The sequence below is a fragment of the Hibiscus syriacus genome, unplaced genomic scaffold (assembly GCF_006381635.1).
Source record: "Hibiscus syriacus cultivar Baekdansim isolate YM2019G1 unplaced genomic scaffold, ASM638163v2 tig00002237_pilon, whole genome shotgun sequence".
In the NCBI taxonomy this organism is placed as follows: Eukaryota; Viridiplantae; Streptophyta; class Magnoliopsida; order Malvales; family Malvaceae; genus Hibiscus; species Hibiscus syriacus.
Window position 1 is genome coordinate 1444962 of NW_024061918.1, and position 72089 is coordinate 1517050.

The 72089-nt window shown below is 35.1% G+C and overlaps 1 pseudogene; it reads left to right on the top strand.

Moving 5' to 3' along the window:
* Nucleotides 1–20903: 20903 nt before the first annotated feature.
* On the top strand, nt 20904–46200 carry LOC120138760 (annotated as a pseudogene).
* The last annotated feature ends 25889 nt before the right edge of the window (nt 46201–72089 follow it).

A 72089-nucleotide genomic window follows, 5' to 3' on the forward strand; every position in this document is an offset into this window, starting at 1 on the left:
GTCCATTCAAGTTTATTATTAAAACAATAATATATCATGTAAAATAATTATATTTATATCCAATCAATCATGTATTTGAAAATATATTTGATTGGATTTACTTCTATTTAACTTGATAATTCAATTATTTTGAAATCGAGGTCGTGTTATGATAGTGAGAGTGATGCCAAATGTTGATTGTGCTGGAAGGTAATAGATGATTATAATGGTAGTTGAATTTCTATGAAGTGGCTAGAGAAAACCTCACCAATTACCTGGAGATTGCTATGAATAGGAGAAAGATATTTGCACGTGCCAATATTTTAAAGGTCATGTGACGATTTTGATGTTCATGAATTCATAATCAAGTGGATTTTAAGGCGATTTTACTAAAATCAATCCTACAATACTACTTCTCCTAATATTATCGATCTAGCACCCTTTTTAATAAGACGCGGATGATGATCTGCATCTTTGTGAGGTTCTGTCTGAGTTGGCACCACGTCAAGATAGGCGTAGATCGCCATCCGCGCCTTCCAGGGATTTTTGACACGCGTACGTAAGGCGTGAATAATGATTCGGGCCTTCCATTATTAGTACCACCCGAGCAGTTCGGCTTTTAAACCCTCCCCTCCCCTATAAATAAAACCCCTTCTATGCTAACATCACCACTTCAAAATCACTTATTATTTTTACTTTATTAATTCCTTTTATTTTTGTTGTAAGATAAAACTATTTTTATTATATTATATTTATTTTATATATGATTATTTAAAAAAATTATTATATTAATTATTTTGTATTATTTTTTGCTGTTATACAAGTGAAAAGTGAGATCATACCTCGAGATATTTTTATCGATATGGTAACAATATAAAATTATATTATTTAAATTATTGTAAAACTTTTTAATTTTTTTGATTAGTTTATATTTTAATTAATTATTTTTTTAATTAGGCATATTTCAACTATTGTTTTTGCATATACAAGACTCAATTTTTCAAACTCTGAGAATGACGCGTATTTCAGCTATTGTTTACTATGATGGAGAAATTTAGGAAGATGAAATTGGCGGCGTCTTCGCATTAAATCATTATGTCAGAATATCCTTTAAGAGAAACATAACTCTTGATAAGCTGATAATGAAAATTTCAAGGAATGTTCATGTTGGAAGTACTAGAAGATTGTCCTTACTTCAGTACTGATTTCAACCGCAGTATTTCCGTTAAATTATACAACGTTCGAACTATCCAACGATGACGATGTTGCTATGATGGTTTATTCTCAAAATCAATATCCAGCCGCCAATACACAGATGTATGCGAAATTTGTTGAATTGTGTGTTGTTCATGGAATGTTATTATGCTCCCACTATGGGATGGCTCAACTAGCTAATCAAGTTGATAGCCCAACTCAAGTAATGTGTAATGATTTTAACTCGTTAATGGTAAATCTACATCACAGTGCCATCCCATCAAGTTCAATGGGGAAACATTCATCAATAACTTCTTATGATATAAATTGAGGTGGCTCCATAAACAATCCGTATGGCAACATCACGTCCAATTCAAGGGGAAGGCACTCATATGCCAATTTTTTTGACTTGAATATGGAGATGCCCTCGACACATCAATCTGTGCAGTACCCATTTGACATAATGCCTTCAAGTTCTAGGGGGAGGCATTCAACTGCGAGCTTCTTCGACTTCAATGTCAAGATGCCTTAAAGTTCAAGGGGAAGATATGTAACTACCAGCTTGTTCGACCTAAATGTCGACATCATGGAGGAACCCTCATCTCCACCAGAAGAACATCTTTGTGAGCCAAGTGTGGATGGTGCTGAGATTGGACTATTCGTTCAGCTATAATCACCGCAGTTCAATATGGAATCCGATGATGATGATGTAGATGAAGTTCCCACAAATACGGTACACACCGAACCTCTAACACACATGTATGAAGCGGACTATAGTACAATGTACATGCCAGAATTTGTGGATATGCCTAATGTTGGTGACTATGGAATTAACACTCAGTCAATGATGGTGAGATATATAAAGGAATAGAGTTTTCATACAAATAAGAAGCGCTAATGTCAATTAAGAATTATAATATTCATAACTCTGTTTAGTCCAGAGTCGACCGTTTCACCACCTAAAAATATGTCTGCCACTGTGTCCAATGTGATAACGGATGTAATTGGTGATTCGAGTATCAAAGAGGAAGAGGAAAAACAATATATGAAAAGTAACGGTATACAATGATCCTCACACATGCTGTATTGAAGGGATCAACCAGGATCATCCCAACTTAGACTCTTACATTATTTGCCAAGTCATCATGCCCATGGTAAAAACAAGCTCCCATATAGCTACTGTGGTGCTGATTTCAACTATACAATCGCAGTATGGGTATACCGTCTCATACAAGAAAGCATAGAAGGAAAAACAAATTGTCATTAAAAAATTTCACGGTGAATGAGATGCATCTTACAACAAACTACCAAGTTGGGTTAGGGTAGTGCACAGATTGAATCCTGGGACAATTCTCAACTTCGAAACTTGTCATGCATACCACAATGATCGAGTGCTTCACGATCGATGCCAATTCTACCGAGTTTTTTGGGCTTACCCACAATGCATTAATATTGTGAAATACTGCAAGCCTGTGGTCCAAATTGATGGGACATTCTTTTATGGAAAATACAAGCAAGTTTCGCTATTGATAGTTGTCCAAAATAGTAATTGCAACATTCTTCCAGTTGCTTTTGCCCTTGTTGAAGGAGAAGATACAAATTCTTGGGTTTTTTCCTTAGAAACTTACTCTTACATATTTTCATGGGGGGAAAAATATGTGTCGTTTTAGATCACGAAGTTTGGATCAAAGCAACAATGGATTTTTTGGGTCCAATGTGACAACTGTTGCGTGTTGTGGTACTATAAAATTATACACAAATAATGTGTAAGTATACACAATCGCTCAAGTAATAAAGTGATGAGCGAGTATCGTCTCCACATGGATTGGTTGAAATTACAAAAGTCTAACCAAAGCAAAGCACTAATCTATATAAGTATAGTTAGTGTTGATATATACAATGTCACGGTAATAGATATGTGTATGCTGGTAGATATGGATTGATGGTCTGATGGTGTAGCAGATGGAAATGAAGTGGCAAGAACAAATGTTTAATATTGAAAATAACGAAATGTCAAGGCAATGAAAACATTAAAAACAAAAAATAAATGATAAGTTAATAATCCTCACACGACAAGATTCCACTGGAATGAATGGTAGGGATTGATTTAAGGATCTTAAACTTATTTCTCAGGTAGATTTAATCTATCTAAACTTCACTTGCTCGATAGGGTTAGCTGAAAATGCTCCCGCTATCTCTAGTCAAAGGAACCTAACAGAATAGAATGCCACGACATCTGCTCTCACTCTCAGCTATGACAGTCTATACTATTGATAAAAACTACCCTTTTTAGTCGTTGAAATCCTATCTTAGTCTCTCTCGAGTACTAAGGGATTAGGATATAGTACTCATAGGCCGGTTCAAAGCTTATGAAAATATTATAGCCCATTGCTTATGATGATCTTGTCTTGTGTTTCTCTCGAATACTACAAGTATTTTTAGCTAGGTTTCTTTCGAACACCTAACCTTCATCTAAGAAATGGACAATCTCATGCCTTTTACAAGCCTAGATGATGAAGCATACATAAGCAAAGCAAGCAAATACCAAAGATAAATATAAATCTACCATTAAAATAAAGTTTAAACAACCATTAAAACAACCCCACCAAATAAGGTTAGTTCATGGTGGGGTTCGAATCATCCATAGAACAAGCCATGAAATATTCGTTCCAACAACCCAAATAATAAATGAAAAATAGCAGCAAAGTGAAGTGAGAAGAAGCCTTCAATGCGTTGGCCACCACTAACCGCCTTAGCTCGCTAGCTCCTCTCGGACACCTAGCTTGCCACTCCTTGGAGCTTATCAATGGAGGAACACCACTCAAGGAAGAAGAAAGGGAAACGGTGAAAAAGAAAACAAAATACTGCTGAAAATCCTCTATCTCCCAATTGTTATGCATCTCTTTCTCTCCCTTGTGAGGTGTAATATATAATAAAAATATATAGGGGTAATGATGAGGTTGTTGGGTGCAAAATACCCTTCATACCCCTAGAATCACACCTTGTGCGTGAACCTTATTCTTTAAGTGGCAGTGGTCCCCTAGTAGGTAGTTACAACCATCATTTCACATGCAGTGCCAGCTGTCCTCGTACAGAAATATCTTTTTGCCATTTTCTGGGTCAGAAATGCCAAGGCATTTCAATCTACTTCAGCAATATGTGATGCCATGATATTACTTCCCAAAGAGACCTTTTGCTTGATATTTCTGCACACCACAAACAACTGCACCTTTCTCTCATACAACACCTTTAAGATATAAAACAACAATACCACCACACATGCAACTATATGCAACTACATGTCCTAAAATGACTAAAATGAGATTTTAAACAAACAATAACCTAAGTGAAAAAGGCCTTAAAAGTAGGCTTTTTAGGAAGTTATCACACCCCAAACTTAAGCTATTGCTTATCCTCAAGCAATGGATAGCAGTTACATAAGCAGAATGTCATGACAATTTTCAACAATAGAACAGTATGACATAAATTGAATTTCAACCCTCAGAAAAGTTGGCTTCAACATGTTAGACATATCAAGAATTCAAGTATTTTTCCCTAGGTCAAGATCCTTTGTGGTAGTGTGTGTGCGTGATTGTATCCAATATATACTTAACAAATTTATACAATTTCTAATCAAGTTCCCTAGTTTTTTCCAAGGCATTTACTCATTCATTAAGCACATTTTTACTCTTTTTTTAATGTTGCTACGAAGGGAGTCAACTCATCATACCTATTCTCCTACACTCTAGGTGAAAGGGAGCATACATTCCACCCCGAGCTAGTTAAGTAGAATCGTCCCGTGACTACTTTCATTCACTCATATGTGTGAGGCTGCCATTTATTAAAGAGAGTTACAAGTAATGCCACAGCAAAGAGGAGTGTCCCTCTACAGCTATGCCTAAGCATTTATTCACAGTCTCTTATACAAGGAAGTTATTTGGATTTTTCACTGAAGCACAATACTAAATTTCAATGCCAAAACTAACTAGAGTTCATTCATAAAATTTTTCTAAATTTCCTAAGTATAGAGAACATACAAATCGTGTAAAAATAGTTCACAAAGAATCAAGCCCTAGAGTGAGTTCTATCATTCTCAATAGTCATTTATATTCAATTTCTAGCCTAACAAGTTCATCATCATCAAGTATCCTCAAAACATTCTATTTAACTGTCCTACTATTTACTGATGTCATGGCATAATGTAATGTTAATGCTATCATGCACATGCTCTACCGAGAACACTACATCCCCCAAACTTAAGGGAAAGATTGTCCTTAATGCTTAAAGAGAACTAAACTAAATAAAAACTATATAACATGCAATGAAATGCAAAATAAATACAAATGAATACAAGTGAGGTATCTCATGGTTTGCGTGGTGGTGGTGGTGGTGCCTTGGAGGTGCTAACAACTCCTTGTATGGTGCGCCTACGCAGTGGTGCCGAGTTGGACTCTGAAGAACTGGAGTAGTAATGCGCTATATTGATGCGTCCAGCCGAGGTTTTGTTGTGTTGGCAACTACGTGGTGCAGGAGAAGGATTAGGTGCATGATTTGGAATGGGTGTTTCTTTAGTAGCAGGTGATTCAGGGGTCTCAGAATAGTGCGGGTCAGGAGTCAGTTCAATAATTGGAGTATCAGCGTCATCTTGCTCTGGCTCAGGAGATGCCTTGACATTGAATACCGACAGAATTTCATCCGGAAAGCCTGGGAAATTCTGTTGAACGTGGGGAAGGATCTCTTGGAACATCATTTCCACCCCAACATCTCTCTACTTAACATAGCCAAAGAAATTACGAATATCACCGTGTAAAGCATGTAAGTGAGTCTGAGTTTGCATCAATTTTTCTTTGAGAGCAAGCATCCTTGCCTCGGCATTTGATTGCTCGTCACCTATAGACTTCTCATGAGTAGGGGCCTTAGATTTGGGATTTTCAAGTCCCAATAACAATGGTAATCTAGCCCTAGTAATGCCCGAAACTCTAAGTAAAATCTCATAAAATGCATTCTCATTTACCTTTTTCTTACGACATAAAGTAGTAATCAAATCGGGGAACACTAAAGCACTTGCTCTTTTACCTAAACACTCATGAACTTAATGAACAATGATTAGATCCACATCAATAGGACGAAGCTACCATGATTGAATGTAAAAGCATTAAATGAGAAAATGATACTGTTGTATTATGAGATGTAGGCATGAGTTTGTGTTTGAGGAAATGGTTTCATAACTTGGCGCACGGTTGTAAATGCTTACGGTTGACTGAATATCGGCTGGCTTGTCGACCGTTCCATAATGTGTTCGCAATGCACAAGTCCTCTAAGATCTCATCATATGTGGTGCTATCAGTATCATTTTCGAACTTGGCATGTTGGTTCTCCACATCCTGCAAATAGAAATATCTATTAATCGCAGGGGGTGTAAATCAAATGTGCTTACCTCGCACAAAAATGGAGTGCTGGTTCGGCTTGGAGATATTGGCGTAAAACTCTTTAACCAGTGAAGCATTCATCGAACTCGGATGCCTTGCAAACTTTTTCTATTTGTGCGGAGTAACAATGTCCATCACGTCCGGTCCAAAGCCACCGTCTACTTCATCGGTAAAAATGAAACCCAACTCAAAGAAGAGTTTTCTATTCTTGAAATTTTGAAACTGTGTTTTGGCTTCATCATTCTCGAACTGCTAAAAAGTGAGAGCTTATGCTTTGGTTGGTCTTGTACGCACCATTTTTTTTCAATATTTGTGAAGCAAGAAAAATGAAAAAGGAAGAAACTTTAAGAGCTTGAAAAATTTCGGTTATGGGGGAAAATGAAAGAAGAAGATGAAGAAATGAGAGAGAAAAAGGAAAAGAAAAAGTTAAAAAATGATAGAAAAATGGGTGATAGGATGGTTGAAAGAAATAAGTGGGTGGGGGTTAATGGGTATATGGGAAAGGAAAAAAGTAACCTGCAAAAGTAATGATGATGATGGGACAAAACAATGGAGAGAGAAAATTAAAAATCAGAAATAAAATAAAAGAAAAGAAATAAATCAAAAAGAATCTTTTCTCCTAATTAATTGCTTGTCCTTCCCCCCTTTGGTAACCGCTCCTTACACGACTGTAGTACCGTAGTCCCTACAAATCAAATAAAAAATTATCTACAAAATAAAATAAAAATAAAAAAATTAAAAATTAAAATAAAGGAAAGATTAAATTTATTATTTATGCACAGTCACGAAATTCAATGATGTGGCATCGAAATTTGGTTGTCAGTTGGGCACTTATTCAACGTCATGAAGATACAACACTTCCTTATTGTGCGGTGGTAGAATTCCATTATAGGCTTTCAGACGCTGGCCATTGACTTTGAAGATCGTTTCATCGTCTATATTCTTGATGTCAACAGCTCTATGGGGATAGACACAATGCACCTCAAATGGCCATGACCATCGAGATTTGAGCTTCCCAGGAAAAAGTTTGAGTCTGGAGTTATAAAGCAATACTTGTTGGCCCATATGAAAATGATGTTGCATCAGTTTTTGGTCATGTCACTTCTTGATTTTCTCATTGTATATCATAGCATTCTAATATGCTTGTTCTATAAACTCTTCCATTTCATTAAGTTCCAGTATTCTCTGTTCCCCAGCTAGTTGAGCATTAAAATTCAATTGCTTGATGGCCCAGTATGCCTTATGTTCAGGTTCAACCGGGAGATGAAAAGCTTTCTCATACACTAGATTGAATGATGACATTCCCAAAGGAGTTTGAACGCTGTTCTATATGCCCAAAGTGCTTCATTTAACTTTGGCGACCAATCTTTCCGCCTTGGGTTCACCACTTTCTCTAAAATCTGCTTGATCTCTTTATTGGATATCTCTGCTTGGCCATTTGTCTGCGGATGATATGCCATGACAATCTTATATCGAATTCATATCTACTCAATGCCTTGGCAATCAACTTGTTATCAAAGTGAGTTCCTTCATCACTAATAATAGCACGAGGTACTCCAAACTGAGTGAAATATACTTGTGCAAAAACTTGAGTACAGTTTTAGAGTCATTCCTCGATGTTATTGCTTCCACCCACTTTGATACGTAATCCACAGTAATCAAGATATATAGATCTCCTCCAGAAGAGAATGGTCCCATAAAATCGATGCCCCAAACATCAAACAACTCTATTTCTAAAATATTTTACAGTGGCATTTCATGTCGCCTGGATATGTTTCCAGTCCATTGGTATTGATCACAAGCTTTGTAAATGCTTGAGCATCTCTTAACAGAGTTTGCCAGTAAAAGCCTGATTACAGGACCTTAGCAGCAATCCTTGTTCCACCAAAATGGCCTCTACTTGGGGCTGAATGAAAATGGTATAGAATGTCGCGTTCTTCTTCTTCAGGTACACATCATCTAATGAGCTGATCGACACAATGCTTAAATAAATATGGCTCATCCCAAAAATAGTGCATTGTATCGTGCTTGAACTTCTTTTTAGCATGGCTGTCTAAATCAAGACAATATTCCACTAACAAGAAAATTAACAAGGTCAGTGTACCACGAGATTATCGTGGCATATAAAATTTCTCATTAGGAAATTCCTCTTGAATATCTACGATGTCATGGCATTCAGAATTGTTCTCTAGCCTAGATAAGTGATCAACAACTTGATTTTTAGTTACTTTTCTATCTACCACCTCTAAGTCGAATTCTTGTAAAAGTAAGATCTATTTAATAAGTCTAGGCTTTGCATCCTTTTTGTTCACTAAGTATTTTATAGCCGAATGATCAGTGTGAACATAACTTTAGTGCCTATTAGGTAAGGTCTAAATTTATCAAAAGCAAATACCACGACAAGTAATTCTTTCTCAGTGGTGGTGTAGTTTATTGTGCTTCATTCAAAGTGCGGCTAGAGTAATATAACATGAAAAAATTTACCTCAGCGTTGCCCCAAAATAGCTCCTACGCATAATCGCTTGCATCACATATCAACTCAAATGGTGACGTCCAATCGGGAGGAACTACAATAGGTGCCGAGATCAATCGTTGTTTCATCTCAGTGAATGCGTCGAGGCATAACTCGTCAAACACAAAAAGTTGGTTTTGTTGAAACAATGTGCATAAGGGCTTAGAAATCTTGGAGAAGTCTTGATAAATCTTCTATAAAATCCAACATGTCCAAGAAAACTTCTTATACCCTTTACCGAAGTTGGTGGTGGTAACTTTTCAATTACTTTCTTTGCCTTATCAACCTTAATACCCTTGTGAGAAATTTGTGGCCTAACACAATGCCTTCAGTTACCATGAAGTGACATTTTTCCCAATTTAAGACCAATTAGCCTCCTTGCATCTTTTGAGAACTTTTCCCAAATTGCCGAGGAATCGTTCAAAATCGTCTCCAGAAATAGAAAATTTCCATGAATATCTCCAGAAAATCCTCAACCATGTCTGAAAATATAGCTTGCATACAGCGCTGAAATGTTCCGGGGCATTACAGAGTTCCATTAGGCATCCTGTAAGGCAAAAGTGCCATAGGGACAAGTAAATGTAGTATTTTCTTGGTCCTATAGTGTGATGGCAATTTGATTGTTCCCCGAGTACCCATCCAAAGAGTAATAAAATGCTTTGCCGGCCAATCGATCCAACATTTGGTCGATGAAAGGTAGAGGAAAATGGTCATTCTTTGTAGCTTTGTTGAGTTTACAGTAGTCCATTTATATCCTCAATCCGGTAACAGTGCGAGTGGGTAATAGCTCATTATCCTCATTAGTAACCACTGTCGTGCCTCCTTTCTTGGAACACATTGTACAGGCTCACCCATGAGCTATTTGAGATAGGGTAAATCACTCCAGCATCAAGCCATTTCATAATTTCTTTCATCATCATTTTCTTCATTACAGGGTCGAGTCTTCTTTGTGGTTCTATTGAATTGACATGGCAATCTTCGAGCAGAATCTTGTGCATGCAGATCGTAGGACTAATTCCTTTCAAGTCAGCCATAGTCCAACCAATTGCTTTCTTATGCTGTATCAGAACGCTTAACAAACTTTGCTCTTGATTAGCATTAAAGTCAGCAGAAATAATCACCTGTAAAGTCTTATCGCTACCTAAGTAAACATATTTAAGATGCCCTAGCAAAGTTTTAAACTCTAGTAGTGCATGCAATAATGAAGGCTTAGGAGGAATAAATTGATCAAAATTCAGAGGTTCAAAATTCATACCTAATCTAGCTTGTAGTAAGCTAGTTTGCTCCTCCAAAATTGGAAAGTTGTCGCACTCCACTAAGCTTTCATCATCCACCCATATTCTTTCTCTACTAGCTGAATGAAATTGTTCTGGCAAAGATATTCAGTTTTTCTTCTTAATTACCAGTTCAATTCAAAATTCCTTGGCATTCTTCATTCATCGACATACTTGAGAGTTTGAAACACATTGACAGTCACACACTGATCAACCACTATCATGGTGAGTTCATCTTTTTCACAGTCTATCAAGATACGTCCAGTGGCTATGAAAGGCCTTCCCAAATAATAGGTGCCTTGGCATCAACTTCACAGTCCAAATTAAGAAGTCGATTGGAAACACAAACTTATTCACCCTTACTATGACATCTTTGACCATCCCTTCAGGTTTAACATGGGATCTGTCGGCAAGTTGTAAAATAACCGAGGTGGGTCTTGCATCTCCTATGACAAGCTTTAAGAATATTTTTATGTATGGCTTATAAATATATCGAGAAAGTCTCGTAGTGGGGGTTACGATTATGTAGGTTGGGGGTGCGGGGGTTACGGCCCCACGATATGGTACAGGGTTATTTTTATAACTATGTATCGTGGTTTATTTATTATAAAAAGAGATGTAATCTAAACCTATGAGACATTGAATTGAATAAAAATTCTAGCGTTGCATAAGGCACCGAGGACGTAAGCACATTGTTGAACCTCGTTAAAATTTGAATTTGCAAAATTCGATGGTCAAGGTATCTTCAGGGTAGCTTCAGATTATGGCAAACAAGGGTGAATGATTTGTTGGCGCAACAAGGGATCCTGAAGGCTTTGCGACCTACAAAGCCAGCGTCGATGGAGGAGGAAGATTGGGATAATTGCAGCAGCGAGTGGCATGAACCATACGATTATGTTTGGCGGACGAGGTCACGTATCATGTCATGCATCTATCGTCTCCAGATGAAATTTGGAAATAGTTGAAAAGTCAGTTTATGTCCAAATCCTTAACGACTAAACTGTATCAAAAGCACAGCTGTGTGGGCTGAGATGTAGATGACCATGATTTGGTGCAACACGTGAATGTCTTCAATCAAATCGTTTATGATTTGTCTCAGCTTGATGTAAAAATTGAGGTTGAATACAAAGCGATGATTATATTGTGTTCGTTGCCTCCCTCTTACGAACACATGGTGACTACTCTTACATATGGGAAAGATACTATCAAAGTTGAGGAGATTACTATAGCCTTGTTGGCTCACAACCAGCGGAAGCAGAATGCAGGGGAAAGCTCTCAAGCTGATAGCTTATATGTCAAGGGTAATCGAGACTGTGGACGGAAACTAAAGAAGGCAGGGTCTGGGAAGCAGAATTTCAGATCTAAATCTAGGGATAAGAAGACAATTCGTTGTTACAAGTGCAAGGAGGCAGAACATATGAAGCGAGATTGTCTGAAGTTGAAAAACAGACTGATGAGAAGTGTGATGACTTATCCAAGTCTGTGAATGTGGTCGAGGATGATAATTCTGATTACAGTGAGGGTGATATGCTCTATATTTCAACGACTCAATTGACAGATGCTTGGATTCTTGATTATGGATGTTCTTATCACATCACACCAAATAGAGAATAGTTTTCGACATACATGTCGGTTAATTCTGGTTCTGTTTATTTGGGTGATGATTGATATTGCAATATTGTTGGTATTGATGATGTCAGAATTAAGATGTATGATGGTTCTGTTCGGACGTTGTGTGGTGTTCGACATATCACAGATTTGAAGAAGAATTTGATTTTTTTAGGCACTTTGCACAATATTGGTTTTATCCCTAAGGTTGATAAGGATAGGGAAACCATTCAGATTGTTAAAGAAGCTTTGACTGTGATGAAAGGAAATATGACTGCAGGGAATATTTACAGATTGTTAGGGCGTACCGTTATAGGTGGAGTTCATTCTATTGAGTCCTGTGATGATACTACCAAACTGTGGCATATGCGTCTTACTCATCTTAGTGAACGTGGTATTACTGAATTACATAAAAGAAATCTGTTGCATGGTGTTAAAAGCTGTAAGCTCGATTTTACAAGTATGTGTTCTTGGTAAACAAACTAAGTTCGTTTCAAGACTGGGAAGCACACAACTGAAGGGATTCTTGATTATGTGCATTATGATGTATGGGGGCCTTCCACGACATCGTCTTTGGGTGGATCTACGTATTATGTTACTTTTATTGATGATTTTTCACGGAAAGTTTGGGTGTTTTTTTTGAAACAGAAGTCTGACATTTTTTAGAAGTTAAAGCTGTGGAAAACTGAGGTAGAAAACCAAATAGGACAAAAAATAAAGTGTTTGTGGTCTGACAATGGTACAGAGTACACAGATTCACAGTTTCTAAACATCTGTAAGGAGCATGGGATTAAGAGACATTTTACAGTGCGCAAGACACTACAACAGAATGATGTTGTGGAGCGGATGAACAGGTCGTTGAATAAAAGAGCTAGATGTTTGCGGTTGAATACGGGGCTTCCCAAACACTTCTGGGTTGAGGTTGTTAACATTGCGTGTTATCTTATCAATAGATCGCCAAGGGTATCATTGATTGGCAAAGTTTCAGAAGAGGTATAGACTGATCATGATGTTACTTTTGATCACTTACGAATTTTTGGTTATCCTGCTTATGTGCATGTACATGCTGATGAGAGATCCAAACTCGAAGCAAATCGAAGGAGTGCATTTTTTGGGTTACAAGAAAGGTGTCAAAGGATTCAAGTTCTGGGATCCAGTTGCGAAGAAAATTGTGAGCAATAGAGAAACTATTTTTGATGAATAGTCCATGTTGCAGTAGAAGAAAGACACGACAGTGGTGGATTTCGAGCAGTTTCCAATTGAGAAAACAGAAAATTCTCAACCGACTTCTTGTGGTTCTGCTACGGATGATTTACAGGATTATAGTCTCGTCAGAGACAAGGTGAGACGGACGAATATAAAGCCTCTGAACATATTGGGTTTTGAAGACTTGGTCTCTTTTACACTTACTGTTAGCAATGATGATCTGATTACTTTTCATGATGCTGTTATTAGTCAGGAAAACACAAGTGGATGACTACCAGGTTGAGGAGATGAAGTCTTTGAATCACAATCGCACATGGGTTAGTTCTTCTTCCTGAGGGTAAGAAGCCTATTGGTGCAAATGGTGTATAAGAAGAAACCAGCATAACAAAAAAAGAGGGGAAGAAGTTCAAGCTCGTTTGGTAGTAAAGGGTTTTTTTCACAGCAGAAAGGAGTTGATATGATGAATTTTTCTCCTGTGGTCAGACACACTTCAATCCGAGCATACTTGCATTGTGGCTAGTTGGGATTTGCATTTAGAGCATATGAAGTGAAAACTATTTTTTTCATGATATTTAGAGGATCAGATCTACATGCAGCAACCTGAAGGTTTCACTCAACTGGAAATGAGCATTTAGTTTGCATATTGAAAATCTTTGTATGGGTTGAAATAGTCTCTGAGACAATGGTACAAACGGTTTGACTCCTATATGATCAAGAATGGCTACAAGCGATATGAGTATGATTGTTTGTGTCTATGTTAAGAGCCTTGATGATGGTTCTTTTATTTTTCTGTTATTGTATGTTGTGATATGTTAATTGCTGCGAAGACATGGATGATGTTATCAGTTTAAAAACTTTATTGAGTTAGGACTTTGATATGAAAGATTTAGTGTTGCAAAGAAATTCTTGGAATAAATTTGCAGGACAGAGATCAAGGAACTATGGCTATTCCGGGGTTATGGAAAATGTTAGAAAGCTTTGCGATGAGCAGCGCAAAACTAGTGAACACTCCATTGGCGAATCACTTTAAGCTTTCATCAGAACAATGTCCTAAGATAGATAAGGAAGCTGAAGATATGGAAAAGGTTCCGTATTCTAATGTTGTTGGCTGCTTGATGTATGCAATGGTATGTACTCGTTTTGATTTAGCTCATGTTGTTAGTCAAGTTTGTAAGTACATGTCTAAACCTGGTAAGCAACATTGGGAAGCAGTCAAGTGGATCTTTAGGTACTTAAAGGGTACTGTGGGACATGGAATTATTTTTGGTAGTCAGCGGGATAATCTTTTGGTTGTAGGATATGTAGATTCAGACTATGCGAGTGATTTGGATAATAGAAGATTTACGACAGTGTATGTCTTTACTCTTAGTGGAGAGCCTATTTGTTGGAAGTTTACTGTTCAATCTGTTGTGGCATTATCTACAAATGATGTTGAATACATGGCAGTGGCTGAAGCTGCAAAAGAACCTTTATGGCTTACTGGTTTAGTGAAGGAGTTGGGTGTTCAGCAAGGTGGAGTTTTGTTGCTTTGTGACAATCAAAGTACTATTCACTTGGCTAAGAATAAGGTATATCGTGTTAGAAATAAGCATATTGATGTAAGGTTTCATAAGATCATAGAGTTTGTTGCATATGGAGAGATTTTATTTCAGAAGGTACATACTGATGAGAATGTCGTTGATATGTTCACCAAGCCAGTTACGACATACAAGTTCATGCATTGATTGGACTTGTTGAGTGTTTCGAGTTGCTAAAGAAGTAAGGTAACCCAACCCACATTGAATGTTTCCTAAGGGGCAGGATATTCGCCAATGTGGAGATTTGTTAGGTATGACTTATAAATATACCGAGAAAGTCTCGTAGTGGGGGTTACAATTATGTGGGTTGGGGGTGTGGGGGTTACGGCCCCGTAGTATGGTACAAGGTTATTTTTTAAATATGTATCAGAGTTTATTTATTATAAAAGGAGATGTAACCTAAACCTATGAGACATTGAATTGAATAAAAATTCTAGCGCCGCCTAAGGCACCGTGGACGTAAGCACATTATTGAACATTGTTAAAATTCTTGTGTTCTTTCTATTTTCTTTACTCGATTATTCAATAAATATAGATTTTGGCATTAAGTTAACACTTGAACCAAGATCACATAGTGCCTTTCCAACGAAATTAGCTCCTATTGAACAAGGAATAATGAAGTTGCCCGAATCATTTTGCTTTGGTGGCAACTTACTCAATAAAGAACAAAATTCTGTTGCCATGGCAACAGTCTCATATGTCTTTACTTTCCTCTTCTTGGTACAGATTTCCTTTAGAAATTTGGCATACGTTGGCATCTTTTCAATAGCTTCCAAGAGAGGTACATTGATATGGAGCTGATCAAGAATGTCGACGAACTTCTTGAACTGAACTTCATCATTATGCTTTCAATATTTGCGGGAAGGGTGGTGGAGGTCTATTTTCCTTAACTGTAGGAATATGAATTGATTTTTCCTTGGCATCAAAATCTGGTGCCTTAGTAGAACAATCCTCCTTGTCATTCTCAGAAATGATAGCATCATGTAATTCAGCTTTACCACTTTATGTAGTGGGAGTAGAGTCATCGTGTTGTGCCCCACTAGCCTGACTTGTTGATTGATTTGTGTTCCACTCCTAAGAGTTAACACATTGCAATGCTCTTTTCTATGTGCTTAGTGGCTTCAGTATCACTTGGCAAACGTCTTGTTGACGCTCTTGCAATGCCATAGCAATTGACCAACTTGACCTTCCAAGTTCAGAGACGAGCTATGGCTTTGAAGTAAAGCTCCTTGATTCTTTATTAAAGTAGAATGGTCTTGCAAATTGTTTCTGTAGTAGATATGAACTCTTGAATTGTAGCTTCTAATGAATCATGCTGACTGAAGTTGAAGCTCCTTTGTTGGTATTATGCCATGGCATATCATTTTGGTAACCTTGAGGCTCATTGTGATTCTGCTGTCAAGTGGCTAACTAGTATTGTGGGATCCTTGATTCCCCATGAGAAATTGGGATGCTGACGCCATCAACATTATAAGTGTTAGAGTAAGGATTGTTGTTGCCTCGATTGAAATTAAATACAAAGTTGATGGACTCATGGTGGTTGGGCATTCACTCTCATGATGATTGCCTTGGCATAACAGACATGCCAAACTGGTTGCTTTTACTCCTTCACATCAGTAGAATGTTGTAAAATTTTAAGCATATTAGAGATAGTTGAGAGTTGAGCAGACACCGAGTCCTTAGTATCTAACTCAAATGCTCCAGGTGCTTTCCTCCCACTCCCAAGCCTTGAGGAAAGAAATTGATAATCATTATTAGTAATTCTGTCCAAGATAGCAAATGCCTCGGTAGGTGATTTATCTAACAATGTCCCATTTGTCGGCATCCAATCATCTCCTCGTAGGTGCATTGACTCCATTATAGAACATAACTATTTTAGTCCAATCGTGAAACCATAATTTGAACACTTTCGAAGCAAACTTTTGTAACAATCCCAACACTCATACATGGATTAGTCGTCGCCCTGGATAAAGGATGCTATGACATTCCTTAGCTGAGTATTCATGTTCGGTGGGTTGTACCGTAATAAGAAACTCTTGCAAAGATCGGCCCATGATTCCATCAAACCGGATGGTAACACTCAACAAGCCCTTTCTCGGTCACACAATGAATACGGAAACAACTTTAATTTCAGAAATCCTCACACACTCTTTCTTGGCGGAAAGAATCACAAACTTCCAAAAAAATTTGAAATGTTGCCTGACATCTTCAGTGGGCATACCCCAAACTGCCCAATGGAATTAAACACGTTGAACATGACGGTTTAAGCTCGAAATGTGCAGTTTGAATTTGAGGTGCTATTCCAAGATTCAAGTCATCCAGTATAGATTTAAGTGATCACGAATAACACGAGGCCTATCAGTAGGTTCAACATTTTGTAATGCCTCGGCATCAATTCTGTCATCCTAACCAATGCCTTGGTTTCCAATTTGATACATATTTCCTCGGGCACGTTGAGAAGTCTCCTTTGTCTAAAAAGCCTTTCAATCAGGTTCTATCGGTTCCAAAGGCTCTTCAGAATGTCTTCTAGGCATACACTAAATAAACCTGAAAAATAAACTATACAAATATAAAGTAAACTATACACAAATAAAGATGCAAAAATAAATGCTCTAGCAAAACTAATTAACTTCGGATGCCAATCCCTGACAACGGCTTAAAAAACTTGTTGCATATTCTGAGTACTATATAAAATTATATGCAAATAATGTGCAAGTATACACAATTGCTCAAGTAATAAAGTGATGAGTGAGTATCGTCTCCACAGGGATTGATTGAAATTACAAAAGTCTAACCAAAGCAAAGCACTACTCTATCTAAGTATAGTTAATGTTGATATATACAATGTCACGACAATGGATATGTGTATGCTGGTGGATATAGATTGATGGTCTGATGGTGTAGCAGATGAAAATGCACTAGAAAGAACATATGTTTAATATGAAAATGATGAAATGTCAAGGTAATGAAAAACGTAAAATCAAAAAATAAATGATAAGTTGTAATCCTCATACGACAAGCTTCCACTGGAATGAATGGTAGGGATTGATTTGAGGATGCTAAACTTATTTCTCAGGCAGATTTAATCTATCTAAACTTCACTTGCTCGACAGGGTTAGCTGAAAATGCTCCATATATCTAGTCAAAGGAACCTAACAAAATAGAATGCCACGACATCTGCTCTTACTCTCAGCTATGTCAGTCTACATTATTGATAAAACTACCATTTTTAGTCTTTGAAATCCTATCTTAGTCTCTCTCGGGTACTAAGGGATTAGGATATATATTCCTAGGCTGGTTCAAAGCTATGAAAATATTATAGCCCATTGCTTATGAGGATCTTGTCTTGTGTTTTTCTCGAATACTACAAGTATTTTTAGCTAGGTTTCTCTCGAACACCTAACCTTCATCTAAGAAATGGACACTGTCGTGCCTTTTATAAGCCTAGATGATGAAGCATACATAAGAAAAGCAAGAAAATACCAAAGATAAATATAAATCTACTATTAAAATAAAGTTTAAACAACCATTAAAACAACCCCACCAAATAAGGTTAGTTTATGGTGGGGTTCGAATCATCCATAGAAAATGCCATGAAATATTCGTTCCAACAACCCAAATAATAAATGAAAAATAGCAGCAAAGGGAAGTGAGAAGAAGCCTTCGACGCGTCGGCCACCACGAACCGCCTTAGCTCGCTAGCTCTTCTCGGACACCTAGTTTCCCACTCCTTGGAGCTTATTAATGGAGGAACGCCACTCAAGGAAGAAGAAAGGGAAACGGTGAAAAAGAAAATAAAATACTGTTGAAAATCCTTTGTCTCCCAATTGTTATGAGTCTGTTTCTCTCCCTTGTGAGGTGTAATATATAATAAAAATATCTAGGGGTAATGATGAGGTTGTTGGGTAAAAATACCCCTCATACCCCTAGAATCACACCTTGTGCGTGAACCTTATCCTCCAGGTGGTAGTGATCCCCTAGCAGGCGATTACAACCATTATTTCACGTGCAGTGTCAGCTGTCCTCGTACAAAAATATCTTTTTGTCGTTTTATGCGTAAGAAATGTCAAGGCATTTCAATCTGCTTCTGCAACGTGTTGCCACGACATTACTTCCCAAAGGGACCTTTTGCTTGCTATTTCCTGCACACCACAAACAATTGCACCTTTCTCTCATATATCACCTTTAAGATATAAAACAACAATACCACTACACATGCAACTATATGCAACTACATGATCTTAAAATGACTAAAATGAGCTTTTAAACAAACAATAACTTAATTGAAAAAGGCTTTAAAAGTAGCCTTTTTAGGAAGTTATCAACAACCACCCTATGTCCAACATTGGTACTGTATCCGACATATTGCTACTAACTATTATGGCAGGTTCAAGAAAAATAATGAGCGCCAATTACTTGTACGCATGAGTATGTCAAAATATTGTTTTTTTATTTCTCTATCATTTTTATTTTTATGGAAACAAAGTTAATAAGTTCTACATTTAATGCTCAGGTTATGAACTATTACCTGAAACATTTGAGTCCATGCTTCAAGAGTTGCGAGGAAAGAACGAGGAAGGATACAATTACATCAACATCATCAACAAATAAATATAGACAGATGCATATGATGGTGGATATCGATATGGACACATGACGACCAACTTGGCTAGGCTATCAATTCAACCTTAAAGGGGGTGTCATTTACCAGTAACGAATTTGGTTAAAACGATATATTTTCGTTTGGGATCACTTTTTGCCAAGCTCGGGGGACAAGCTCAAACTTGGATGCAAAACGGTCATGTCTATCACCCAAGATTAGTTATAGATCTACAAAAAAGAATTGTTGCATCAAATGAAATGTCTATAACAAGGTTCTCTAGAACCCATGAATTATTTTGTGTCACAAAGATGTCGCGACCGCTTCAAGGGATTCAAGCTAACTCGTTCAGAGTTAATCTACGAGACGGATGGTGTGACTGTGGGTTTTTTAAAGCTCTGAAGTATTCGTGCTCTCATGTCATAGCAGCTTGCTTGCATACCCGTTAAGACTATAAACGTTTTGTGGATCTCATATACCGACTTTCAGAAATGTTTAAGGTATATGAATTTGAGTTCCCCCCATAGGTAATGAGAAAAACCTTGATGAGATTTAGAATTGGCTTCTGATTGTACCAGGTCCGTTCTTATTGAGGGAGATCTGTCATCCAAAATCCACTCGAATTCATTATGATATGGATATTCAGGAGATGTCCAGAGAAAACAAAAGATGTGACATTGTATAAACATAGGACACAATAGAAAAAATGTTCATATCTTTTATCATCAAGTAACCGTTGATGTTGTGATTAATGTAGTTGTTTTTATGAAATATAAGTTTATATTATTTAATTTTCATTTACTTTTATTTAATATCATATAAGCATCATCGATTAATTGGCAACTAAAGAAATTAAATAATAAAAACAAGAAAACGATACGACTAAAAAAATAAAAAGAACTAAATAATAAAAACAATTCGAACAATTAAATAAAAAAATAAAAAACAAAATAAATAAAAAGTCCATAATTAAATACAAACTTTACAATTGATGGTAAACAAAAAAAATTAAATAAAAACATAATGAAGTAAACAACTCTATCGATGTCGGCATCTTGAATGTGTTCCACAGGGCGATGGATGTCTATGCCGATGATGATTTCTTTTTATAAATTGTTCTACCTCCTCAATCTCATCATCATCATCAGGAGTAGATACATTTTGTTAATGAGGGATGAATGACGATGTAGTACCTTCATAGAATAACCCTAGACGTGATGGCTAACTATCCCACCGTTCACAGAAAACTGTGAAAATTGTGAAAAGACTGACATCGATGAGTACGAAAACTGTACATGAGGTGTCTATGCATGTGGTGAAGCTTCACCCGCCAAATAACTAGCATATGAACCCCAAGTTGGATCTCCAAGCATGAGAGTATAATATCCTCCAGTAGAGGTTATAAAACTCTGTTGTGGTGGCGGCATTTGGTATGGAAGCGGTGGTGTCTGACCTGGCTGCAGTGGCATATGAAATGGTTGTGGTACCATATGAAACGACTGTGGAATATACACGATGTAGACAATGGCTGTTGTTATACTTCCGGTGCTACAGCTAAGAACGAGCCAGAAACGTCTGTTCTTTATCTATGAGTCAATGGAATATGATGTTGTGAAGGTGGACGTCATTGTTAACGTCGATGAATGCTCCCGCCTCATGCTTCCTCGAAAAGTAGGAACTATTTTCCATTCGTGTTGAACCACTCATAATAATCATTCGTAACTGAGTAATGGTCCACATAAATGGGTTCTATACGGGGAATGCGCCCACGTCGATTCTCCCATATCATTACCCACTTAATGTGCTTCAACAGACAATCGATTTTTTTTGTCCCGTCTATCGATGATATGTAAATCGTCGAGATTCTCAGGTGCTTCCAGAATAGATTGTACAAAACCAAATTGGTAGAGCACACGATCAGTAGGATGCCACTTGACAATAACATAACATATCAGAAGGACCACCGCCATCCAAACATCTAATGGGCTTCTTAAGTGATGTGGGATGCAAATCCTCATTTCTTCAGTAGAATAAGGAGCCCATTGAAACTAAAACAAATATATATAATTTTTTTATCAAAATAATATTTTAATTATATAATGATAATTAAAAGTATATAATAATATTTAAATATATACCTCTGTACCAGTTTTTTGATCAATGAGTAGCCTAATTTCTTCCAATTCATCAGGTAAATTCCGATGATCTTTTCTTGCACTTGACCACCTATTCAATGAAATAATTTTCATTATATACTCAATAAAATTATTTATATACTAAATTGAACTTACCTCAATAATAGTGGGAAGGCCAACAAATTTTTCACCACCGGACATAAAAAAAGGCATGTGATACCATGCCCAATACTGGAGAAAAAGGAGACATCCATCGATAGCATTTTTTCGATAGTTAGTAGCTCAACACTTTTCCCTATACATAAATGCCAAAATTGCGAAGCCCCAACTGAGTGTGCTAGCATGATGAAAATCTGTGAGGTGACGCAACCACATACAATGAACTTGGTTGCGCTATTTATCGGGCATCAGGATCCCTACTATGAGCTGTAATATGCAAGCTCGTGCATACATTTTAACATTTTAACAAACTAATTTAACATAATTCGACCACAGTTGAAATTAGACGGGACACCTCCAAGATACTCCTTGAACAATAAATGTCAATCACCATGCGCCACCCAAAAAATCACATCCCCATCTAGCAGAATCCCTAAATGCATGGAAACATCCTCCAGCGTAATTGTGCACTCTCCACACGGAAGATGGAATGTGTGTGTCTCTAGTCTCCACCTCTCAACCAATGCAGAAATAAGGTTGGATTCAAGGTTATAGTGCCCTTCATATTTTGCTACGTAACTGAATCCAACCTCAATTAAATACAATTATACACAAGTAGGTATCTCTAACTTAAGGTTACACATGAATTAATAAAAAGTTAGTATAATAAAATAATATAGAAAATAAAATATAAAAAAATACTAAACAAATTAAATAAATAAAACATTAACAATAATTAAAATTAAAATATAATTTAAAATTGTTATCGTATCGGTAAAATGCCTCGAGATATGATTCCCACCTAAACGTAGCAAACCGCCTTCCATTTTATAACTGCAAAAATTAATAAAAAAGTTAGTATAATAAAATTTAATAAAATAGCAAATTATTAATTTATTATAATACAATAAAAATATTTTACATTATTAATAGAAAGATTGATACTCGGAAGAATTAGAGAATTTGAGATTTGAATGTGGTTTAGAGGTTGTATTTGGGGGAATAGGGGAAGGGGTATTTATAAGAAGAGGGGGTAGACGAGTTTCCCATAAATGTGGGAGGTGGACGGTTGGGATATTAAAGGAAAGGCATAGATAATGATCCACACCTTACGTACACATGTCAGAAACTCCTAAAAGGCGCGGATGTTGATCCGCGTCTATCTTGACGTAGCTCTAGCTTGGACAAAACCATGCAAAGGCGCGAATGGCGATCCGCGTCTTGTCGGAAAGGGTACTAGATCGATAATATTAAGAGAAAGAGTGTCTGACATGTAATTATTACCTGTACGGGTGATATTTCAATAATAACACCATATTTTAAAGTATCATAAGATAATTTTGATATTCAATAAATTTTATAATCAAGTGCATTTATTATGATTGTGGCAAATTTCAAAAGTTGATAGTTTTGACATTCCCTCCAAAATGTATAGAGCAATTGATTTGTCAAAAACAATATATTTAGTTCGAAAATATATAAATTTATCAGATCTGTCTATTTTATTGACACTGAAAGCATACAATTATCTACATATGAGAGAAGATCATGGAGATTGCCATTAATAAAATAGCATGTGGGGAGTTTAGTTGGGATGTAATATGGGCAAATAGTAGCTAAAGCTGCCATTTCAGAAGCTAACTGAAGTGAATATTTATAAACATCAGGTCGCATGAACAGAACAAGTACTAGAGACTGAATCCCATGTCCTAAGAAGAAACATTAGACGACAAGCTATTTACAGCCAAGTGACAAGGTTAACAACATAATCAATCTCTATGAGGTAACTTCGTATAATCTCTCGAAAAAAATAGGTAACACACTGGTAATCATCACCTTACTCCTCGATATAAAGGCATTAGGTCAGAAGTCCTCCATGTTATTTATGTTTTTGTATCTGACAACTGTCATTTCGGTGTCAAAATAAATTTATTTTTCTCAATTAATAAATAAGAAAATATGTAGTATAGAGAAATAAGGGTCGAATCCTCAGGGACTTAGAAAATCACAAATTTATGTTTGAATGATTTTTAACCAGGCGAAAAATATTAAAATAAGGGGAGTTTGCAATATGAGATTTAAATAGTAAAAACGAGTAAATAAATTAAAGCAATTAAAGTAAAAATAGGATGATGAAGATTGTGAATAAATATGGTAAAAATCGCCTCAAGCTTCGCTTTGATTCAATTTCCTTTAGATCATCGAATAAGATTTTCTCTTCGGGATTCACGTCGGTTACTTTGTCTACAAGGGCTATCCCCGTGACTCTATCTTGTATACCGAACACCTAAGGCAATCTTTGATTCCGGCTTCGATAATTGATTCTAACGACATCAATTTTCGTAGATCAATTATCGTTTAAGTTTGTAGCATCCGACTCGGATTGTTCCATCTATAACCGTCAATTCCGATCTCAATTCCCTCTTGGTGAAACTATCTCGCCAAGTGCGTTCCCAGGAAGTCGAATTGCTTTCTATAAGCCGAATCTTCCTCCCACACATTTAATCGCAACAACCTCTTGACTAAAGTCAATCTTTGATTTTGAAAATTGTTTTGATTTTGAAAAATAAGCGCAGAGATTGAGAGAGAGATTTCGAAGATATTAAGGGACCGTTTCAATTCTCCCGTTGGAATTGAATCATCGCGACAGCTCTCAGCTTTTGAAAAGTTTAGCTAAGCATGACAAAAGTCATACATAGCATTTTGAAAACAAAACTTGAAAATAAAAGAAAAAAGGGAAAAATTTGAAAAGTAAAAAAGAGAAAACTTTAATAAAACTAGAGAGAAAAGAAGAATGTAATTTGAGTGATTAGTTTAGGCTTACCCCATGTGGGTATTTATAGCCTCTCAAAGCCTAAAGGATAAACAAAGAAAATAATAAAATAATACAAAAGATAATTTTTTAAATTTAAATTCAAACTTAGACTAGTCTCCTAATGCAACTCTACTCGTCAATCTTCCAGAAGGCGTGCGGATGAAGTCTTCTAGAAACCATCGCTGACTGGACCTTCTAGAAACTACCACGTCAGACCGCCTCGTGCCCAGAGTCGTGCCCATGTCTCCAGCCGTGACCAAATAATAAAAAATGCAGAATTCCCTCGTTTTTTCACAAATTCTGGAAAGCAAGGACCTGTACAAAAATAAGTATAACACGACCAATTCAGCAGCAATAATTCCACAAAATCGAAGAAATAACAAACAAAGATTAACGATTTTTAACACTCATCAAATTTCCCCACACTTATCTCATGATTGTTCTCAAGTATGATTAATCAAACTAGTCAAAAACTTCATTAAACGTTCTTTTATCAAGTTTCACATTCAAGGAAGCAAAGGTAGAGACCACAATAACTATTCAAGTCAAGAAATCAATCAATTGAACATCACCAATTGGAGTAAGTCAAGTGCAATTGTAATATCCATTCATTCATTAATCTCAATGCTCATAACTCAACACCTTACCGGGATTCACTCAAATCACTCGATGTGTTTGGGGTAAAGAAACTCTCAATGTCAAAATTGACACGGTATTACCATAAGCCTGTAAGTAAATCAAATCTCCACTACTAATAAGAACAAAATGCATAAATCAAAGGGTATTTTATTGGTTGTAACATGGCTTAGGTAAAGGTGGGGAAAAGGCTAAAAATATGGCTAAAAATTCAAGGCAATGAACTAACAAATAATATCTCAACTCCATCAAAACATTAAGCGCAACAAGATAAAAAGACGATATCAAACAACAAATTTCTTGTCGAAATGCATTTTTTTCACACTTTTGTTGTTTTATTTTCCATTTTTTTCTTTCATGTCTTTTTTTTCTCTTTTTCTTTCGAACATCTCTTTGTTTTTCTTTTTTTTCGAACTGCTGTTTTTTTTTCTTCCTTTTTTCATTCAACATTTTTTTTCGATGTAGAATACAACGGTAAAATTATTCACTTGCCCTGAAAAAGGTAGAAAAGATGGATAAAATAAAAAGGCTCGAGTTTATAAATATGGTGAAAACAAGGAAATGAGAAAAGGCTCAAAAGTGGTTAACTAAGGGGGAAAATGCATGGGTAGGCTATTTTGTGGGGAAACGGAATGGTTAATCCTATGGTGCCCAAATCATCTTTAAGCATTATGGTCATGTTTAATCGCGACAGTATTTAACATGCAGGTTCTAGAATACCAATGCCAAATTTGACACACTCAATCAAACAAAATGAGAGCGAAAATGATATGATGGTAAAGGCTCAAATTTCACCAAATTGTTTCATGCATTGAGCTAATCACATTTCAACCATCGAAGTCATAGAATATCACAAAAACACCAACTTATCATAATTCATACTATTCGCTATCAAGAACATCCTAACTTGAATAATCATGTGTTCCCAAACAAGCATAGCATTCCAAAAATTTTCAACAAGACAAAGGCAATCAATGAAATTTTCGACAAATCCAACCAACACATACTAGCATCGAAACATAAAGATAATCAAAGGGAAATTCAATCCTACACTCTACTCCCCCTCACTTAAAGCGTTTTGCCTCAAAACGAAAATTAAAGTGCAAGAGAAAAAATTAGAGTACTTCTCGGATTTCATGTCGGTTTTGCGTGCGCACCGTCGTGGAGTAGAGAGGAGCGGGTGGCGTGTAAACTCGTTAGCAAAGGCGTAGGGGTTTAGTGATGCCGTTGGCGGTGAGGAGAAGAAGGGGCGACCGCTTTGCGTTTGTTTGGGGATAGCTATCGAGTTGATGGGTTTAAGTTTGGTTTCTGTCGTGGGGTGTCTGAATTAGAAGTAAATGAAGTTTTTGTTTTTTGTATGGATAAAGGGGAGTTTAAAAATTAAAATGTGATAGAGATAGGGATGGTGGGGTCTATAGAAAAAGGAAATTAAAAGAGAAGAGAGAATTGGGGAATGGTGGGCGGCAGAAAGATAACAAAAAGGGGAAAGAATTTTTCATATGGGTTTTGCTAACATGCGTTGACCTTCAAATGGTTGTGCTAACGTGCACCGTTTAATGAAATGGTGTGCACGGGTCTTTCCTTGTTCCACTGTTCTGCATTTTTTTACCACTGCTCCTGGGGTTCCGAAATTAGCACTATTCGACTGAAATTTCTATAATTCTTCGTCGTTTAAGTTTGAATAAAATTATTCGGTTCCTACAAAAATAAAAATTAAATTAAATTAAACATGCTTGAATGAATAAAAATAAAATGAAACAAAAAGTAAAGATAAAAATAAAAATATAACGGAATTGAAAATAATGGGTTACCTCCCATGAAGCGCTTTTGTTTAACGTCGTTAGCTCGACGACCTGATTCAGACTACAGGTTTCATGACAGACACTTCCACTTCATTCGCTTTTTCCAACTAAGAAATTCTTTATGAGAAATTAAAAAATTCTCATAAAGATTTCTTCGGATTTTTCCCAAATTAAAATTCTTGTCGAAAAGAATGTCCGTCAAAACATCTTTTTAACCAAAAATTGATTTCTTCAAACGATTCCTTGATGGTTTCGACATAATTTTTGGTGCCTATAAAAGGGAAAGTGAATCTTTAGTGTTTAAAGGAGTTAAGATCAAATTCGAATCAATAAATGAAATATTTTTCAACTCCCTTATGTCGTCTTTTTTATCATCCGATTCTTTGCATAAATAATCAACAAAGTTAGATTCATCATCAACATGTTTAATAATGCCAACAAAATTAATACTATGCATGTTATCCGGATATCTCATTGCTTTATAAACATCAAACTTTATGATCTCACCGTCGAATTCTATAGTAAGAATACCGCTTCGAACGTCAATTTTTGCATTTGCCGTGCTTAGAAAGGGACGACCGAGGAGGATCTCAGAACTAATGTTGCTACGATCATTTTTCATATCAATCACATAAAAATCAGCAGGAAAAATTAAGTTTTCTACCTCTACTTGAAATATTTTCTATGAGTCCTTCAGGATAAATAATTGATTTATCGGCTAGCTAAAGTGTAACTCTCGTCTCTTTCAAAGGCTTGGTGGAAATTAAATTATAGACGGAGAGAGGCATTACATTGATAGAGGCACCTAGATCGCACATAGCTCACTTGATTTTAATCTCACCAATTTTACAAGGTATTGAAAACATACATTGGTCTTTATACTTTGGTGGAAGCGGTCATTGGAAAACTGCTGAGACGTTCGCACCTAAATCCATTTTCTCGACCCCGGTAAGTTTTCTTTTAGTCGTACAAAGATCCTTCAAAAACCGGCAATACCTTGAAACTTTTCGGATAACCTCAATGAGAGGTATGTTAACTTCCACCTTCCGTAGTACGTCTAATATTTCATTTTCCTCGGCTTTTTTATCCTTTTTGACTAACCTCGATGGAAAAGGTGGTGGCACGTCATAGGGAGATGGCGTCAGATCGTCCATTTATTCTTCATCATTCTCTTTTTGGGATCCTGCGTCAGTAGTCTTCTTCTCTTTTTGGATTGCTTGGTCTAATGGAATTGGTGGCGCCACTACTGTACCACTCTGAAGAGTGATGGCACTGACGTTCTCCCTCAGCTTTACTTCAGTTTGAGACGGAAGCTTACCTTGTGATTCCATGCGACTTACGATTTGAGCCAGTTGGCTCATCTGCTTGTCTAACTCTTGTAAGTGGGCTTCGGTGCGATTCTGAAACTTTTCTTGCAAAAGCACTAACCTCTCGACAATTGATTCTAGTGATGTCTTCTGTGGCTGCTGTTGTGGTGGAGGTGGTCTCGATTGATAGCTTTGATTTGGTCTTGGGTTCTGAGCATAGCTGAAATTTGGATGATCCCTCCATCCTGGGTTTTATGTATTGACATAGGGATTTTGTTGCGTCATCTTGAATCAATGGACAACCGTCTGTCGGATGATCAGGTAATGCACATATTCCACATCTCGGTTTTGCCCTACCTTTCCTGAAACAAGAGAGTTTACGACTTCAGTTAGCTTATCGATTTTATTTTCTAAGGAAGATGAACTTATCTCATGAACCCTTCAAGAAGGTTCATTATTTGTGCGAAATTGTTGGGAATTTGCAGCCATTGTTGATATTAAGTTTCTAGCCTCAGTAGGAGTCATATTCACCAAGGCTCCACCGCTGGCAGCATCGATCATCTTCATTTCCAGGGGAGATAATCCTTCATAAAAGTATTGAAGGAGTGTTTGTTCAGTTAACCCATGTTGTGGGCAACTAGAACATAACTTCTTAAAACGGTCCTAGTAGTCGTAGAGTGACTCTCCATCAAGCTGCTTGATTCCAAGTATTCTCCTTTGTAATTCACTTACTTTTACCACAGGGAAAAATCTATCAAGAAAAAGACGAGTCATGTGAGCCCATGTAGTTACAGAATTAGGAGGAAGATAAAATAATCAATCCTTAGTCGACTAAGGAAAAAAGGAAAGCTCTAAGCTTTAGCTTCGATCTCCGGGTCGTACTCCACTAATATGCCTGGATTAGTCCTGGGGTCATAAATTAAAAGCAAACAAAAATTAGTAACTTTGGCAAAGTCTCCGGCAACGGTGCCAATTTGACAACTGTCGTTTCGGTGTCAAAATAAATTCCTTTTTCTCAATTAATAAATAAGGAAATACGTAGTATAGAGAAATAAGGGTCGAATCCTCAGGGACTTAGAAAATCACAAATTTATGTTTGAATGGTTTTTAACCAGGCAAAAAATAGTAAAATAGGGGGGTTTGCAATATGATATTTAAACAGTAAAAACGAGTAAATAAATTAAAGCAATTAAAGTAAAAATAGGATGATGAAGATTGTGAATAAATATGGTAAAAATCGCCTCAAGCTTCGCTTTGATTCAATTTCCTTTAGATCATCGAATAAGATTTTCTCTTCGGGATTCACGTCGGTAACTTTGTCTACAAGGGTTATCCCCGTGACTCTATCTTGTATACCGAACACCCAAGGCAATCTTTGATTTCAGCTTCGATAATTGATTCTAACGACATCAATTGCCGTAGATCAATTACCGTTTACGTTCATAGCGTCCGACTCTGACTGTTGATTCTATAACCGTCAATTCCGATCTCAATTCCCTCTTGGGGAATCTATCTTGCCAAGTGTGTTCCCAGGAAGTCGAATTGCTTTCTATAAGCCGAATCTTCCTCCCACACATTTAATCGCAACAACCTCTTGACCAAAGTCAATCTTTGATTTTGAAAACTGTTTTGATTTTGAAAAATAAGCGCAGAGATTGATAGAGATATTCCGAAGATATTAAGGGACCGTTTCAATTCTCCCGTTGGAATTGAATCATCACGACAGCTTTCGGCTTTTGAAAAGTTTAGCTAAGCATGACAAAAGTCATACTTAGCATTTTGAAAACAAAACTTGAAAATAAAAGAAAAAAGGGAAAAACTTGAAAAGTAAAAAGAGAAAACTTTAATAAAACTAGAGAGAAAAGAAGAATGTAATTTGAGTGATGAGTTTAGGCTTACACCAAGTGGGTATTTATAGTCTCTCAAAGCCTAAAGGATAAGCAAAGAAAATAATAAAATAATAAAAAAGATAATTTTTTAAATTAAATTCAAACTTAAACGTTCTAATGCAACTCTACTCGTCATCTTCCAGAAGGCGTGCGGATGAAGTCTTCTAGAACCGCCGCTGACTGGACCTTCTAGAAACTACCACGTCAGACCGCCTCGTGCCCAGAGTCGTGCCCATGTCTCCAGCCGTGACCAAATAATAAAAAATGCAGAATTCACCCATTTTGTCACAAATTCTGGAAAGTAAGGACCTATACAAAAATAAATATAACACGATCAATTCAACAATAATAATTCCACAAAATCGAAAAAATAACAATTAAAGATTAACGATTTTGAACACTCATCAGTATCCATCAATCTCCCTGAGACCTGTGTAGCCTCAACGGGCCAATAACCTATTGGGACAATTAATTTAGCCTCTTGTCTTAATAAGGGGAAAAAACTATATGAGCATGAAACAACCATGTGCTAAGCCAACCTTATCTTCACCTTGTAAATTGTGCACCTGTACGCTATTCATGTAACCTTCTTTCGTGGATTATTATTTGTATTATTTATAAGGTAAACTACACGGGTGACCATTAAACTATTGTCCATTTTTATTTTGATTATTGACGTTTTAATTTGATCACTCAAACAACCTAGCTATTCAAATGCTTCAATCTTATGGATTAATATTTGTATTATTTATAAGGTAAATTACACGGGTGACCATTAAACTATTGCCCATTTTTGTTTTGATCATTGACGTTTCAATTTGATCAATAAGACAACCTAGCTATTTAAATGCTTCAATCAAGCCACTAATCGTTAATTTTTAACGGAGGAGGTGATTTGTCGGTTAATAAAATTAGTATAATTATATACTTAATCCTCAATATTTATATATTCTATCAATTTAGTATTGATACTAAAATTAATTAAAACATACTTTAATCATATGATGATACATTTCACCAATAAATGTTAAAGGTTGTGTTGCTTGGGAGGTTCGAACCAAGAAAAGAGTTTTTGGACACATCTCAACCACTAGGCTAAAAATTCAGCTTGTTATATATTTGAAAACTTTTTTTATATATATTTTGATTTAGATTATTTAATATATATACATATATATATATTAAATTATTAAAACTAATCTAATAAATAAATTATATTTATAATATATATATATATATATATATATATATATATATATTAAATTATAGTTAATGCAAAAATTAAAAAAAATGAGTTTAATATTTTTATATTTTTAAATTAAATTATGTTTTTCTTTTTCACAATTATTTTTATACGGTTAATACAAAGTAAATGAGAAATAATTATAATTTTTTAAAATAAAATTAAGATTCAAATTATAAATTTGTTTTATGATTTAAATTGTTTTTGGGATCACAAAATGAATTTTTAATAAAATTTTACTTTTTAATACAATTCATATATAATTATCTAAAATTAATTGCCAAAAAATAATTTAATTTAAAAATATAAAACTAATAAATTCATTTTTTATTTTTAAATCTTGTACTTACTATAATTTAATATTATGCGTGTCTGTGTGCGTGTTAAATAGTACGAAATACAATATATAAAAGAGAGTACAAGCTAATGTCAAATTAATCATTCAATGTGTTCAGGTATACACATTGTCCCTAGTTCGAAACTCCATACTTAATTTTTTTAAAATAAAAATAAAATTATGATTAAATTGATAAAATTAGTAAGGATCGGAACCATAATTTCAACTTAAGAAAGTAAAGTATAATTTTCTAAAGTTGAGAGGCAATTTCATAATTATCTCATAAATATTTATATTTTATATATAAATTAAATCTAAACAAAATTTTGCTTGGTTGGGGGCCACATCCCCTCCCACTGCCTTAATAGGTTTGTCCATGTCGATGACTAAATTTAAAATTATGTCAATTATATTAATTGACACGTCACTATATCTCCATTAAAAATTAACGGCCAATGGTTTAATTAAATCATTTAAATAGTTGAGTGGTCTGATTTATCATATTGAAACATCGATGGTTAAAATAAAAATGAGCAATAGTTTATTGGTTACCCGTGTAGTTTATCCTTATTTATAAATTATAGATTTAGTATTTATATTTATAAAGGATTATGACAATTTTAGGAGCCTAAATTATACCTCAAATTGATTTTTGGTGCCTAAAGATTTTTGTTTACTAAAAATAGACACCAAAAGTTTTCAATGTTACACTTTTAGATGTCTAGACCGTAATGGTTGTTAAATTTGGTCGTTATTTAACACGTGTCACACATATAAAATTTCAAAGATAATTATTTTAAAAAGATACACTTTTAAGTGCCTAAAATATACATCAAATTGACTTTTGTTGCCTAAAGATTTTTTCATTAAAATAGGTTTATAACATTTTCTTTGTTACACTTTAGGTACCTACTGTTATATTTTTGATTTTTTAATAATAAAAATATTATTTTAAAATTAAAAAATTAAACCCACAATGTCGTCCCTCTCCCTCCTATCCTCCCACCTCCGACATTGAAGGATCACCACTGGCTAAGTTTTGTTTGGACTATGATGAGGAACTCAATGGTGGTGGTTGTGTAACATACGACCCACTATAACCGTCGAAATCATCAGAAAACAACAAAGCAAAACTTAGAAAATCGATGACCCTTCGCAACACTTTTTCACGATGTGTGGAGACTGAGTTTTGGTTACAACGGCGAGACGGTTTTGATGGTGTTAATGTTGACAACCACGGATTGACGGTGGCCAATCGACAGTGGGAATTTGAGTTTTTCTTTGTTTTTTAGTTATAATATTAATTTTTTTAAAAATTTTATATGCATGACACATGTTAGATAATAACCAAATTTAACGACTGCTACGATTTGGCACCTAAAAGTGTAACATTGAAAATGTTAAATACTTATTTTTAATGGAAAATTCTTTAGGCACCAAAAGTCAATTAGAGGTATAGTTTAGGCACCTAAAAGAGTATTAAGCCTTAAAAAAATAATGATAGACAACTAAAAGTGTAATGGAAAAAACATTACATACCTATTTTTAACGAAAAATTCTTTAGGTATCAAAAGTCAATTTAAGATATACTTTAGGCACCTAAAAATTTATTAAGTCATTTGGGAATTATGAAGTTGTTCAGTTAATAATTATCGTTATTTTGATAAAAAAAATTGAGATATTAGAGATTAAAATGTAAAAAAAGAAAGATAAAATGATTGTTTATACAAATATTGAAGGCTAATTTTTCATTATGCGTATAATGTTTCAAATAATTGAGTGACATGTAATGTAATTTACACCCAAATATTACGCTTACGTATATTATATAAATATATAGGATAAACTATGTATTTAGTCAACTAATTTTTTCTCCGATTTCATTTCGGTTACTTAACTATTTCCTAAATCATAATTAAATTTACGTTTTTGTTTTGTTTTGAACCCTTTTTGTTAAAAATAAAAAGAATTACTAACACAACATTATAATATTTTTTAATGATATGATATTATCTTATAACAACACGTCAGTATCATTGTTAATTTTTTAACGACTTACAATAAAAATGAAACAAAAGCGTGTTTATGTATAATTTTAAAAAAAAAGTTGAGCGAGTAAAATAAAATTGCAAGAATAGTTGGTGACTAAATATATAGTTTACCCAAATATATTGATTTGTGTTATATGAATTGTCTAGTGGTTGCTTTCAAAAGCATACATATTTTTTGTGCTCTTAAACTTCAACTATAAATACCTTAGCTAATTTATCTTCAAAATCATCCAAAAAGCTTTTAGTTCTCTCTCAAGTGTGTTTTGTAAATACCTGTAAATTTTTTTTTAGTAAAAGATTTGCAACAGTCCGGAGACGTAGGCAAAATTGACTGAACTCCGTTATCAATTTCGGGTATTATTTTTCCGCTTTTATTTCGCATTCTCACTAATCTGATTATAGGAAAATTACTCGGTACTCGATTATTTCCCAACAACTGGTATCAAAGCTTTTGGTTGTGAATTTTATCAATTTTTTTGTGAGGTTACTATTCATTACTATTCACATGAATAGTGAATTTCATGAATAGTAAACATTTTGTTAGCGATACGAATTTATCGATGGAGGTGTTCTAATACACGGTAGTTCGCAAGAATTGTCAGAAACAATCCAAACGAAGCCAAATTCTAGTGGGAGCGATGACTACAGACGAAGGGAAGGTGAAAATTGAAAAGTTTGATGGTGCGGACTTTGGCTTTTGGAAGATGCAGATTAAAGATTTTTTGTACAAGAAGAATCTATATCAACCTCTCTCAGGAAAGCAACCAGAAGGCATGAAGAATGAAGACTGAGCTCTTCTCGACAGACAAGCCCTCGGAGTTATCCGACTGACGTTATTCCACAATGTTGCTTTCAACATAGCAAAGGAAAAGACCACGATGGGTCTTATGGCGGCTCTCTCAAGTATAGATGAGAAGCCATCGGCCTTAAACAAAGTTCACTTGATGAGGCGATTATTCAATTTGCAGATGGCAGAATGGGCATCAGTGGCTCAACAACTAAATAAACTCAACACAATCACAACCCAGTTGAGTTCCGTGGGAATTGAATTCGATGATGAAGTTCAAGCTTTAATTCTCTCATCATCTCTACCAGACAGTTGGAATGCTACTGTTACAGCTGTCAACGGCTCGTCGGGAAACATCAAATTAAAATTTGATGATGTTCGGGATCTGGTATTAAGCGAAGAAATTCGAAGGAGAGAATCGGGTGAAGCATCAACCTCCTCAGCCTTGCACACGGAGTCCAAAGGGAGAACTTCATAAAGAAATTCAAACTGTGGCAGATACAGAACCAGAAGGGGGAAATTAAGAACGGGAAAGAAAGATTTTACCTGTTATAACTGCGACAATAAGGGACACTTTAAAAGAGATTGTCGAGCACCAAAGAAAAATGCAGGCGCACAGGAATCTGCCAACGTGACAGAGGAGACAGGTAATGCCATGATTCTAAGCGTCAACAATTCGGTTGAATCATGGATCTTGGATTCAGGGGCATCTTTCCACTCCACCCCATACCGAGAAATCATGGAGAAGCCATGATTCTAAGCGTCAACAGTCCGATTGAATCATGGATCTTGGATGCAGAGGCATCTTTCCACTCTACCCCATGCCGAGAAATCATGGAGAACTGTGTCAGTAGTGATTTTTGGGAAGGTTCATCTAGCTGATGATGAAACCTTGAAGATTGTAGGAAAATGAGACATCCGATTAAAGTTGCCAAACCAGACCACCTGGAAGCTGAAAGGAGTAAGACATATTCCTAGCCTCAAAAGAAATTTGATTTCTGTAGGACAGCTTGATAGAGAAGGATATAGTACAACCTTTTCAGGCTATGAATGGAAGATTACCAAATGAGCACTCGTCATTGCTCGTGGTAAGAAGACTGGTACTCTCTGTGTAACCTCAAATTTAGAGAATATCATTGCTGCAGCAGATGGTGATGGAAAATCAAACCTATGGCACCAAAGGCTTGGCCATATGAGCGAGAAAGGGAGAAGCATAATTTCAGCAAAAGGGTGTTTTATTGAAATTAAAAATGGGTTAATTACATTTTAGCCACTATACACTTTAGGGTATTTACAAGATTAGTCCTTAAGTTTCAACTATAAATACCCTAGCTCATTTAGCTTCAAAATCATCCCAAAATCTTCTAGTTCTCTCTCAAGTGTGTTTTGTAAACACTTGTAAATTTTCTCTTTAGTAAAAGATCTGCAGCAATCCGGAGACGTAGGCAAAATTGGTTGAACTCCGTTATCAATTTCGAGTTTTATTTTTCCGCTTTTATTTCGCATTCTCACTAATACGGCTATAGGGAAATTACTCGGTACTCGGTTATTTCCTAACAACTGGTAATCAGAGCTTTTGGTTGTGAATTTTGTCAATTTTTTGCGAGGTTACTATTTATTACTATTCACATGAATAGTGAATTTCGTGAACAGTAAAATTTTTGTCGGCGATACAAATTTGTCGACGGAGGTATTCTAATACACGGTGGTTCGCAAGAATTGTCAGAAACAATCCAAACGAAGTCGGATTCTAGTGGGAGCGATAGTTGTAAACGAAGGGAAGGTGAAAACTGAAAAGTTCGATAGTGCGGACTTTGGCTTTTGGAAGATGCAGATTGAAGATTTTATGTACCAGAAAAATCTATATCAACCTCTCTCAGGAAAGCAACCAGAGGGCATGAAGAATGAAGACTGAGCTCTTCTCGACAGACAAGCCCTAGGAGTTATCCGACTGACGTTATCCCGCAATGTTGCTTTCAACATAGCAAAGGAAAAAACCACAGCGTGCCTTATGGCGACTCTCTCTAGTATGTATGAGAAGCCATCGGCCTCAAACAAAGTTCACTTGATGAGGTGATTATTCAATTTGCAGATGGCGGAAGGGGCATCAGTGGCTCAACACCTGAATGAACTCAACACAATCATAATCCAGTTGAGTTCGGTGGAAATTGAATTCGATGATGAAGTTCGAGCTTTAATTCTCTCATCATCTCTACCAGACAGTTGGAATGCTACTGTTATAGCTGTCAGCAGCTCGTCGGGAAACATCAAATTAAAATTCAATGATGTTCGGGATCTGATATTAAGCGAAGAAATTCGACTGAGAGAATCAGGTGAAGCATCAACCTCCTCAGCCTTGCACACGGAGTCCAAAGGGAGAACTTCATAAAGAAATTCAAATCGTGGCAGAACCAGAACCAGAAGGGGAAAATCAAGAACGGGAAAGAAAGATTTTACCTGTTATAGCTGCGGTAATAAGGGTCACTTTAAAAGAGATTATCGAGCACCAAAGAAAAATACTGGCGCACAGGAATCTGCCAACGTGACAGAGGAGACATGTGATGCCATGATCTAAGCATCAACAGTCTGATTGAATCATGGATCTTGGATTCAGGGGAATCTTTCCACTCCACCCCATGCCGAGAAATCACGGAGAACTGTGTCAGTGATGATTTTAGGAAGGTTCATCTAGCTGATGATGAAACCTTGAAGATCATCGAAAAAGGAGACATCCGATTAAAGTTGCCAAACCAGACCACCTGGAAGCTAAAAGGAGTGAGACATATTCCTGGCCTCAAAAGAAATTTGATTTTTGTAGGACAGCTTGATGGAGAAGGATATAGTACAACCTTTCCAGGCTGTGAATGAAAGATTACCAAAAGAGCACTCGTCATTGCTCGTGGTAAGAAGACTGGTACTCTCTATGTAACCTCAAATTTAGAGAATATCATTGCTACAGCAGATGGTGATGGAAAATCAAACCTATGGCACCAAAGGCTTGACCATATGAGCGAGAAAGGGATGAAGACACTTTTGTCAAAAGGGAAGTTGTTGTATCTAAAGAATGTAGATGTCGGACTATGTGAAGATTGAATCTTTGACAAACAAAAGAAAGTCAGTTTTGCAAAGATTGGCAAGACACCCAAGGCAGGAAAGTTAGAGTTGGTTCATATTGATGTATGGGAACCATCTCCAGTTTCATCTCTTGCGGGCTCACTATATTATGTCACCTTCATCGATGATTCTACGAGGAAGGTGTGGGTTTATTTTCTGAAGAATAAATCAGAAGTCTTTGAAACATTCAGAAAATGGAAGGCCATGGTGGAAAATGAGACTGGTTTGAAACTCAAGCGGTTGAGGTCTGATAATGGAGGAGAGTACAGAAATAGTAGATTCAGAGATTTCTACACAAACAATGGGATCAAGATGGAGACAACAGTTTCCATGACACCGCAGTAGAATGGTGTAGCTGAGCGCATGAATAGAACTCTGAATGAACGTGCCAGAAGTATGAGGATACATGCCGGATTGCCCAAATTGCTATGGGCTGAAGCCATCAACACTGCAGCTTACCTGATCAACCGTGGGCCCTCAGTTCCCTTGGATGGTGGAATACCAGAGGAAGCTTGGAGCAAAAAAGAAATAAACCTTTCACACTTAAGAGTGTTTGGTTGTATTTCTTATGTACACATAAATTCTGCTGACAGAAGTAAACTTGACGCCAAGTCCAACAAATGTGTCTTTGTTGGTTATGGTGGTGATGAGTTTGGTTACCGATTTTGGGACTACGAAAATCGAAAGATCATCAAAAGTAGAGATGTCATTTTCAATGAGAATGTGATGTGCAAAGACAGGTCAACTATAGAATCAAGTAGCTCCAATACCGAAGCTGAAACAAAGGAATTTGCTAAGTTTGAGGAGATTTCTAGAAATGATGTTCAGATCAGTCCTAAAGCAGTTCAAGAAGAACCAGGCACACCAGAACTAAGACGCTCCTCCAGAATTCCTAAACCAACCCAGCGTTATTCGTCTTTTTTGCACTACTTGTTGCTGACTGACAATGGTGAACCAGAGTCCTGTGATGAAGCAATGCAGGTGGAGGATTCATTCAAGTGGGAGTCTTCCATGAAAGATGAGATGGACTCGCTTTTGTCAAATCAGACGTGAGAATTAGCTGAATTACCACCAGGCAAGAAAACGCTCCACAACAAGTAGATTTACAGGATCAAAGAAAAGCACGATGGGGCAAACGCTACAAAGCAAGATTGGTTGTCAAAGGTTTTCAGTAGAAAGAATGTATTAACTATAATGAAATTTTCTCTTCAGTCGTAAAACTGTCTACAATCAGACTGGTGTTGAAAATTATGGCTACAGAGAATTTACATATTGAGCAGTTAGATGTGAAGACAACTTTCCTTCACGGTGATTTGGAGGAAGAAATCTATATGAGGCAGCCAGAAGGCTTCATAGAGGCAGACAAGAAAAACCTGGTATGCAAGTTGAAGAAGAGCTTGTATGGTTTAAAACAAGCTCCTAGACATGTTGAGTCAATGGAAGGATTGTTGATTCTTGACTGCTCCATGGAAGTATCATGTATATATTTCAATTTAAGCTTCCACCTAAATGGTTTTCTTAAGTTGGTTTCTTTTCCTCTTTTCTTCCATTAATGTTATATCGAACTACATTACAAAGCAAGAGATGACCTTTTAGAAAATAAATTGAGCTCATGAGTATAACTTTGATCATCTGAAATATTGTCTTTATTATTACAATATTTGTGGATTGTCAGATTAAACAGCATGTAGGAACCCACTGTAGTGGAAAAATTGACCTCAATTCATTAAAAATGGTCAGATATTATAAAATAAGGTGTTGCTAGCCTTGGACTTTTAGATGTGCATAGTGGAAATAACCACTTGTAGTCTCAACTTTAGCATTTCCTGTGGAATGGCATAGTTTATTCTGGTCTTCAGGTTCATTTTTCAAATGGAAAACTTATCCCTAGACGCAGCTTAGATATTAGGGACTATTCAAAAATGGCTATTGTTGATTAACCTTTCAATGAAATGAGTTCTACAAAACAAACTCCTATTGATCAAGTAATTTTGGAAACTCCTCTTCATTGTGGAGGGCTAAGAAATAAGGGAAAGGCCAAAAGGGAGGGGGAGGGAGGAGAAGAGAAATTTTGAAATGAGTTCTGGAAGCAGGGATTCAAATAGCGGTTGCGGTAGCTTCGCGTTTGTCGCAATTGCATACATAACGGGCACTATTACGAGGATTACGGGTATCACGGTCATATAATAATAGTTTCGGAGGGCACCACTACATCTGTATTGTGGGCGCTATTGCGGTCGCGGACCGCTATTTAAATTCATGGCTGGAAGTGTATGTAGTTGTAAAAATAGGGTTTTCAAGATGGAAAGCTTTTATTTTATTCAAGATTCGCACATTAAAGAAAGAGAATACATGGGTTTTTTTATAAGAGATAAATAAGAGTTCTTAGTAAATAAGAAGTTGTCTTTCCTACAAACTAGGATATTAGAATTAGAGATAAAGTGGGAAACTAAGAGTTTAGACCTAACACAACTCACACCTCTCCTCAAGCTGGGGAGTAAATATTATAAAGACCCAATTTGGATGTAAATATTATAAAATAATCCTCGGAAGTGTCTTAGACAATACATCGGCTAGTTGATTTTGTGAAGAGACATTGTTTAGCTTTACAGTTCCGCAATTCACTTTCTCTGCAATGAAGTGTTTGTCGATCTCCACATGTTTTGTTCTATCGTGATGTACTGGATTATTCGCAATACTTATTGCCGACTTGCTATCACTCTGAAGTTCAAAGTAGTTTTTGTCGCACATCTCTAGTTCGGTTAGGAGCCTTTGTAACCAAACACCTTCACAGATCCCGAGTGCTGTCGCCCGATATTCTACTTCTGCACTACTTCTTGAAACTACTACTTGTTTCTTGCTTCTTTAAGTCACTAAGTTTCCCCAAACAAACGAACATTAACTTGTAGTTAATCTTCTATCAGTTAATTCTCTATCCCAGCTCGAATTCGTGAATTTTTTTACTATTCTATCTTCATGTTTTTTTTAAAATCAGCACATGTCCCGATGTCATCTTTAGATATCGTAAAATTCAATTTACTTCCTCCAAATTTCCTTCTATAGGATCATTCATGTATTGGCTCACAATACTAACAGAGTAGGCGATGTCTGGCCTAGTTAGGGATAGATAGATGAGCTTACCAACCAATCTTTGATATTGCTCCTTGTTTATTGGATTCCTGTCTTTTCTCAACTTTAGATTAACTTCCATGGGAGTGTTCGAGGTCTTGCAACTAGTCATTCCAGTCTTAGAGAGTAAGTCTAAAATGTACTTTCTTTGATTTATGACAATTTATTCTCTTGATCTTGCCACTTCCATGCCCAAAAAATATTTCAAGGTCCCTAAGTACTTGGTTTCGAATTCCTTTGCTAGTAACGTCTTTAATTTCTTGATTTCTATTAAGTCATCACTGTGATGATGATGTCATCAATGTAGACAATCAGGACCACCTTCTTATCTGGAGCAATTTTTACAAATAGAATGTGGTCAGACTAACATTGCTTAGTTATCGTGCAAAAGTACCTTAGTGAATCTTTTAAACCAAGCCCAAGGAGACTATTAGACCATATAAAGACTTCAACAACTTGCAAACTCGCTGATTTTCAGAGTGAATTTTTACTCCTGGTAGAACTCGCATATAGTCTTCTTCTTCAAGATTGCCGTTGAGGAATGCATTGTGACATCTAGCTGATGAAGTATCCAATCCTTATTTACAGCCAATGATAATAATACTCGTATCGAATTGATCTTTGCAACCGGAGAAAAAGTCTCTTGATAGTCTACTCCATGAGTCTGAGTAAACCTTTTTGCCACAAGTCTAGCCTTATACCGCTCAACAATGTCATCTGCCTTGTATTTCACAGTAAATACCCATTTGCAGCCAACTAGTTTCTTCTCTTTAGGAAGATCGACAATAACCCAAGTTTTGTTATTTTCAAGGGATGAAAGTTTTTCTTCTACTGCCTTCTTCCACTCGAGACTTTTTAATGCTTCTTCTATAGTCTCTAGAATGCGAATGCTGTCAACCTGAGTTGTAAATGTCATAAAACTAGGCATTAGTTTACCATAAGCAATAAATTTATTGATATGATGAGTTGTACATCGTCGTACTCCTTTTCTTTGATTTATCGATAACTCACTAGTAACGATCAACATGCCCAAATTACTCTTATCATCATCTCCTTCATTTGTCAAGGAATTTAAACCTAGTTTTTGCTCTTGATAATATATAGGCTGGGTAATGGGTTGTGGGACTAGTTTGGGTCATCGTTTGTAGGAAGGGAGATCATTAAGGGGTGATGTAAATGATCTTGGTGTTTTAGGAGATTTGGTTGGGTTAAGGGTTTGATTTTCAACATCGAATATGATGGTGTTAGGTGTCGGTTCAGTGGTGGTAGGTGTAGTAGGAGATAGAGTGATGGGTAGTTCAATATTAATAGGAAACAATTGAAATTCATACTCATTCTCCCCCTAGATTTCATGTTTTGAGAAGAAGGATTTATGTTCTTGGAAAGTGACATCCATAGAAATGAAGAACTTTTTGGTAGAAGAAAGAGATAACATCGATAAACTTTCTGGAGAGACGAGTATCCAACAAAGACACATCGGATTGCTCGAGGATCAAGCTTAAATTTGTTGTGGTTATGATCATGGACAAAGGACGTACAACCAAAGACACGAAGAGGAACAGATGTGGTGAAAGGATTGAAATGAGGAAAATATCGTGAAAGAATACCTCGAGGACATTTAAAGGCAATAATTTTACTAGGCCACAATTAATAAGAAAAATTACAGTTAATAGAGCCTCACCCTAAAGGTATTTAGGAACGTGAGTAGAAAAAATGAGTGCTTGGGTTACCTCAAGAAAATGACGGTTTTTACGTTCGACTACCCCATTATGTTGAGGAGTGTCGACACAAGAAGTGATATGGATGATTCTTTTTTCCTAAAATAAAGAACCCAACAAGTGAGAGAAATATTCACTACCATTTTTAGACTTAAAGATGCCAATAGAACTCTAAATTTGTGTTTCAATCATTGAATGAAAACATTTAAAAATGTCAGTGGCTTCAGATTTTTCACTCATAAGAAAAGTCCATATAATACGAGAATGATCATCAATAAAGGAAACAAACCAACGAACCTCATTTAAGCCTTTGACACGTGAAAGTCCCCAAATGTCACAAAGGATTAATGAAAACGGTTTAGGCGAGCGAGATGGAGAATGAGGGTATGAACTGTGAATATGCTTGGTAAGAGGACAAATATCACAAGAAAAAGATACAGGATTTTAGTTAATGAAAAGTTTGGGAAACAATTTTGCAAGGTAACTAAAACTAGGATGACCTAACCTAAAGTGTCAGAAGACAATTTCGACAGACACGTCATTAGGGGATATGAAAACAAAGGAAGATATAACAGGCGGGTGTACTCGGGTTGGAATGATAGGAGGGGCTTCAAGGATGTAAAGTCCACCATGACGCCTAGCATTACTAATCACTATCCCAAGTTCAAATCCTAAAATTCACTAAAATCAGAGTTAAAACGAGAAGTGTAGTCCAAATCCACAAACAATTTACTAACCGAAAGAAGATTGCAAGTCAAATTCGGAACGTAGAGAACATTAGATAAAACAATGTGGCGATTAAGGTGAATCGAGCCACTGCCCACAATAGGCGAGAGAGAACCATCGATTGTGTGGACGGTGCAAGAGGAACCGTCTTTCTGAAAACTTTGAAAAATATTGAAATTGCCCATCATATGATCACTTGCTCCTGAATCAACAATCCAAGACACAAAACCCGGTGAAGGAGATAATGGGGCAAAGTCGAGACTACCTTCGTGGACAGAACACTCCTGTTTGCGCTTGGAAGCGCACATGTGAAGTTGTTGGAACATCGAAGGTCCACTATGATATGACAGCTCAATTTTCGTATTATTTCATATACACCGGCCACAATTCATATTTAATTAGATCAACTTTAAGGTTCACAAGAATGGCATCAAGAAACCCAAGAGGCACCGCCACACTTTCACCAAAGGGATGGATCCAAAGTTCTTAAGGAACTAGAGTTATGCGAGGAAGCACAACAAGAAGAGTGGAGAGTCTGCCACTGAAGAAAGGTGCAAGAGTGGTGGAGTTTACAAAACTTTTTTTTTTGGGTTTAATAATATTGAGAAGAGGAGAGGGCAGTAAGGATCTAACCTAAATTGATACCATGTAAAACTAGGGTTTTCAAGAAGGAAAGCTTTTATTTTATTCAAGATTCACACATTAAAGAAAGAGAATACAAGGTTTTTTTTATAAGAGATAGATAAGAGTTCTAAGTAAATCAGAAGTTGTATTTCCTACAAACTAGGATATTAGAATTAGAGATAAAGTGGGAAACTCAGAGTTTAAACCTAACACAACTCACAGTTTCATTTTTATCTTTCCATATTTGTTTCGATACTGATCTATTCAAAATTTTGAGAACATCTGTCACTCACTTGAAAGGAAGCCACTAGTTCTGCATAAAACTTGAAACTTGGTTTAGGTAATTAAAATGCATCCAGTTTGTAAAATTATGAGAAATGGTTTGATTCTTTCTAGAAACAGTGTAGGTCCAGCGCCGTGTGAACTATGAAGAAGCTGGAGGGTTCTAGTTTGATATTGAATAATCTTTTTAAAGGTTTTTCATGTATGTGTTTGAGCATGCAAAACTACGTTCATGTGTGTACTATTATGCTATTTGGGAGAATCTGGACTATCATACAATGTGGCTCCAACTGTTCTCTTTTCTTTTAGTATCCATGACTGAATCCGAGTAATGTAGCTATCATATACCAAACAGAATAATTCTCTCGAATTGGTTGCAGTTTTTTTTGAAATGTGGCATCTTGAGTTGATCACTGGATTGGTTGTGCTAATTTCTTCATGCTGGTATATACTATTGAAGACATGGCCTAATTTTTCCGAGTCAAGTGAAACAGCCAATAAGCAGGTAGGTTATCCTGCTCACTCTCATGCATTGGTCTTTACCCTGACTCCTAGCTGGTTCACTGTTGAATGGGTGAACAAAATGTCAATTACCTAGTACACCTACCGAAATTGATTAAATTTGGTTCATTTGGCTCAGTTTGGTCAGTCTTTACTCTATATGGTCTGATAGTTTTGTTTTAATATGTTTATTTGATCGATTTTCAATTTATTGATAGTTGAGATGATATAATGATTCAAATATGATTTTAAGAACATATACTGATCTTTTGACTCTTTTTTTTTAACTTCAAAAACTTATTCCTCCCTTTTGCAGGTCCTTTCTTCACTACAACCTTATGATTACTTGGTTGTTGCATTTTTGCCTGGGATGAGTGAGGTAACTGAAAAGCTGTTTCTGATTCCTGTCAACTCTTCTGTTTTTTCATATTCAGATTTGTGATTTACCTTACTAACCCATATGCATGATGTCTAGGAACTCCTTTTTCGTGGTGCACTTCTTCCGGTTTTTGGATTTGACTGGAAGAGTGTGCTGGTTGTTAGCACATCTTTTTGGTGTTTTACACTTGGGCAATGGGAGAAAGTATTCATTTGCAGTATGGTATATGCTTCTAACATCTTACTGATTCCTATGTTGCTCCAACACATCTTTTTTCTTGAAGTATTCATTTGACTGGATTTGGGATATGAGGATAACCTCCAAGGACCCTCCAAATATATGGAAAAATTAGAAAATTTTGACCATACCCATGTCAGACACATATCCTTATCTGACACTCATACCCGAATACCCGAGTCCAAGGAGCTTAGGTTAATTTAGTGTTAGATATTATAATTCTTTTCAGTGCAAATCAACATCATGAATTGATCAGAATATATTTTTAAATACTGATGTGGCATTGACTTGACACACAACAAATTCGTCTTGGTCAACTAAGCCATGTTAGCATTTTATGTAATGGTTTTAGTCTATTAGGTAAACCTGTTTGACTGAAATAAAGTTTAGGTCAGGAATATCTTTTTCTTTAGGTCCCAAATTGTTAAAATTTATCAGGGTTCAATTTACATATCAACCCTATCTTCCACAATTGCTACAAATAAGCAGAAAAAATTGAGAACCGAGGCTTGCGGACGTTTTCTCATTTTGGCTGTCTTAGAATAATGTTACTCCTATGTTACACTGATTCAAGTATTAGTTTGACCTGATTATACTTTGATTTCTTTGAAGTTTTTCCTTTCATTTGAAGGATCCTTAGAAGCTCATATCCCCATGCCTATATGTTGAACATATGTGCTTGATATGGATATTTCAACGAAAACAAAAAGTTGGAATAGCATATGTTACACTTTAGTCTTCTTTTTTACCAAGTTTGTATGATCATATCATTTAGGTGATGTTGTATGTTGTAGGGCAACTTTTGTTGGGATTGTGTATGGTTATGCAACAATCATATCTTCTAGCCTTATCCTTCCCATGGCTTCCCATGCACTGAACAACCTTGTTGGAGGACTTCTTTGGCGCTACATACTTCAAAGCCTTTGACTGAGAATTAGATGCCATTTTGGGGTACACTGTATGTGTTAGATATAGGTACGTGTTGAATATAAGGTACACTGTCTTGAATATAAGGTATAGGTATGTGTTAGATATGCCCTACATATCTTCTAGTCAAGTTGGTACACTGTCTTGAATATAAGGTATAGGTACGTGTTAGATATGAATATGTTTTGATACGGTATTCATCATCGAATGTATATAATTTATTAATGAAAGCATTCCGTACCGTGTATGTGTGTCGTGTTTTTATTTGTTTCTTTTATTGCATTATAAAAAGGAGACGTGTGGCATGAAGAAGCACATTGAATCATGTTTTTTTTGTGGTGATATGCTTTCGTCTTCATCTCATTGACACAATGAGTGGCCTTCCTAACTATGTTTATGGACATTTAAAGTTAAGATAATATCATTGCTTGTAATGCTGCTTCACTGCAAATGGTTGCTTTATCGGCAATATTATGACAGGCAGCCAATCAACAATCATCAAAATATAAATAAAATATTTAATTTCAAATTTTGATTAATTAATTAATTAATCTAAATTAAGATTAAGAATAAATATAATCACTTATATGTATATCCTAAAATGTGTGTATATATGTATTTAAATAAATATAATCACTTATATATATCATGTAAACATAAAATGATTTTATATTAACGATAACTTCAATCATTTATAAAATTTGAATTAAGCCAAAACTTTACGTATAAATAGTATAAAATAAAAATTTATGAGCACGTTATATTATTATTAAATATTTAATAAAAAAATTATTTTCAAATCAAACTCTGTATAACTTAGTAACATCTAAGCCCTCTTCTCTCATCAATTATCATGTTTTGGTAGGCAAAATTAAATAAATTAATTTACATTAGTTTGGAGGAAAATTACATGTAAAAGTTGTCCCAGGGAAGAAGCATAAATCAATGGGGATGTAAGACATCTCATCGCTTCAAAAAAGATAGAGGAAAATACACAAAACTTCTCTATTTAATTTTTTATTTATCATCTATGAAGAATCCTATTTACAATCCATTTCGCAAGCATAAAACATAGCAAGAGCCATAGACTTTGGTTTTATATATACCCGCTTCTTTGTTCTTCCAAATTGATGTAAATTATGCTATTTTTTATTTATTCTTATTTTTTGGGTAGTAATTCTCTTCAATAATTGATAGGTGCAGATGGGTTTTGAAGAATCAATGGATCTTCGTAACATGTAATTTTCAGTCTCTATTTTATTCTGCCTTGATCTGTAATGAACTAATGATCATATTATTTAAACATGTAATTTCATTTTGTTCTTTCGATTTTCTTTTTCTTTATTATTTATGATCATCTGATGGTTTTGATGATCTGGGTTGTTCAATAAGTTCATTATCTTGACCATGATTTTGTTTTCAACTCAAATCCCCTGTTTTTTGAACGGTGGGTGTTGATTTTGCGTGATTGTTAATCAGGCCAATGATCATATTTTACCTTTTTTCTGGGTTTTCATTTTAGTTTAGAATAGTTCTTTTACATGGAGGACTAGTGTTCTTCTCTTCAAAGTTTTATTCTTCTACAATTCATCCTTAAATATTATGGTTTAAAGCTGCTGTTTTTGGATCATCTCTATTGGCTTTTCTACCACTGTTGCTGTTTTGATTTGCATCTGTGATTAGCCATTTTGGGTCACTAAACCTGGTTTGGTTATGTTAGCTTTGGTCAATCATTGGATGGTAAGACATAGAACCCTAGTTTCGGAACAAGGGAAGTGATCGAACACCGAGATTCAAACCCCAAATTATAATATCTCAAAATTTGAACTGGTGACTGGAATGTAAATTTTGACAGTTTGAAGACTGAAGTATACAGTTATAAAAGTTTAAGGACTAAAACGGAGTTAACTGATGGTGATACCGCCTTCGGGGCTTTGGAGCATCTTATCCATGCCTTTGGGTCCTAGAGATGTTCGGAGGATCCGATCGACTGCTTTGCCAGCGGAAATGTTGGCTTTTTGAGCTTCATGCCCTCTAAGCCTCGTTTTCTGCTCTTGCTCTTTTAGTATAATGAATGGTCTCCCGTACTCGTCGAACGCCAACGCCATTTCCCCCGACTTTCTCGTCGCCGATCTACGCCTCTTCTTCTTCCTTAGTGTTTTGGTCCTTGGAAATGAGTGTGGAAGGTTTTCAAATCCCTGATCAGTGGTTCTTTTGTAATTTCATGCACCTGTCAGCTTCTGTTTTATTAAATTGCAACATATTCTATTATTAGTAAGTTCATAGTTGTGTCACTATATTTCAAAATTTTATAATCTAGTCAGTTAATTAATTGATTGTAATAATCATGTTATTATATTAGAAAATCTCAAACTAATTTTTTGGATAAGTCACATTTTAATCATTCCAATTTTAGGTGTGAATTGATTTTAGAGTTCTTTTTTCTATATTTTTTATAGATTGGTATAAGATCAATTCATTATTATTTTCGTTTTTTTCTTGAAAAAATTATTTGATATTTTCATACTTCATAATCTTACAAAAGCATTTTTGGTTGAATTGTTACATCATTATCTATTCATTAATTATCATAATAAAAATTAACTTCTTATTGTATTGTTAGAGTCGCGGTAAATGTTGAATCTTCTACTGATATAGGGACAATAATATGAATCAATAGATTATCAGCTTTAATGATTACAAAGGGCGATACTACCACATTAATCCCTTTTTCTAGAGAAGATGATCAATATATATGTTATGTAGCTTATCCTTTTGACCATTTTTAAGAAGATTATGTTACTAGCATGTTTATATTAAAACTTTTCAAGGTGTGCCTCATTGCATTCAGGTTGAAAGATAAATTGAACAAGTATGGTAGCCTTCTATTTACATATACTTTAAAAAAGTTGAAATAATTATTTTACAATAATGTATTTTATAAGGATAAATTACACATTTAATATCTAAACTATTACATTTGTTTTGTTTTAATACTCAAACTTTATTTTATTTTAAAATGATAACTAACATTTAGTTTAGGTTTTATTTTAGTACTCCCAATTAAAAGTTTAACGATTATATTGATGTGCCATTATAAGATAATACCACGTCATCATCGAAAAAGTTTAAAAAAATATCACATCAGTAGTTTTGTTAATCTTTTAACTACGAGTAACGAATTGAAACCTAAAATAAACGCAAGGTATTTTGTTTTAAAAAAAATGGGTATAAAACAGAAAAAAGTAATATTTTATGTACTAAACATGTATTTTATCCTTTTAAAAAAATCACCATTAACACAACTAAAAGGGGAAAAAACATTAGAGACCCATGTACTTTAAAGAAAACAATGTGGTCATCGTATTTTTTTTTCAATATGACTCTCCAACTCAAAAAATAAACTTAATGTGGTCATTTGATTAACGTTTTGTGTTAATCGTTACAGTACTAACGTGGGAACTCACGATGATAACGTAATGGTCCACAGTGTTGATGTGACAGTCCAAGATGACTGATAACATGATGGATGACATAGTAGATGGGCTAAATTGATTTTTTTTATTTCGTTAGGGTGTCAAATTAATTTTTCTCTTTAATTTCAAGGATTTATTTAATTTTTAAAAATAAAAGTTATTTTAAATTTAAATTATTTAAATAATTCAAAAATAAATATAAAAATACTAAAAAAAAAAAAAATTGAATTTCTAAAAATTGAATATATATTAAAAAGACTAAAGTTATTATAAAAATTTAAAAAGAATTAATATATTTTCATAATTTATAAAATGATAACTTATAAATTATTAGAAAATTTAAAAATATTTTTTTAAAAATATATTATATCTAATATATACATGTAATTTATAGACATATCATCAACACTTATAATAAAATATTCTTACTGGATTAATCGAGACTTACAAAATTTAAATTAGTTGAGACTTACAAATTTTGGATCAGTCGAAACTTATTATGTTTTCTAATTATCTTTTATGTTAGAACTTATTATATAATTATCTTATAAATTACTCGAGACTTACAAAAAATATAATTAGAAAACATAATAAAATTTGATTAATCCAAAAATTATAAGTCTTAACTAATTTAAATTTTGTATTATTCATTAATTTAGTAAAAATATTTTGTATAAGTGTTGAAGATATGCTTATATATTATATGTATATGTTATGTATAATATAGTTTTTTTAAAAATATTTTTTAATAATATAAGTAATTATTTTATAATTTATTATATTTTTATAATAATTTTAGTATTTTTAATATGTATATTCAATTTTTTTAGTAATTTAAATTTTATTTTTAATATTTTATTTTTTAATATTAGAATACTTTTATATTTATAATTTAAAATAAATAAAATTTATTTTTTAAAAATATTAAATAAGGTCTTGAACTTTTAAAAAAATCAATTTGACTCTAGAAAGAACTAAAAAATTGATATAATTCATTTGTCATGTCATCTTTCACGTCATCAACCACCAAAGACTGTCACATTAATACCGTAAATTATTACGTCAGCACCATAAATTACCACATTAACACCGTGATGATCATCTATAGAAAAGTAGGTTAAAAGATCACAATAAATTTATTATCTAAGTTCAAGGTATACATTAAAAGAAAAAAAAATATAATGACCACATAATTTTTTTTAAATACAAAGGCCTATAATGCTTTTTTGTCAAAAAAAGAAAATGTTCGATTTCCTGAATCCCCTCCTCTCAATGTGGGAGCTCGACCCATCTTTCCCGTTCATGTTCATTTCCAATCTCTCTCTCCTCCATAATATTTCATCGTTCGTTAAACGAATTATTCATGAAAATTCTCCAATCACAGTTTTTCTTCTTTTCCCAACCAATCTCCAGTAATACCGCAAAGAAACACTAACATCTTTTTAAAAAAGGCACCCCAAATCGTCGTTCTCGTTTTGCTCGTAAACATTGCCTTTCTTGACTTGGTTTCCGCCGACGATAATGCGTCGCCGATGAGCAGTCAGTGAGGAACCGCCATGTTCGGCCATGATCATGACGCCATTGCTAACACCAGGGATGAAGGTGCACCGACTAACGGTGGCGCTCATGCTGGAGTTGGTGCAGTTATTGAAGGCCCTATTGACAGTGGGTGTAGTGTACCTGCTGCTCAGCCTTCTACTACCAGCGGTGCAACCACCCAAGGTGGTTTCTCCGCCGTCGTTGTTGGCTACTTCGCCTTCTAATTCAGTTTCGCTTACTGTTCAAATTTTCTAGTTTTGGTATGAGAAAAATTGTTCTTACTAAAATTTGTTGCTTTATTAGTTTATATCATTTAATTGTATTGCAATTAGTTTTCTCAACTTTTGTTTGGTTGGGCCGATAGGAAAAAATATTTACTTTTAATATTTTTTAATTATATTTTTATAAAATAATATATGTGAAAAACTAAGGATAAAAAAGTAGAACACGTTTAAAAAAAAAAAAAACATTTTCCTCTTTCTAGTTTTCCTTGGATAAATATAAAAATTTATCTGATACGTAGATAGATTAAGTGCTAATTTACACATTTATTATTATTATTTTAATGAAAAGAAAAGCAATCAGCTAACTTACTTTAAGCTCTACATTACCTGCAAGACTGCACATCCCGATTATAAGCAGCTGCAGCGGCCTCCGGGGGATGCTGGAAAAAACAGCGACGATCCTCTCCATGCGATACAATCCTTTTGTACCGCAGCAATTGCATCACGGCAATCCGTCTCCACAACCACTGCTTCTAACTTCAAGTCCCACGCCAGCTTTAACCCCTCTAAATTGCCCCATAATTCTGCATCTAGCACGGAGCAGCAGCCTATGAATTTAGCGTATCCTCCAATCTAGCTTCCATCCTCATTCCGAATAACACTGCCATTATATAATATACTTTTTTATTAATATATATCTTATTTGAGATTTTAAATTTACGATTTAAAAGTTAAGAATTTGTACTTTAAATTTTAAAATTTAAATAAATAAAATAGTGTGAACTCTAATTTATATAATTTATGTATTCAAAAATACTTAAATATAAATTACAAGTTTCAAGAGAATTCATTTCATTCGGTTTTGCAATTATATAATATATTTTTTTATTTATCTTATGAATAATAAAATATTTCTGGAAAAATAATTTTTTAAGTTAGATGGTTAAAAACTGAACAAAATTTAAAATTAAAATTAAAGGATCAAATGATAATTTTTCGACACAGAGGTAATAGTATGTGTCAGCGGTAGGAATGTTAAAAAATATTCGATCCGGTTGATTCGGTCCGTTGGCCCTACAACCCGAATTAAAAAAAGTGTAATTATCTAAAATAATTATCCGATCCGACAGTTCTCGGCTCAAGCCCGAGTCACAAAATTATATTTTTTAGGTACCTGGTTACCCGAATACTCGGTTACATTTTTTTATATATAATAATATTACATATTTAATTATTAATAATTTTATATATTAAATTAAACTAATAAAATAAAAAAAATCACCCAATGTATGTTTAATAATTAATATAATATTTTATTTAATAATATGTTTTTTAAAATTAATAATTTGAAAATGATAAAAAAAAAACCATGTACTTGGGTACCTGCAACATCCGGGTCGAGACATAGGCCGACCTATCAACTACCTGAAGACCCAGTACCAGAAACTTCGAGCACCTGAAAACCTGGGTACCCGAATTTGAACACCCCTAGTCAGCGATACCTTATCAATACATAAATGTAAAAATAATTAAGTTGTCTCAATAAAAATGCTTAGCACAATATTATAATCTTTCAAAATTTTATAATAAACTGATGATATTTCTACACTCGACGAGTAGCGATGAACACCATTAATTTAATTTATAAAAATTTAAATTCTAAATTACTCAACGTATAATTATAAATTAGTTAAAAATTTAAAGATAACTTATTTAAAATAAAGGGTAAACTATACTAGTGACCACCTAACTATTGTTCCTTTTCATTTTGACTAATATTTTAAAATTTTGTCAATTAGTGCACTCAACTATTTAAATGCATTCAATTAACCACTTGCAATTAATATTTAATGAAGAAGCTGATGTGACAGTTAAAATATTTAGTATAATTACACATTTGATCATTGTTACTTATATATTCTATCAATTTGGTCCTAATTTTAATAAATTAAAATAAAATTAACCCTCAAATTAAATGGTGTCATGTATAATGACCCAAAATTCAATTTTTTATTTTAATTTAAAAAGTTACGACATATTTTATATTTATATCAAAACAAAATTTATAACAAAACTTTTTTCTAAAAAATGAATAACTCAAGCAATAATTTACAATATTAAATTTAAAGCAAACTAAATTTATCGCCCTTTTGATGTAGGTCAATCTCTTAGTGCAAAATTTTCTATGCTAAGTCCATCGATAATCTTATAAATATAAACTTTTATGCTAAGTCCATCGGTAATCTTATCAATATAAACTTTTATTAAAGATGGACATAAAATTTTATGGTATGAGATGAATTTTAAATTTTAAAGGAAGACTATGTCAAACGTAAAAGAAATATATGTCACATTTTTCTTATAGAAATTTATTTGATAAATTTTTTTAGTTTTATAGGTTAGACTATATCATATTTTTCTAGTAGAATGTCATTTACAAATAGTAGTAGGATGTCCAGCGAACTTTATATGCATGGGCTAATTGATAACGTCGTATAAAAAACTATATTTATGGCCTTTTTACTTAAGTTATTGGTCGTCCTAAGGTGCATGTAGGTTTATTTAGATGCACATATGAACATATAATTGCATTTGGTGGTTTGGTTTTGTCGTGGAATTTTAATTTGTAAATGGTGCTATTTTACAGGGAAGGTTGTGCTTTCGCTGTTGATGGTGCAGGTCTATGAAACAACATGGTGAACATGAAAAATTTTCGCAGCATTCTTCGATGGTGAGCAAGGAGAATTGCCGAGACAAATTGGGATAACTCTTGTACGCAGAAAAAGACAAAAATGAAGAAGATAGTTCTATAGGAGTTGTCAGCTATCCAGCAATCACGTGTTGTGTGCTGCTAATCACCTTGGAGGGGACCACAACCACCTTTGCAATCATTTTCACGTGAGAGGAATATACCTTAGGGTACTAAGGGAATTTTTGCACTAAAACCTATGACATTCCCCTAATATAAATAGGAAACATGGTCACATAATGAAGGGGAATTCTTTTAGGTAATTAGTGAGCTAGGTAAGAAGTGGCTAGAAAGCTTACACTTTTCTTTCCCCTTTCATCTTTTAAAGGGTCTCCTCCATAGCCAATCTCAAGGAAGTGGCGTATTAGGCGTCCTAGAGGAGCTAGCTAGCTAAGGTGCCATTCGTGGTGTCCGAGGAGCAACCGACAGCACGCGTTAGGAGTGTCCTCCACCCTTATGCTTTATTTCCTTGTGATTTTATTGGATTGTATGGTTTGAAATATTTTCATAGTGTCCTCTACCCTTATGCTTTATTTTCCTTGTGATTTTATTGGATTGTCTGATACTAGATGCCTCGACAAATGGAACTTTGCTAGACAAGTCACCTGAAGAGGCATTCAACATTCTTCATATGATTACGAATAATGATTACCAATTTTCTTTTTAAAGGCTTGGAACAAGGATAAAGGCACAAGGGACATTTGATCTAGATGTTAAGGATTTCGTCTCCGCCTAACTCTATGCTATCACCAATATGTTGAAGAATTTGCAACGCTCTAATGATGTAAAAAAAGTGAAGTTGGCTAGTTCAGTATGTCTGTTATGTCATGGAAATCACTATGAGAGTGAATGCCCATGAAATTAGGAAACCATCAACTATGTGGGGAATTTCAATTGAAGCAACAATAACCCCTACTCCAACACTTATAAACCAAGATGGCGACAACACCTAAATTTTTCATGGGGAAACTAATGAGCTACTAATGTTATTCATCCAGCTCGGTAGTAGAATGTAAACGAGCCTCAAGGTTTTCAATCAAATATGCCTTGGCATAATTCCAACAAGGGGGCATTATTTTCATCTAATACCAACTCGTTGGAGGCTACCATGCAAGAATTTATAGCAAGCACAAAGACTATATTGCAAGAACATTCTATGACCATCAAAAATCAAGAAACCTTACTACAAAGTCATAGTGCATTTCTGTGAAGATCAGGTTGATTAGATTGTCATGGCATTACAATAATGTCAGCTATGTTGTCTGTCAAGTGATATTGAAATCACTAAACCTCATGGTAATGAGCAATTTAGTGTACTCACTCTAAGGAGTGGTACTCAAATTAATCAACAAGACAAGTTTGGACGAAGAAAGATAGATGATTCCACCCCCATGAATGTGCAAGCATAACCAAAAATACCGGAAGAGACACTCGAGGAGAAAGATATGATAAGGGTTCAACTAGTGCACCTGCTGATGGGGCAAACAGAAATGCCACAGCAAAAGTAATTACATCACCATCAGTAGCAGAAGTCATGTCCCACCACCTTTTCCCCAAAGACTGAAGAAGCATAATGATGATGTCCAATTCAAGAAGTTTGTTAATATTCTTGACCAGCTGTATATCAATGTCTTGCTATTGAAGGCCATTGATCAAATGCCTACCTATGCCAAATTTCTTATGGATATTGTTACCAAGAAGAGAAAAGTTGAAAATCTTGAGATAATTGCCACGACAAAAGAGTATTGCTCTACCTTGAGTAAGATGTCACTGAAGCAAAAAGATATGGGCAACTTTATCATTCCACGTGCTATAGGAGACAACTATGTTGGGAATGCACTATGTGACCTTGGATCAAGCATGAATTTGATGCCTAAATCAATATTTGTGAAGCTTGGGATGGGAAATGCAAGACCTACCTCTGTTATTTTGCAACTAGCCGATCGTTCCCATGTTCGTCCGAAGGGGAAGATCGAATATATCATAGTAAGGGTGGATAAATTTGTATTTCCAACCAACTTTCTTATAATTGATTGCGAGGTTGATTCTAATGCACTCAGAATTTTGGGAGGCCTTTCTTAGCCACGGGTCGCATCCTTATTGATTGTGAGAATAGTGAACTCACTATGCGAGTAGCTTACCAGAGTGTGACCGTGAATGTTTTTCGTTCTATCAAGTATGTGGATGATTCTAAAGAATGCCCAAGCATTTTGGAAACAGACTCCATGATAGAAGAGGAAGCAGAATAACTTTGCCACAATAATTTTATCCAATTAGAAGATTATGAAAAGCTCTCGAAAGAGGACAACAAAGAGGAGGCCGAGAACTTTCCATTGGAAGTACAACAGTCCAGTGTACTCTTAGTTAGACCTGGTATGTGCTTTGAACCCCTAGATTTCAATGAGTTTATTCCTACTAAGCCTTCGTTACAACATGCACCCAAATTAGAACTAAAAACTTTGCCACAACATCTTAATTATGCTTACTTGGGTGATGATGAGACTTTGTCGGTGATTATTTCTTCTAGTCTCAAGCCTGACCAGGAACAAAGTTTGCAAAGTGTTTTGATATAGCATAAGAAAGTGTTAGGTTGGACAATGACAGACTTGAAGGGGATAAGTCTGATCATTTGCATGCACAAGATTTTCTGGAAGAATGTCATGGCAATTCTATAGAGCCAAAATGAAGGATCAACCTTGTCATGAAAAAGATGGTAATGAAGGAGATTATCAAGTGGCTTGATGATGGAGTTATATACCCAATATCCAATAGTTTGTGCGTGAGTCCAGTGCAATACGTCCCCAAGAAAGGTGACACGACCTTAATGAGCAATGAAAATAATGAGCTACTACCTACGCACACGTCACTGAATGGAAGATTTGTATGGATTATCAGAAGCTCAACAAAGCTACCAAGAATGATCATTTTCCTCTACCTTTCATTAATCATATGCTTGATTGTTTGGCGGGCAAAGTATACTATTGTTTCTTGGATGGATATTTGGGGTATAACCATATTTCCATAACACCATATGACCAGAAAAAACAAAATTTACATGTCCTTATGTCACTTATGCTTTTAGGAGGATCCCATTTGGTTTATGTAATGCTCCGTCGACTTTTCAAAGAAGTATGCAAGTCATTTTCTCTGACATGGTTGAGGATTTCCTGGAAATATTTATGGATAATTTCTCTGTTTCTGGAGACAGCTTTGAGAAATGCCTTGGCAATCTGGCGAAGGTTCTTAAGCGATATGAGGAGGCTGAGGTTATGTTGAATTGGAAAAGTGTTATTTTATGGTGACTGAAGGTATCGTGCTAGGCCATAAAATATCACACAAGGGTATTAAGGTGGATAAAGCCAAAATCAAGGTGATCGAGAAGTTACCTCTACCAACTACAGTCAAGGACATAAAGAGTTTCTTGGGACATGTTGGCTTATATAGGAGGTTCATTGAGGACTTCTCTAAAATCTCCAAACCTTTAGTACCTTACTGCAGCAAAATCAACCTTTTGTGTTCTATAAATTTTACCTTGGCGCATTTATAGAGCTGAAGCAGATCATTATTTCAGCGTCATTATTATTCCCCCCGATTGGATGTTACCATTCAAATTAATTTGCAATGCAAGTGACTACGTCGTGTGAGCAATGTTAGGGTAACACCGAGGTAAAATCTTTCATGTCATATATTATTCTAGTCATACATTGAATGATGCACAAATTAACTATACTACTACTGAAAAAGAATTACTTGATGTGGTGTTTGCATTTGATAAGTTTAGGGTATACTTGATAGGCACCAAAGTTATTGTTCACACTAAACACTTAATTATAAAATACTTAGTGAATAAGAAGGATTTCAAACCTAGACTTATTAGGTGAATACTACTATTACAAGAATTTGACTTAGAGATTGTAGATAGGAAAGGTACGGAGAACCAGGTTGCTGGCCATTTCTCTAGGCTAGAAAACAATTCAGAATGTCATGATAATTTTGAAATCAAAGAAGAATTCCCTAATGAAAAAAATCTTATATGCCACGACAATTTTGTGGTACACTGGCATTGTTAATTTTCTTGTTAGTGGTATTTTTCCTTATGACATGAACAACCAGGGAAGGAAGAAATTCAGGCACGATGCACGATTTTATTTTTGGATGAACCATATTTGTTTAAGCAATGTGTCAATCAGATGATACGAAGGTGTGTCCCTGAAGAGGAGCAAAAAAATCTTATATCATTGTCACACGAGTCCGTGTGGAGGCCACTTCAGAGGTGCAAAGATTGCTGTAAAGGTATTTCAATTATGCTTCTATTTGCCTACCTCTTTCAAGGATACCCGAGCATTTTACAAGGCTTGCGATAGATGCCAACACACATAAAACATCTCCAGACGACACAAACTACCATTACAAACTATCCTGGAGATAGAGTTGTTTGACGTATGGGGCATAGACTTTGTGGGACCTTCCCATCTTGTTGTGGATACCTATATATCTTGTTGGCAGTGGATTACATGTCCAAGTGGGTTGAAGCAATTGTGATGCCACATAATAATTCAAAGACTATACTTAAGTTCCTTCATAAGTACATCTTCACGAGATTTGTCGCATCGAGAGCTATCATCAGTGATGAAGGCACCTACTTCGACAACAAGTTAATTGCTAAGGCATTGTAGAGATATGAGGTGCAACATAAAATTGTCACGATATATCACCTCGAAACCAATAGGCAAGTTGAGGTCTCTAATTACGAGATCAAATAGATTTTGGAAAAGGTGATTAACCCCAAAAGGATGATTGGTCACCAAAGCTTGATGAAGCACTGTGGGCCTATCGTACAACATTCAAGACCTCGTTGAGGATGTCTCCATTTAAATTGATGTATGGCAAAACGTGCCATCTCCTAGTTGAGTTAGAGCACAAAGCTTACTGGGCTATAAAAAAACTCAATTTTAATGTCGAATTAGCTGGTGAACAAAGATTATTGGAGCTCAATGAGATGGAGGAGTTTAGGGCACATGCTTATGAAAATGTTAAGCTCTACAAGGAAAAGACTAAGAAGTGGCATGATCAAACCATTTTTCCACGACATTTTCATATTGATCAACAGGTGCTTCTTTAGAACTCGAGATTGAAATTCTTCCCATGAAAGCTTAAGTCGAGATGGTCTGGACCATTGAGATACACCATATCTATCCCCATGGAGCTGTAGACATAAAAAATTTGGAAGATGTAAGGATAAAGCAAGGAAAAAACCCATATTTCATTGGTTTTAGGCGGAAAACAAACAAAAAGAGAGCGAGAAGTGCTTGTTTAATTTTCAAAAATACATTTTTTTTTCTTTCATTATTTTTTCTCTCTCCACCTTTTTATACTCATAATTGCTTTTAACCCCCTCCACGTGTTTTTTTTCTTTAAAACCCCAATCCTACCATTTTTCTTTTTTATTTATTTCCACTTTTTCTCTCTTTCTTTTCCTTTGTTATCTTTTAACTTTGCAGCTTCTTCATTTTTCTTCACAGCTCGGAACCACCATAACCAAAGCTCTAAGCTGCTTTTTGCTTTCTTCTTTGTTCATTCACACACCATGGTATGTTCTCATCCCCCCGGCTCCACCCCACATTTTCCTCAGCTATTCAAAGATTATGAAGCCAAAGAAAGGTTCCAAAGCATAAAAAATCGCAAGCTTTTCTTCAAGCAATGGTTTATCTTCTTTGTCGGTGACCTAGGGTCAAATGTCATGGAGGTGGTTAACCGAAATCAATGGCAAAAGTTTGCTCGAAATCCCGAAAATATTAATGCCTCCATTGTTTGAGAGTTTTACACCAACATGTCTGACTCAAATCAACGATCGATTTATGTGCGATGTAAACATGTTCATTTTTCCTCTACTGCTATTAATTGTTACATTAAAATTCTAGAGGTTCATGATTATCATACAATATATGAGGAGGATGTCAATTTGAGATTTATATTAGGGTTAAGGAAGATTTATGTTTTACAAACTCTACATGGAATGACATTCAAGTCAATCATCAGTCGATGAATCGTGAGAGGCTCAAACCAATAGCAAAATTACGGAACCATGTTATGAAACACAAGCTGATGCCAACAACCCACAACACCACCATCTCTCTATCGCTTATGATGTTGCTCCACTCAATACTCATGGGATAGTCGATGGACGTGGGGAAAATCATTATGGAGAAGAACCATGCATGTTTGAAGTGACCGACCAATTCTCTTATTTTTTTTCCAAGTTTCATCACGGAACTATGCGGGAAAAAAAAGGTCATAGAGGATGACTATGATGAAATCCTCTTGGGTTTAAAAGGAATTACTACAGACAAGCTGCCAGTGTTGATAGGGTTCCATGAAGATAAGCCTGAGGCAGTGCCAGAGACTAGTGCAAGGTCGAATGTCACGGTAAAATTGAATGTTATTGTTAAGTTTTTAAGGAAGACACAAGAGAACCTGGATACTTTGTCGAGTGATCTTCACATCTTCTTTACTTATGTAAAGTAAAGAGATGCTATCATTCAATCCTACTTAAAGGAATTGTTCCCTCATTTGGTCCACGACCTACCAGTATTCCCGGAGTCCATCTTGCCTGAAGATGAAATTGCTTCATCATTTCTTGATACCCCAATGTGATACATGCACCAGAGTCCATAATACTTGCTTCTTTTGACTAATGTTTCTACTCGAACCTATTAGAAGAACAAAGTCTCAAAGATTCAAAGCATATCTATTCGGTAAGCATAATGTGAATGAATCATTAAACGATTCTAATATTGCTCCCTTTAATGTTTCAGATTCGAGGAAGAATCATTTTGAATAAAGGGAGGATGATACATGCATCACAAGGCTCACATCAAAGGAAGAAGTAATAACTCTTCCAAATGATCCACTTGTCCAAGCCTTGGAAAAGAAGATCAGAACAGTGGCAGACTTGCGACAAATTTTTGAATGGGATACTGATCTTATTTGGTCAACATGGCTTCTGGAGATACAACCTTCTGTCTCTTATCTTTCCAAAGGTTTTTAAATCGCATCAATCCGATATCGAAAACTCAAGAAATGGTCATATTACTGAAGGCGGTGTATGCAGGAAATCCTATACGGGATTAATAAGGGATTTTGTAAATATTACGAATTTTCAATATTTATATTGATTATTTGTGATATAATTTAATATAGGATGATGAATTATCTTTAGGATCAGATTTATTATTTATTAGGAATTAAGGTTGGGTTAAAACAATAGTTTAGTTATTAGTTTATTAGGAATTAGAGTTAGGACATGATTAGTTATTATTATTTTATTCTTTAGTTATTTAGGACATTCAGAACTCAGCCCCTATATAAAGGAGGTTTCATTCAACTTTGTAATCAAGATTTCTTTGATTAATAATACAACGAGAGTTCATTTTTGCAAGTGTTGGTTGCCTTGTGCCTTCGAAGTTTCTTCTCCTTGAGTTCTTTCAAGTTCTTATGAGGGAGATTAATCTTCACACTCCAATTTGCCTTTTCATTGCGACTAGGAGGGCTCGATAGGACATTATCCATCGATTTTCCACATATCCATCCACACCATCAAAACCTATTAGAAGAACAAAGTCTCAAAGATTCAAAGCATCTATTCGGTAAGCATAATGTGAATGAATCATTAAACGATTCTAATATTGCTCCCTTTAATAACTCTTTCAAATGATCCACTTGTCCAAGCCTTGGAAAAGAAGATCAGACAGTGGCAGACTTGCGACAAATTTTGAATGGGATCTGATCTTATTGGTCAACATGGCTTCTGGAGATACAACATGTCTCTATCTTTCCAAAGGTTTTTAAATCGCATCAATCCGATATCGAAAACTCAAGAAATGGCCATTTACTGAAGGCGGTGTATGCAGGAAATCCTATACGGGATAATAAGGGATTTTGTAAATATTACGAATTTCAATTTTATATTGATTATTGTGATATAATTTAATATAGGATGATGAATTATCTTTAGGATCAGATTTATTTTTATTAGGAATTAAGGTTGGGTTAAAACAATAGTTTTAGTTATTAGTTTATTAGGAATTAGAGTTAGGACATGATTAGTTTATTATTATTTTATTCTTTAGTTATTTAGGACATTCAGAACTCAGCCCTATATAAAGGAGGTTTCATTCAACTTTGTAATCAAGATTTCTTTGATTAATAATACAACGAGAGTTCATTTTTGCAAGTGTTGGTTGCCTTGTGCCTTCGAAGTTTCTTCTCCTTGAGTTCTTTCAAGTTCTTATGAGGGAGATTAATCTTCACACTCCAATTTGCCTTTTCATTGCGACTAGGAGGGCTCGATAGGACATTATCCATCGATTTTCCACATATCCATCCACACCATCAATCATCTTTACCGTTCACCTTAATAAGAGAGATCTTTTGATTTCTTGGTTATCTTATTTTATATGCAATTCCTTTATCTTTTCTTTATCTTGGTTTAATCTTGTTTCCAGTACCTAAAAGAAACTCTAAGAACCCTACTTGCTGCCGCCACCTTCCCTTATTCATTCCCCATTGTTCTTCATCGAGTCTAGAGCTTTCTAGGTTTGATTCTTCAGCAAGAGCACGTTCATTAACCCGCCACCGCTTACCTATCAATTGGTATTAGATTGGGGCCGATTATTGGAAAGAAGCAAACAATCTTGCTCGTTCTTGCACACAAAACCGTCAAGGTATCCCAACGGAGCTAGTCCATAGAAGATTCATCATTTCAGGTTCTTTTTATTTAATTTTAATTTAGATTCAAATCCTTCTTGTTAGTTTGCATTTAAAAAAAAAAAAAAAACAAAAAAAGCCAAAAAAAACAAAAGAAAAATCAAAAAGCCAAACAAAAGTCACAAAACTTGAAAAATTGAAAACAAATAAATTAATGGTTTATATTCTCCAGATATCATATTCATCCTTACTTTAATATCCAGTCCAAATTTCACCCCAATCGGAGTTCATTAGAGCCTTCAAATACATTATTCAAGCTTCATCGGCAGATTCGATCTAGAATCTTGTCGAATTTCTTGAAAATTCTACATGAGAAATTTAGTGGTGAAAATTTCCAGATTGCAACTTCATATATTCAAGATCATTCACACACAAAATCAGAATTTTTGGAGATCAAGAACACCTTCAAACAAAGCGACACGAAAAATAGATTGTTTGAGGACTCACCATTCAACAGAGTCTACTGGATACTACTGAAGGTATTTGGTTCTGAAATTTTACAGGTGGTTTCTTCACGCATCGAAAGACATTCAATAATTTCCAAATTATTGGACACCGGTAACCCCCTCAAAAACGTTTCTCAAGTTGATCTAACGTTTTCTAGGTTTTCTGGTTTGGTTCTTTTTTTTCTTTGACTCTTAGTGCTTTAGGTTCTTTTGTTTTTCCTTTTTATTGTTCTTTTGCATTATCTAACACATTATCTTTCTTGTGTTAGTAGGATTAAAGAGTTTGCATACTTCTTCCTTCCTTGCATTCTCGTTCTCTTGGAGTCTAACCCTTATTTGGCCTCTTAGAACTTTTAGGTTTTCTTATCGCCTTTGCTAGTAATCAAACTCCGATACAACCGATACGAACTGTGGAAGACTACTTGGTAAAGTGAGTTTTAAAGAGTACAAGATCGGCTTACTTGCCTCTTGTTGTGTTACTTTCTTGGAGTGACTTGTGAGGTTTCTTACTTTGTTGAATTTTCTTTCTTTTATTTTTATTTTACTTTAAAATTTTCTTTTGAGTGTTATGATTTTAGGATGGCGACAATAACAACAAGACACTTACGGCTATCTTAGCCGCACTTGCCCAAATCACGACTCAAGTTGAAAGATTTGATGAAATCGTGAGAGAATGACAAGAACCAAAACTGGATCTTCCAAACCAGAATCCAAAACCAAACAATGATAAACTTTTGGTACTCGGGTAAGAACAACCACGTTTCCAAGCACCCGAACTCTTTGCAAAACCAAAGTTCACGATCCCATCTTTCAAAGGAGACAATGATCCAGACAGGTACATCAAATGGGAAGGAAAAGTTGATCTCATGTTCGCATACCATGACTGCCCCCAAGCTAAACAAGTTCACCTCATCACCATGCAATTCGAATGATATGCTTAAACATGGTGGATGCAAACAAGGAAAAAGATCCAGAACTTCCAAATTCCAACAATCACTTCTTGGACTGACCTCAAACAAACCATGAGGAAGCAATTCCTACCAACACATTATACACGAGAAGTTAAACTACGACTACACCAACTTCGACAAGGTAGAAGTTCAGTTGAAGAGTACTATAAGGAGATGCAGTCCTTACTCAATAGGGCTAACATAGCCAAAAAAGAGGTCACCATGTCAAGATTTATCATCGGCTTAAACTCAAACATCACTGATCTTCTTGATTTACAGGGGTACGAAAACCTTGAAGATACACTAAAGAAAACAATGACAATCGAAGTACAAATCCAAAGGAGATCTCGATTCAGTGAACATTACCAAGGTACTTCATCCTCTTACCAAGGTAATCCTTCAAATCCTTCCTCATCTTCTACTCTATCTTCTCTAAAAAAGCCAAGAGATGACAAACTTGACAAGGAGAAAGAACGACAACAAGAATGACACACTTCCAGATCAAATGATAATTTGTGAAGAGGTAGGGAAAGCAAAAAAAGAAAAAGTTGAGAAAGAGGAAAAAGCAAAAGATTTCACTACTTACAAAAGCCAAAAGAATAATGACCCATGGGAGGTGAGTGAACCTAAATGTGAGAAGAAAAGATGACTCAAAATCTATGTGTGAGCACACAAAAATTGAGAGAGAACCTTCTTTACAAACATCCTTGCATCCTTGTTCGCTTTAGGGAATCAATTGTTTCGATTTCTAACATTAACAAGGATTTGTCTAGTGTGTTTTCATCTCTTTTACAGGATTTTCGAGAAGTGTTAGGTGATCTACCTAACGAGCTACCACTGAAAAGAGGAAAACAATACCAAACCAATCTAATTCAAGGTTCCATCATACCTCGTCAAACATACAATCTTGAAGAAACCAAAGAGTTGGATTTGTTACAAAAATGCTACATCCAGGAAAGCCTTAGTCGTGACGTCATCTTAACGACGAAACATGACTTGAACAACTCCACATGCTTTATAGTTCGTGCATAGGGAATCCATGTAAATGATGAGAACATAAAAGCAACACGAGACTGGCCCACACCATCTTCTATCGCCAAGAGTTTCGAATAGTGCTAGGTTACCCTCCTGACAGGTTACCACCTAAAAGCCCTAATCACTATGTCATATCAATGAAGAGTCACGATTTATGGGAGTCCAAAGATTCGAGGACAAATCCTTTTGAGGAGTGGGGGAATGATACATGCACCAGAGTCCATAATACATGCTTCTTTGGACTAATGTTTCTACTTGAACCTATTAGAAGAACAAAGTCTCGAAGATTCAAAGCATATCTATTCGGTAAGCATAATGTGAATGAATCATTAAACGATTCTAATATTGCTCCCTTTAATGTTTCAGATTCGAGGAAGAATCTTTTTGAAGAAAGGGAGGATGATACATGCATCACAAGGCTCACATCAAAGGAAGAAGTAATAACTCTTCCAAATGATCCACTCGTCCAAGCCTTGGAAAAGAATATCAGAACAGTGGCAGACTTACGACGAATTTTTTAATGGGATCCTTAACTTATTTGGTCAACATGTCTTCTGGAGATACAACCGTCTGTCTCTTATCTTTCCAACGGTTCTTGAATCGCATCAATCTAATATCGAAAACTCAAGATATGGACATTTTACTGAAGGCGGTGTATGCAGGAAATCTTATACGGGATTTTGTAAATATTACGAATTTTCAATATTTATATTGATTATTTGTGATATAATTTAATATAGGATGATGAATTATCTTTTAGGATTAGATTTATTATTTTATTAGGAATTAAGGTTGGGATAAAATAATAGTTTTAGTTATTATTAGTTTATTAGGAATTGGAGTTAAGACATGATTAGTTTATTATTATTTTATTCTTTAGTTATTTAGGACCTTCAGAACTCAGCCCCTATATAAATGAGGCTTCATTCAACTTTGTAATCAAGATTTCTTTGATTAATAATACAACGAGAGTTCGTTTTTCCAAGTGCCGATTGCCTTGTGCCTTCGAAGCTTCTTCTCCTTGAGTTCTTTCAAGTTCTTGTGAGGGAGATTAATCTTCACACCCCAATTTGCCTTTTCATCGCGACTAGGAGGGTTGGTTAGAGCCATATTATCGTGTTTTCCTTTTCATTGCGACTAGGAGGGCTCGATAGGACATTATCCATCGATTTTCCACATATCCATCCACGTCATCAATCATCTTTACTGTTCACCTTAATAAGAGAGATCTTTTGATTTCTTGGTTATCTTATTTTATTTGCAATTCCTTTATCTTTTCTTTATCTTGTTTTAATCTTGTTTCTTACCTTGTTTCTAGTACCTAAAAGAAACTCTAAGAACCCTACTTGCTTCCGTCACCTTTCCTTATTCATTCCCCATTGTTCTTCATCGAGTCTATAGCTTTCTATGTTTGATTCTTCAGCAAGAGCAACGTTCATTAACCCACCACCGCTTCCCTATCACAATGTCTGAACCGTAAGATACTTATCAGACCAACCTAGAACCCAATGATGAGGAGCCAGAACAAGACACTCAGCAACTAACCCAATATGAGCCAGAGAAACCCCTTCCAGTAATCATTACCACTGAAGAGCCCCGAGAGAAGACATCCAATTCGTTAGAAATGATGTAACAATCACTTGTACACAGGACCAAACGTCGCCTAAATAAGTACGTAAAGCGAGAGGAGAGCTCAACCGCTGAATAACATACATAAATTTTGATCACGCCCGCTAAACCTACTTTAGACTCAGAACTGAGCCTGGACCCGTTGAACAGGCGCACCACAAGCAGCATTGCCGTCACACCACCACTAACATTTTAGTTAAGCCAATGTACCTTGCATTACATTTCATAGCATGTAGTTTAGTTTTAACTTAATTAATTTTCTACATTGAGGATAATGCTTCCCTCAAGTTTGGGGAGGTATTGTTCTTTTTAGGTCATTTGCATGATAGGTTAGTTGAATAAATTTTCCATGACATTAAGTAGGATTTAGGACAATTTGCTGGAATAAGTTGATGATGCCTAATCATGATATTTTTCTTTATGTCTAATATGAACTTACTGTACATGATTGTGGAGTTGAATAATAATTGTTTTAGGACTTGGTTGTTTGTGCCCTTAATTATTACATGATTGTATGTTCTTCATGCTTAGGAATTTCATATATTTTTATGAAAGAAAGCTTGAATGCCTTAGTGTGTATTAATATGGTTAAACTTAATTCTTAAATAAAACTCCCTTATATTTTTTAAATTATGGTTAATTGTGAATAAATGCTTCGGCATAACTGTAGAGAGACACTCCTCTTTTCCATGGCATTGCCTGGATACTGCATTTTAATAAATGGCAGTCATATGTATATGAGTGAATGAAAGTAGTCACGGGAAGACTCTGTCTGACTAGCTCGAGGATAGAATGGATACTCCCATTCATCTAGAGTGTGGGATGATAGTTGTGATAAGTTGACTCCCTTAGTGACAGTGTAAAATATTATTATATGTATTTAATTAAGTGTTAAGGAAATGGGAGTAATGAACTTGTGCTTAAATTTGAAAACATGTTACGACATAATATTAGAATTCCTTTAGAATTTCTTCTAACTTGACTAAGCATAGATTGGATACAATCAGGCACACACTCTCGCAAAAGACCTTGTCCTAGGCTAAAATTCTTTAAGTATGCACTTGTCTAACTTGTTGATGCTGAGATATTTCTGAGGGTTGAAAATCTAAACCACATGACTATCATGAAACTAAACTTTTCCATGACATTTTTCTTTTTCTAACCACTATCCATTGCTTGAGGACAAACAATAGCTCAAATTTAGGGGTGTGATAACTCCGTAAAAAGGTTATATTTAGGGCATTTTCACTTAAGTTATTGGTTGTGTTAAAGTGCATGTAGGTTCATTTAGCTGCATATATAGCATATAATTTCATTTGGTGGTTTGGTTTTGTCGTGGCATTTTAATTTGTAAATGGTGTTATTTTACGGGGAAGGTTGTGCTTTTGCTGGTGATGTGAAGGTCTATGAAGCAGAAGGGTGAACATGAAAATTTTCTACAACATTCTTGGAGGTGAGTAAGGAGAATTACTGAGGCAAATTGGGACAACTCTTGTATGTAGAAAAAGACAAAAACAAAGAAGATATTTTGATATGAGCTATAAATTGTCCAGCTATCACGTGTTTTGTGCTGCTAACCACCTTGGAGGGAACCATAACCACCTTTGTAATCATTTTCACGTGAGGGGAATGTACCCTAGGGTACTAAGGGAATTTTTGTACTAAAACATAGGACATTACCTAGTATAAATAGGAAAGGTGGTCACAAAATGAAGGTGGATTCTTTTAGGTAATTAGTGAGCTAGACAAGAGACGGCATGAAAACTTCCAACTTTATTTCCCCTTTCATCTTTTCAAAGGTCTCCTTCATATTCAAGCTCAAGGAAATGGCGTGCTAAGTGTCCGAGAGAGCTAGATCGCTAAGGTGTCGTTCGTGATGGTCCAAGGAGCAACTGGCAGCGCGCGTTGGGAGTGTCCTCAACCCTTATGCTTTATTTTCCTTGTGATTTATTGGGTTGTATGGTTTGGAATATTTTCATGGATGTTTCAACCCCCCATGAACTAATCCTTATATGGTGTGGGTTTTTATAGATGATTAAATACTTGTTTTAATGAATGTTTTGAGTTTTTATGTTCATCTATTTGTTTTTCTCATTGTGTTTAATTACTTGAGATTGTAGGAGGCATGAGAGTGTCCATTTTTTAAGTACATTGCTTAGTGTTCGAGAGAAACTAGGTTAGTGATCCTTAATGTTCGAGAGAAACTAAGGGAGGCTCTACATGATCAATGAGATTTAGCTGCTAACAAAGACCTAACCCACCACAGAGATAAGGATAGAATTTCAACGACTAAAAGGAGTAGTGCAGATTCGATAGGTTCAATGTTGTTGCTTACGCTGAGAGGTATTATCGTGGCATTTGCATCTGTCAGGTCCCTTGACTCGAGAGAGCGTAGGGACACTTTTAGTAAACTCTGTATAGTAAATAGACCATAGAAGCTTGAATTATGCTGAGAGGCAAGGCTTGGGATTCTTTAAAAAAAAATCACCATTCATTCCATAGTAGCTTGTCGTGTGAGGATTATTAAGTCTGTTTACTTATTTTTGAATTCTCAATTAGTTTTGTATTGACATTCTAATTTGTTATATTTCAAAAGCACCTTCACTTGCCACAACATTTCCTATGCCATATTGCTATCACATCTCACATTGCCATCACATTTCACAATATCATCCACAACCATTTCATTCTGCCACAACATTCTCATTTATGCATACCACCACACTAACTATATTTGGGTAGTTTAATATACGTGCTTTAACTTGACTTGCAATATCCTCCAATCCTCGTGGGAACGATATTACTCACTCTTTATTACTTGTTCGACTGTGTATACTTGCACATATTCTGCGTCCAATTTATAGTACTCACAACACATAACACTAATCAACTATGTTTTCCTTAAAACCAAAAGAGATTATGATACCATTGACGAGATGCTTCTGAGAACCATAATGGAATTTCTAGTAATTTTTTATTATAGAATATGTCGTAACTTTTAAAATATTTTAAAATTAAAGATTGGAGGGTTAAGTTTATTTTAATTTATTAAAATTAGGACAAATTGATAGAATATATAAGTAACAATAACCAAATGTGTAATTGTAACAAATATTTTAACTGCCACATCAACTTCTCCGTTAAATATTAAGGACAAGTGGTTTAATTGAATGCAGGGGAGGATGTACATGGCTCCTCTAGGGAGCCATTGCACACTCATTATTTTGAGAAAAGTGTTAAATTTAGTTTAATTTGTAAATAAGAATAGAAAAAAAATAAGAAAATTTGCATACCCAAATTTTTTAGAATAGGGTATTAAAATTTTGGACCCTCATTTTTAAATTTCTAGATCCGCCACTGATTTGAATGCATTTAAATAGTTGAGTGACTTTATTGAAAAAAATTCAAAATATTTGCCAAAATGAAAACAGACAATAGTTAGGTGGTCATTGATATAGTTTATCCTTTATTTTAAATAATTTATCTTTAAATTTTAACTAATTTATAATTATACATTGAGTATTTTAGAAATTAAATTTTTATAAATTAAATTAATGGTGTTCGTCGTTAGTGGTACTCATTGCTGGTCGTCTAGCGTTATAGAATTTTCCATAATAAAATTATATTTGAAACATTAAAAATTTAATTATTTAAAACTCACTTTTTTTTAACTAGTATAAGTAATTTCTGAAATTTATGTTTTAATTTATATATTTTTAATTTTTTAATTTAATACTAAAAATGCAGAAGGAAAAAAAATGTGTGACAAACGGGCACCCTTGTCAATGACACAATTCAAAAGGTTTTTACTCTACATGGCCATTGCCCATTTGTGTAAGGGTGAAGGTTAAATCGAGTTGAATAAAAATATTTTGAGTTATTCGAGTTGACAAGTCTTATTTTATAATTTGAATTTAATTTAAAAACTTTTTGAGTCGAGTCGATTTTTTGAGTTTCTGTTTAAATTTAATTTTGAATATTTATAATATTATATTATTATTTGATTCCAATTTAAGTGACTTTCTATAACCATATATGCAATACAAATATATTTCTTCATATATTTTTTTCTTATGTGATATACATATATCATACAAAGTACAAGGACTCGACATAAACTTAAAAATTAAATCTATTAATTACTAAAAATTTTGAGTTATTCGAGTTGCATTTTACAACTCGATTTGAACTTGAAATTTTTTTGAGTCGAGTCAAGTTATGAAATTGCAACTCGAAGTCTATTCGAGTCCAGTTTTTTCGAGTTGAATCAAGTTTAAAAAAAATCGGATCTTCGAGTCGAATTGAGTTTTGCTCACACCTACATTTATGTAAGGAGAATTATTTTCTAAATAATTTTTTATTGGTGTTATTTATATTAGGATAAACTACACAAATGATCATAATGTTTGAGTAAATTTTTATTTTTTCTACTGAAATTTTAAAAGTAATAAATCGATCAGTAAAATTATCAATTTATAACAAATCGGTCACTATAGGTTGATAACCGTTACCGTAAATGATGGAAAGCTTACATTGCATGTTAACCGCTGACCTAACAAAGTTTGACCACCATTTTGATCGCTCTCTCTCTTCCATTTCCATTCTCCCTCTCCACACTTCTTTTAACTCCTCAAAACTCATCATTTTTAATCTTCCCTCTCCACACTACGTCATCACAGCTCTATTTTTTGCTACGATATATAAAATTAAGAGCTGACTCACCATATAAACTGAAACTGCTTCAAAGCTTGAGAAATATAAGGAGATGGTGGATTTTCAAAATTTAAGAACAGAACTTGGGGTGAGAAACTTTTTCATTAAATGCTTTTTTAGTAATGGTTTGCTTCCAAAGCAAAGTGGGGAAATCACTCTAGGAGTTTTAGATGGAAAGACTTGGAATATGAACTACAAAAGAAACGTAACAAAACTCAAATTTCTTAGAAACAACTAGAGAGAATTCGTGCTGGAAAATGACTTGAAAGTTGGAGACATCACATCAGTGTCTTTGAACTAATCAGGGAAAATGGAAATTTGTTGGAAGTTACCATTCTTTCAGTTTCTGATATTGCAAGTAGGTTTTCCTCACTGATAAGAATGT